We start from the raw sequence: 69,391 nt of genomic DNA on the forward strand, positions 1-69,391 counted from the left end.
AGGCTGGCAGGGAAATTCCTCGCTCGCCTTGTGTACTGGCCCATGGCACCCTTCCCCCCACATCCCTGCCGCTCGCCCTCCTGCCGCCGGGACACGTATTTGCTTTCGATGGGCCTTGCCCCCGTTTCTTTTATCTTCCCCCAGCTTTGATCTTCCCGTCAGCGGCTTCCCTCCCTCTTCATATTTCCTTTATCTTTATTGTTCCCCTCCCAGCTCCGCCCTCCCGGGTTCCTGGGTTCACAGGCCCCTCTCCTCTGGACGGTGCATCAGGAGGGGTCCCCAGATCAGGGGGGTGTGGCTGTGCCAGGCTCAGCCCTCCCACAAGGCTTCCGTGAAGACCCCATTCCAGTGGTGGGGACAGAGGGGAGCGCCCCTGCGGTGAGGTGATAGGAGGGGCCAGTACCCACGGGGGGGGGGGGGGGGGCAGGGCAGCAGCGGCAGAGTATAAGTGGCACAAATCTGGTGTCAAAGGGCTGTAATGCGCATGCAGAGGGGAACAGGGAAGGGGAGCAATTGAGGCTTCTGGATTAATATGCACCCCGGTACACCACCCTGCCAGCCCCCAGTGCCTGTCCCCCTCCCTCTGCAGCCCCCCGCCTGCCAGATCCCTGCCATTTCAACGCTCCAGCCACCGCACCCCTCTTCTGATCAACCCACCCCCAGGGCCCAATTCATCATTGGCCGGCGGCTCAACTGCCACATGGGCCAATGTAAACCCCCTAGCCTGGAGGGCAGCAGCAGGGGCAGATTGGGAGGTGCAGGCAGGGCAGAGCGGCCCGGGCTCCCCGCATCTGTGGCATCAGGTGCCAAGCTAAGGTCACCGTCAGGGCTTCCCACACCACGCGGCTGCCTCCCAGCTGTCCTGCAGGCCCCGGCTGTGTAACTTCTCCCTCTCTCCTCATCGCAGCTGATTGGTCCATAGGGAAGGGGGCTCCCCCATCCGGCAGATTCCGGGGGGCTGCTCCCCTGCCTGAGAGCCCCAGGGTCCCCTGCCAGAGCAGAAGCAATTGCTCTGCCCTCACGCCATGGCACGCTCCATTGTCGCCAGCCCGGAGCTCACACCGACGCCTGGTGATCCACCTCTGCCCTCGCTGGTGCCAGGGCTCATGCCAGCGCAGTGACTCCAGATTTACCCCAGTGTAACCGAGATCAGAATCTGCCTCTCAGGGGCTTTAATTTACTCCGGAAAGCCACAGACCAGAGGTCAGTTCCCAGCGCTCCCGCAGCCCCCCACTGTGGCTTTGGGCAAGTCCCCTCCTGTCTCGGGGCCCAGCTCCCCATCGGGGCAGTGGGGCTAACAGCCCGGCCCGGCTGCACAGGGGTGTCCGAGCGAGCTCCGTGACGGGGTGTGAGCTGCTCAGAGCCTCCAGTCTGGGGGGATGCACGCACCCCTCAACAGACAGAACTGGCCCCAGCGCTGAATTGGGGGGGGGGCAGAGTGAGTCACCATGACAAACCCCAAGGGGGGGGCTGATTTTCCATTTGTGCCCCCCCCAGCCCCTCTGCAAAGCTGGAGGGGATCCCTGCAGCCCCTTCGCTCTGGCACTTCCCTGCCTCGGGCCCTTCCTTGTGTTCATTTCCCCCCCCGGGGCTCTTTGTTGGAATGATCCAGGCGGTTCAAAGCTCGGCTGCCTCGTCTCTAAGCTCCTCTAATCCCCCTGTGTGATTCTCGGGGCCCTGCCCCGTCGGTCACCCTGCTGGGCTGCCGAGCACACACGGGAACGCAGCGGGTGAGCGACGTGCTGCTCAGCCTGGCTCCAGGACCTTGCCCGTTTCCACAGTGACTCTAACCCTAGTCATGGGCTACCCCATGGCAGGGGGCTTCCGCAGAGCACCGTTTCTTAATGCTCCCTGACCCGCTCTCCAACTCAGGAGCTCTCTGGGGCCTCTGTCCTCCTCCAGCATCGCTCCTCCGCCCCTACATCTGTGATCGCAGGCAGAGCGGGGACGGGCCCAGATCCCCAGAGCCCGACACCCTGGGAATTTCCGGGGAGCCCCGTTTCACGCTTCGGCCCTCTCTGAACTCCCCTCCCGTGGGCACTGGCAGCGGTGGGCGAGGAGCCGTGAAGCCCTGGCCATGCAGCCTGCCCAGATGTGCCTGGGACCGGCCTGCCTCTGGGATCCTGCCCGGGGAATCCAGGCGACCAGACGGAAGCACCTGTTTCTCTCCCTGGGTGACAGCTGGCGAGCGGCAGGCTCTGCTCCTGCCCCCGGGCTATTGTGTATTGTGCTGCTCAGTGGCTTCCTTCCCCCCCACCCCTCCACAGCTCACACAGGAACTGCTGGGGAAAGCTCCCTCCCGCCCCATTCTCCCTCCCTGGGCCCCTCCCGGGCTGTGGGGTTTCACATTGGCTAGGCCTGAGTCCTCCCCCCACCCGATCCCTTTGCCCTCCCGGCTCTTGGCTGCAAATCTGATCAGGGCTGAATTCCAGCCAGGGAAGGGATTTGGGGGAGTCAGGGAAGCGCTTAGAGCCCCTGGGCTGGGCTACGCCCATTGGAGACCGGCAGGTTCTTCTATGCCATGAGAGGAGCCCCTGGCACTGCCCATGGGCCAGTCCGAGAGCAAGAGCTACAGGGCCTTATCGCACACCCATCACCGCAGCATCTGAGCGCCTCCCGGTCAGCCGTTCAGCGACACGGTTGACATCCATCACGCGGGGTTTGGTCGCCCCCCAGGGGTGACGTGTGTGCCGCGGAGCGGTTTGTTTTGGTAGGGTTTTAGGTTTTACTATACACATTGCTCTGTGTGTACGTTAGGGAAGGAAGTGAAAGAACTGCACCGAGCATTGGGCGGGGAAGTTGGGGCCAGTCCCTAGGCCCTGGGGGCGTTTGCTCCAGCCTGGGATTGGGGCCGTTTGGTTCATAGATTCATAGATTCATAGATTCTAGGACTGGAAGGGACCTCGAGAGGTCATCGAGTCCAGTCCCCTGCCCGCATGGCAGGACCAAATACTGTCTAGACCATCCCTGATAGACATTTATCTAACCTACTCTTAAATATCTCCAGAGACGGAGATTCCACAACCTCCCTAGGCAATTTGTTCCAGTGTTTAACCACTCTGACAGTTAGGAACTTTTTCCTAATGTCCAACCTAGACCTCCCTTGCTGCAGTTTAAACCCATTGCTTCTGGTTCTATCCTTAGAGGCTAAGGTGAACAAGTTCTCTCCCTCCTCCTTATGACACCCTTTTAGATCAGCCCCCTTAAAGCACTGGGAGCGTTGTTTGGCCCCGAGTCTGTGGCTTAACCGGAGCAGCCACATGGAGCTCGGCGTCATGGTGGCAGCATTGCGGAACTCACACGTCAGGCCCCAAAGTTCGAGGGTTTTTTAAATAATTGTGAGGTTTTTTTCTGGCTTTGGAGCCTTTAAGTCCAACTCAGGTCCCATTTTCAAGCTTTTCGCCCCAACCATGAGGGCTGGAAACCTGCTTTTTTACCCAATGGAAGCTGGGAGTCTCGCCTCATCCCGTGACTCCGGGAGCTGGGGCTTGATGGAAAGCCACCAAATGCCGTGAGACTCGTGCCGACATTGCAGGAGCTGGTGACGCGGCCGTTGCCCTGCAAAGCACACGGGACATGGCCGCAACGTCTGTGAGTTCAGAACGGCAGCACTTTTCACACCTCTTGCACTGGTGGAAGACACTGTGCCGGGGCAGACCCAAGACACACAGCAAGGATGAACTGGGCCCTTGTTCCTGCCGGCAGGGAAGCCCAGTTGGGACTCAGAGCAGATCCAATGGGCCAGATTCTCCTCCCGTTTCCCCTGGATTTACCCCATTCACTCCAGTGGGGTAACTCCTGACTTACACCCGTGTGGAGCAAAATCAGGCCCTTTGCATACCGAAAAGCTGATTGAAGGCTGGAGCCAAACCCTGGCCCTGAATATCCCCAGCCCCAAAGGGATCCGGATCCCCATATGGGCCCAAATCCGGATTTTGTGGCCGGAGCCCTGCATCTCCCTTTGCTGCTTATCCTGGCGCGGGGGGAACCTGCCAGCGGCAATGACTTTCCCAGCCTCCTGTCGGCGGAGGTTAAGATAACAGGAGGCGACAGAAGCTCACCGCGGCCGAGCACCTGCCCCATCCGGGGAACCAGCGGCTCAGTTCCGCTTGTCCAGACAGAGCGGAGCCGCTCGCTAAACTCTTCCAGAGCCCAGCGAGAGCCTTAAAGGCACAGTGCCCCAATTCGGGAGCCTCTCTGCTCCCTGGGCATGTGCCAGTGCAGACCCTGGAGCAGCCGGGCAGAGAACGGGTCCTTGCTCTGGTGTGTAACTGGCCAAGGGAACTCCTGCGACATTGGGCCCAAGAACCCTGCTGCCCCAAAGCGCTGGGGTGTTTGGCTTGTGGAGCCGGAGCTCGCCGGGAGGATCTGGGCTGGAGCCTGGCACCAATGGTCCAGGCTGTCCAGATCCAGGCTGGTCCCCGTTCCTGGCAGCTGCCCGGGGAGGTGCCAGCCAATGGGAACCTCGAGGCCAGCTGGATACAGGCCGCGTGGCCCGAGGCAAGGTCAGCGCCCTGTCGAAACCCCTTCTGCAGCCCAGAGACTCTCTTGCCGCCCCACACCTCTGCCTTGCTACAAACCGGTCTCCCCACACTTATGGGATCCAAGCTGCAGCCCACAGCCAGGGGCCCTTAGTGAATCTCTCGGGAGGAGAGTGCAACGTTGACCTTAAACCTCCTTTGTGCTTCCCCCGTGGACTTCGGGCCAACCGGGGCCGGGCCGGCGCCCCCAGCATTATGTGGAGCAGCCCAGAGGCTGCTGTTAGCTACACTGGCTGGCTGGCCTGCAACGGCTGTTCTACCAGCCGGAGAGAGCCAAGGTGCAGGGGGACACACCCAGCCACTGCTCCTTCCCCCCGGCCACGTCCCAAGAGACTGGAGCCAGATGGACTCACTATGCCGGAGACTCCCCCTGCATCGGTGAAGCCAGACAGGGAAATGGGGTGCTTTGCCTCCCCCTGCCTGGCACCTGGTGCCCTCACTGACGGCCATGCAAGGTGAGTGCCAGATGCTACCCAGGCCAGGACAGCCCTCACTGGGCACCAGTGTAAATCTCTCTTCTGGCAGCAGGGTCGTGAGATGCATTGGACCTCTGGATCCAGAAGACTCCAGGGCTCCTGCCCCTCTAGCTCTCCCGGCTCTGGGGAGGCCTGGAGGTTTTCTCTCCCTCGCCCCACAAGCTGGCTCTGTTCGGCCCCAACGGGAGATGTGGGCGCCAGCGAAGGTGCTGGGGGTGTGTGTGCTGCTGTCAATACAGCCGAGCACAGGGGTGAGGGTGGAGTGGCCCCAGGGCGTTGAGGAACATTCTTGCAGCTCATCTTCCCAGCGCATCACGAGCCCTGCGGGGCTGGGAGCGGGGAGTCCTCAGGTGCACTCAGCCCTAGACATTTGGGCTCCCCACCCATCTCCAGGCCAGACCATAAGAGCAGACGAATAACACTCTGCCTTCGATCTCAGGGGCATCCTCATCCCCATTTTGCAGATGGGGAAACTGAGGCACACGGCAGGGCAGTGACTCGCCCCCGGGCACAGCATGAGTCGGGGATAGGACCCGCCCCCGTGCGATGGACCACGTGGCGTGGACGGGAGGCTGCATCGATTGTGTGGGGCTGGGTGGGGAGCCTGCTCTGGCACTACCAGGAAGGCGGGGGAGATGGCAACCCTGGCAGGATTTGCCAGGTCGCCCCCAGCAGCCTGCGTGCCCAGAACCTGCCGCCTGGTCTCTACCCAAACCCTCTCTACAGCTGTCCAGTGCTTCCAAAGCGTGCGAGGGCTCCTGCCAGCCCTCGGTAATTCCCGAGCAGCTTCCTGGTACAGGCCCAGCTCCAGGGGAGAAAAGGTTTGGGCTCCTGTGTATGCACCTGCCTCCTTTTTCATCCTGCCCACCCCTGAGTCAGGCACGCCCTGCCCGACAATGGATGCCAGTGTCAGCGGGAGGGCGGCCTGCCAGGCCTGTGAAAGGGGCTCTCCGGCTGCAGGCCTCGGCTGGGCCGGCACAAGGGCCGGGCTGGACCAGGCACTCAGGCAGCTGGGAAGGTCCCGTCTCCTTGGCATGGCCATTTCGGGATGGCGGCTCCCCTGCGCTCCGGGGCAATGGGCAGGCCAAGAACCTCGGGGAGAGCCGCTTTCTTCTGACGCTGAACAAGGAACTCTGGTGGCAGGAGGGAAGCCGCCTTATCCCCAAAGCTTCACTGTAGAACTTCTGCCTCAGGTCTCCCCTGCCCCTCCGGCCGCCTGGCTCCTTGCTACACGTTTAAAGAACCAGGACAGCTAGACTCACACCCTGCCAGCCCTGCGGTGCTACCACTGGGGAAGGGAAGGCCCGGTTCTTGTTGGCCCCTGTGGTGAACAGAGGATTAATAAAGGGGGCTGAGGTCTGGTGGGCAGAGGACTGGGAGCTAGGCCGCCTGGGTTCTGTTCTCAGCTCTGGGAGGGAGTGTGGCCTAGTGGCTAGAGTACGGGATTCGCAGGCTGGGCTCTAGTCCTTGCCGCCTGGACGCCAGAGAATGGGAGAGGGGATCTGGATGCTGGGCTCTATTTCTGGTGTTTCCCCTCCCGTGCAGCGTGATCTCTGGGCCCCAGCGTCCCCAGCAGGACACCGGGGCCAGCCATTCCCGGCTGCCCCGTCAGGGAGAAGGGGTTAGGCGTCCAAGTGCTGTGCTCAGGGATGGAAGATGCTGGGGTCGCACGAAATCCTGCTCCCAAGTCCCACCCCCCCGATAGCGATGGCGGGAGCAGCCATTCCATCGGCCGTTTGGCTGCTGCCCATTCGGCTTTCGCCAAGCGCCAGGAGCAGCGGCCGGAAGCTGCAGGAATCGCAGAAACTCCCACGGCCAAGTGCCGAGCCACCCCGCCCCCGGGCTGGCCTTCGGGGCAGGAAGGAAGGGCTTCTGCAGCTCCGGGGCCAGGAAGCGCCAGCTGGGCCGGATCCGCATTCCAGCACACCCGCTGGCTAGCACCCGTCCTGCTGTGGGCTGGCGTCCCCGAGAGAGCAGCAGAGACCTGCGCCCTGGATGTGCCACCGGCCCCCCTCTGGGCCTGAGGAGCGGGCGCCCCGGCACGCAGGCGTGGGGCTGGGCTCTGGACTCAGCTACTGGGTGGGCTCAGTGGGGTGTCTCTGCTTTACATCAGGGTAACTGGGATCCCAATCTGGCCCTGAGTCGGGGCCCACTCCCTGAGCCCTCTGCCCCAGCTTTCACCCCACAGAACTTGCCCTCCTCTCTTGGGCCTCCCCAGGAGCGACCCCGACGCTGCCAGTCCCAGTGGTGGAGAGGGGGTGACTGGGAGAGTGGCTGGCTTGCTGCTGCAGGGAGACTCGCCAAGGGGGGGGACTCTAGCAGCAGAAACTCCTCCCCCTGCTCTGGGGTCTCCCCCCAGCAGACCCGCCGGCGGGTTTCAGAGCACGTCTCTAGGAGGCTTAGACTATCGAGGGGTCCCCGGAGCCCAAGGGCAGCTTGTGTAAGTTTGTGCACGTGTGCGTGCCGGGGTCTGCCCCGATCGCCTGGGACAACATCTTCCTTGCTCCCTCCCCTCTCTGTGATGCAGCGTGCGAGGTTGCTTCCCACCCCAGAAGTGGCTGCATCTCACCGCAGTCACGAACCACGAGGACGATGCCCCTCACTGAACCAATGCAGAGAATGACGCGAACTGCTCCTTCTCGGCTGCGCACGAGGTGGGACCGGCGATGGGCCGGCCTCCGGAGCTTGGGGGTCGGTGCTTTCCAAAGGCGTTTCGCATCTTGTGTCAATAGCTCTGGGCTGGAGAGCTCAGGAGGGAGCCAGTCCCTCTTGTGGGGCTGGAGCCCCTCCCAAAGAGCAGGGTTTTCTGAGAGGCAGCCCAGCCCCATGGAGAAGGCCTGGCCTAAGACCTGAGAGACCACGTTGTATTCCCAGCCTGCTGTGTGACCTTGGGCAAGTCACAGCACTACCCCGTGCCTCGGTTTCCCCTCCCACTCTTTGTCAGCTTAGTTTACGTTCTTTCGGGCAGGGACTGTCTCGCACAGAAGACTGGTAGATGAGAAGACCGGGTGCCCTGGAGGCTTGTGGGCAAGGACTGGCACCCAATCATGTGTCACTCGTGGGAGCAGCTGGGGGGTAACCTCACGCTTTGCCCTATACCCAGAGCCGGGCGGCTGGGGTAACCTCACGCTGTGCCCTACACCCAGAGCCGGGCGGCTGGGGGGTAACCTCACGCTCTGCCCTATACCCAGAGCCGGGCGGCTGGGGGGTAACCTCACACTCTGCCCTACACCCAGAGCCGGGCAGCTGGGGGGTAACCTCACGCTCTGCCCTACACCCGGAGCCGGGCGGTTGGGGTAACCTCACGCTCTGCCCTGCACCCAGAGCCGGGCGGCTGGGGGGTAACCTCACGCTCTGCCCTACACCCAGAGCCGGGCGGTTGGGGNGGGGGGTAACCTCACGCTCTGCCCTACACCCAGAGCTGGGCGGCTGGGGGGTAACCTCATGCTCTGCCCTCCACCCCAGAGTGGGCAGCTGCCCGGTGGTGGGGCCGACTGGCATTGCTGCGGGATGCTGATGCCTGACCAGGGACCGTGTTACTCTCGATTCACAGGGCATTAAATATGTGCCCGCTCAGCGCCTCGCGCGATGGGCCCCTGACCTCAGCCGCTGCCGTGAGGGAGCCGTTAATCTGTCCTGGGGCCTCGGTTCCTGGCTGGGGCGCACGGACGCTGCAGCGAACATGGAAAATGACGCTAACCGCAGCTTCTTTCCAAATCGCAGGAAATGTTTCGTTTGTGTCGGCTCCTGCTGGATCCAGCCCAGCTTCCCGCTGCCCCCCTCCCCCCTCAGTGGGACACAGAAACAGGGGAGGGGCCGGGCACGCTTTCCACCCCGTCTGGGTACCGCGTTTCCCTGAGCCAGCGTTCGGGAGGCAGCTCGGGAGGGAGCAGCGGGCTGGCACGGGACCAAGGGACATTTCGGTCTAAGAGGGGAAACGAGTGAGTTACGGGAGGAAGAGCCGTGGTGTGGCTGAGACGCAGGCCTGGCAGCACAGAGCCATGACTCTGGCGGTGACGAAGCTGCTGCTGATATGTTTGTATGGGAGCAGCGCTCGGGAATCCCATTCGTGGCTCCGGGCCCCGTTCTGCTCAGCAATAGACAAGTAACGGAGGAGACAGGCCCTGCCCTGGAGAATTTTCTGCCACTGTCTTCTTGGGTGAGCTTGGGCAAGCTCGCTGTGCCTCAGTTTCCCCATCCGTTAGGTGAGGATAACAATGCTGCCCTGCCTGCCGGGGAGTCAATCCTTCCTTGCTAGGACTCCAGTAACCCCAGGGAGCTGCCACAGGGGTGAAATCAGCCCAGTGTGACCAGGAAACTACAGCAGCCCCCTTCAGGCTGCCCTGGGAATTGTGGCCCGCTGGCTGCCGGGGATAGAAATGCCTTCCCAGCCCCACCTGGCCGCTGCACCGGCAGGGGTGGAAATTCCCCACCTCCCTTCTGACCTCTGTTCCCGCCTCCAAACATCCTGCAGCTTCCCAGCTCCAGGAGGGTCTTTGTCCCCCTCCCTAGGGCCCAGGCCTGTCCACTGACGTCGGTGATGCGCTCGGCCATTTGTAACAACGGTGGCGGGATCCGACAGACCCTCCATTTCCTTGTGGCTTGTTTGCTAAATTCCTGAGGCTGGACTGTGCCCATTGCCTGTGGCGTCAGGGCTTCCCCCTTGGCAAGCTGGCATAAATCACTGGCTGCGCTCCAGGGGCAAAGGATTGATTGTTGGTTGCTTGGTTAAGGGGGCTGGTGCCCGTCACTCCCAGTGGTGGCAGATGACAGAACAAGGAGTAATGGTCTCAAGTTGCAGTGGGGGAGGTCCAGGTTAGATATTAGGAAACCTATTTCACTAGGAGGGTGGTGAAGCACTGGAATGGGTTACCTAGGGAGGTGGTGGAGTCTCCTTCCTTGGAGGTTTTTAAGGCCCGGCTTGACAAAGCCCTGGCTGGGATGATTTAGTTGGTGATTGGTCCTGCTTTGAGCAGGGGGCTGGACTAGATACCTCCTGAGGTCCCTTCCAACCCTGATATTCTATGATTCTACGGTGTGCAGAACCAGAATCACACTAGATCTGACACTGGGGGCAGAGATGAACTCATCTGGAGCCAGACGCCTGGAGCTAGCCACCTGCATCCAGATCCAGATGGTACCAGTCGCCCCAATCCCACTAGGGCATCTGTTACTGAATCCAGACACCCCGAAATTACAGCACAGCTGGGAGCTGGATCCTGATTTGGCAGCCTGGCCTCATCTCGGTGTATCTGAAGCATAGGCCTTGTCCACACACACAGCCTGAAACCGGTTCAGCTTAAATCGGTGTCTAAACTGCTTTAGCGAAGCCACTGCCGGCCCCTTTGTGGGCACTCGCATTTCAATTCCAGAGGGGTTGATTTTAGCTTAGCTTTAACCTCGTCCCGAGCATTGATCCAAACCGGGGTTGTACGGCTTCAAGACGAGCCGCGCGGCCTCGCAAGTCATAGGGAAGCCTGGGCCGGGGTAGGGGGATGCCCTGACCTGTGTGAGTCGGCACTGGGGAGCCCCTGCTCGGTGTTGCCCCGGGGAGGGGGAGGGTGTGGATGGCTGGCGGTGGGGGGGATGGCAGGATGGTGGATAGTGACCCCCCTCCGCCTGCCACCACATCCAAGGCTTTATGGAGATTTAACGACAGAGGAAGCAGCCCTGTGTGACACCAGAGCCCTATTCAGACTGTTTGCGCCCTCCTCCCGCAGCGATACACAGACGGCTTCCTCCCCCTCCCCCTGTTAACAGCTTTACGAGGGGGGCTGGGGTTTTCTCCCTTTGAATGAGCCGAGGCCCATAAAACGCAGGCCGCCCATGGCAGGGGCTGTGAGGAGCAGCACCTGGTTTACAAGGCGGATGCAGGAAGGCGATTTAGCAGGCCGGATGGTTGCAAGGAGGAGGCCCTCGGACTGCAGACAGGGATAGGAAGAGAAGGACTGGCTCGGGATAGGCATGGGTGCCCCACCTCGTTGGCACCTTATGGACCCGATTGCACTCATCTTTAATAGAGGTGGGCCCACAAGACTACCGGCTCCAACATGCCACGTTCCATCTTGCACAGAGCAGCCAGCCACGTTGCATGCTGGGCGCCCATGGGCGTAGATGGGAGGGGGGCACCCCTCCCTCCTGCAAAATGCAGGGGTTGCATAAATGACTACAGTGATTTCCTTTTTGCACCTTGAAAAAAGACGCTTTGGTTTTGGGCTCCCCTCAGTGAGCATGGTGTAGGCTTGCAGACCTAAAACCCCACACCCCATGAGTGGAATGCACAAAGCAACCTCACTTCTACTGAAGCTCCTAACCCCCACGGTTATAGCTGTGTTCGTCCCAGGAGATGAGGGAGACAGGGTGGGCAAGGGAGTATCTTTTACTGGACCAGCGTCTGTTGGTGGGAGAGACGCACTTTGGAGCCACACCGCGCTCTTCTCCAGCTCTGGGAACCGTACTCAGCTTTCCAGGGAAGTTAGGAGCCTACGGGCTGGTCTGTCACTCAGAGCTGTGAAAAATGTTGCCCCTTGAGCACTAGAGTTAGGTGGACCTGACCCCTGGTATAGCTGCCGCGAGGTGGATGGAAGGAGTCTTCCATCGACTTTGCTACGCCTCTCGGAGAGACAGAAAACCCCCGTCCGGCGACGTAGGACGCGTCCACACAGCAGGACTACAGCAGCACAGCTGCTGCGCCATAGTGTAGACAGACCCGAATGGACTTTGTGGCTTGCACCCGGTGACCCATTGAGCTGCCCTCTTGCTTGGGACCTATAGTCCTAGTAGATCCGTCTGGAACGGGGCTGTGGGGAGAAAGGGGGCAGCCAACAGCCGATCTATCAATGCCGCTGAAAAACAATTGCTTTTCTGGTCTCCGTTCCTCGCCTGGTGATTCTTTGCTCTCTCCCTGCTCTGCTTCCCGGTCCCCGGAGGTCCCCATAGCCTGGAGGGGAAGCCTTCCCCTGGTATTCACACACTGAAATGCTCTTCCAGGGGACCAGCTAGACTAGGGTGACCAGATAGTAAGTGGAATAGGAAAAAAGTAATCGGAAAAAAAGCCCCATATAAAAAAAGCCCCAAATATCAGGACTGTCCTTATAAAATCGGGACATCTGGTCACCCTAAGCTAGATGGGCCAGTGACCAATATATGCTAAGGAACATGTGTGCCCAGAGACCCAGTAATGGACAACATGGGACCCAGTGGGCTTTGAGGAGATGGAGGCCCCACAGAGGGTCATTAAAAATGGTGCTGGGCAAAGCACTGGGGCGCCATGGTAACGGTGACGGGGGGCCGCTGTGCTAGGAGGCAGGAGGTGGCCTCAGGAGCCCACTGGACCTTTCCCATCTCTAATGGCTCTGCTCCCACGTGGGGCCCTTCCCCCGTGTCACCCAGTAGCTGGTGGTCCCTGCCCTGCTTTGCTGGATGGGAGCCAGGAGGGGCCTTACCCTGCCTCAGAACATGGTGAAGCAAAGACCCTGGAGCTAAAGGAGGAAACCGTCCTCCTAGACTGTCAGAGGAAGGCTGGCCTAATGGGCTGGGCACCAGCCTAGGGCTTGGCCAACCTGGGATCGATGCCCTGCTCTGCCACCGGCTCCTTGCATGACCTAGGGCGTGTCCCTTAATAAGAGATTCAGCATGGTCCTGGCGCTGGGGGGCGCAGCACTGGAGCGGTCCAGCCAGCTCCTCCTGAGACGTGACTAATCCACCATGGCGCAGCCAAGGCAAAGCCTCGCAGCCACTGCCGGCCCTGCTCCACCGCTCGCTGAACTCGGGGAAAAGCTCCCGCTGACTCCCCCTCGCCCCTACCCCACTCACGTGCCCAGACCCGGCTTTGGAAACCGGCCAGTTAGATTTGCCTGGCGACCATCTCTCCAGGCTCCTCACGGGACCTTGTTCTGGGGCTGCGAGCAGGGGAGGGGGCAGGGATGAAAGGTTAACAAGCCGTTTAATTGCTGATTGCTGTGAAATGGCTTGACACAGGCCTGAAACGGCTTCCTATCTCCTGATGCGCCGGCTATCTCCAGCTGTGCTGCTTGCTGGCCTCCAAGCAGGGCAGGGGAGCTAAGTCCCTGTTATTTATCTCTGGTATTTGCATTCCTGGCTGGGAACTGCTGCACTCCACACCCCTACCTGTAGTTTTCCATTCCCCTCCGGCCCCTGCGGTCTGCAGCCCCTCGGTGAGGCACAGGCTGGGAGCCAGAGCCCCCGTTTATTTCATTTGGCCTTCTTTCACGCTGGCAAAGGTGCTGGTGTGAGCGGGAATGCTGGACATCTCACAGCCCTGGAGCATGGCGTTGTCCGTCTATCTACAGACCTGGCACCGAATTCCCCCTGGAGTGCTTCAGCATTGGACCAAATCCTACATTTTCAGCAAGACTAGTGCAGGGGTTCTCAAACTGGGGGTCGCGAGGTTATTACATGGGGGGTTGCAAGCTGTCAACCTCCACCCCAAATCCTGCTTTGCCTCCAGCATGTACAATGGTGTTAAATATATTATATATTAAAAAGTGTTTTTAATTTCTAAGGGGGCGTCGCAATCAGAGGCTTGCTATGTGAAAGAGGTCACCAGTACAACAGGTTGAGAGTCACTGGACTCGTGATTTTGAGTGCCCCACTCAGATTGTCAGAGGTCAGGTGCTGAAGATCAAGCCCTTTTAAGGGGTCTCAAGTTGCCCCCCCCAAGCAGAGGCACCCAAAATCAATAGTCACTCTGGAAAACTGAGCCCACTTTAGGGTGACCAGACAGCAAGTGTGAAAAATTGGGACAGGGGGTGGGGGGTAATAGGAGCCTATATAAGAAAAAGACCCAAAAATCGGGACTGTCCCTATAAAATCGGGACATCTGGTCACCCTACCCCACTTAAACTCCTAATTCTGTCTCCTTGTCTGTCCAGCCCTAAGCGTCTCTGCTGAAACTGCCAGCGCAGGGGCCAGTTAGCACCAAGAGCGCTGGTGGGTTTGGATTCCCACTAGGCAAAATGTTGAGTCCCATCAAACTCATTTCACAGAGGCCGGTGAATAGCTTAGTAGATGGGAACAGCCCCCACCCGATCTTGAGCTTGCAGGCATGCAAACCAGTGAGCTGTAGGGGAAGCCTGCTGCATCTCTTTGCCAATTCTCTGAGCCACCCGGGGCCTCTTGGGAAGATGGGTCCAAGCCCTAAATATTTCTGGAGGACTTGTGGCACCTTGGAGACGAACACATTTATTTGAGCATAAGCTTTCGTGCTCAAATAAATGTGTTCGTCTCTAAGGTGCCACAAGTCCGCCTGTTCTTTTTGCGGATACAGACTAACACGGCTGCTAGTCTGAAACCTAAATATTTCTGAGCTTCTCTGGCTCCATTGAAGCCTCATTTCCTTTGCGCTAAGCCCCGTTAATGCGCAGCTTCTGGATGAAGAACCGCAGATGATAATGAAAGGAGCTAACTGGCAGCTTTGTGTTTTAGTCTTTTAAGATCTTTTCTCTGCAGGCTGGGGCCTTCGCTGTCTCCGGTGGGTTGTTTGGCTCTTGACCAGACATCGGCCATCTTTTCGCTCCTGGCTCGTGGCTCAGGGCACACGGTTCTGGCCCAGCTCTGGGATAAATAGCGATGAGGAGCGAGATTAAGACGAGGGCTGGATAAACAAGGGCAATCAGTTCCTGGCTGCTCTGGGGTAAACGGTGGGGGAAGGGATTACTGTAGAAGAGGAGAATGAATGAATGGTCTCGGCAGAGATTCGGAGAAACCAGGAGTCCTCAGGGCACGTTATGGAAGGGAGGAGAACTTTCCTGTGGAAGCCCCACAGAACCTACCTCAGCCCCACACTTGCAGCCTTGGTGGCACCCGCATCGACCTGGCGGATGAAAGTTGTCCCAGATGATGTGCTTTGCTCAGTCAGACGGGGCGCTGCTGAGTGAGTGACAGGAGGGACTCACTTCGCCCATCTCAGGGAGCCACAGAGACCGAGACTTGACCCCAGGTTTCTGTTGGGAGCAGTGAAGGGCGTCCCCATGAATGGCCCCTTGAGAGCAGTGCGGAGCTGCTGGGCTGAAGGTTCAAGCCCTACCTTGCCCCCCACCATCAGCACATCCTGTTGTTCCACCCTAGGTCCAATGCAGAAGCACTGGGTTTGCTGTCCTGCCCGATCCCTGCCCGAGAACCTCACAGATGTTTCCACCTCCCAGCTGCATTGATCTGGATGGTGTGGGGTGGGGTCTCCTTTGATGATAGGACTGAGGGTGATGCTTTGGTCCCTACCCATGTGCTGTACTTCCCCCGGGATCCCGTATGGGCCCTAGACTTTCCTACACACTAGATTTCCTACATGCTCCCGGCCCAGCTCCAGGCAGGCACCAGAGTCCTTGGGAAAACTGATTGGGAAACGGCAAGAAAAATTGTCCGGTTGCTAGAAGGATGAAAGGCGAAGGGGAGGGAGAATGGGTGCGTCAGTGCGCCGAGATAAGTTGCCACTTAGCAGGGTCACGAGTCCATGGCCTGTGTTTACCCACCGGCCTCTCAGGGTGTGAAAGGCTGGAGAGGGCGTCCCCATGAATGGCCCCTTGTGTGCAGTGATAACCTCAGTGAAATGGGGCTGTTTCCAGGGCCCCCAGGGCTCAGCCCCTCCCTGCGTCCAGGGCTTGGAAAACACACTCCAAGGCTGCCAGGTGGGTGCCAAGTACCTGCCTGGCCACGCCCCTCTGTGGCCACGCCCCCTGCCATTGAAAGGAAATGGAGCGACACAATTGGATACTCGCTCGCTGTAACACTGTCAATCAACCTTTTGCTGAATGAATAAAATGTAACTGACTCAGTGGCCCGGGTCCTGTTTAACTCTTTCCTCTCTGCACTCTTTTTACAACGAAAGCTGTCAAATGAACGCAGGAGGGAGATATAGGTTTATATATATATGGAGCTATACCTATCTCATAGAACTGGAAGGGACCCTGTAGGGGTCCAGCCCCCTGCCTTCACTAGCAGGGCCAAGTACTGATTTTGCCCCAGATCCCTAAGTGGCCCCCTCAAGGATTGAACTCACAACCCTGGGTTTAGCAGGCTAATGCTCAAACCACTGGGGTTTTAAGAAAAGCATCAAATACCACAAGACTTGCACTAAAAACTTTGGAGCGGGCAACCCTGGCATAGGTCCAGAGCCCAGGGTGGGACTAGCACAGGGAGAAGCAGGTTACGATCAAAGGCCTCAGCAGCGCGGTTAGGACCTGGGGATGTGCGTGGGTGGGAAGGCAGGACTGGACCATCAAGGCATGTTGCAGAGAAGGACTGAGTACAGCAGAGAAGCTGTTGGGACCAGCAAAGCGGAGGATGCTGCCGGTCAGAAATAGAGAGAGGCATTGGCAGGGTTAGGATGAGGCAAGCTCGACTAGCCGGGCAGTTGCAGGGCAATGGCAGAGGTGTGTGGGGGGGAAGCTTCCATGGCACCTGGCTCTAACTTGGTCCCGTCCTCACTTGCCGGGCAAGAGAAATCAACCCTGGAATGCCAAACCAAAAATAGCAGGAGACCCGGCAAACAGCAGAGGCGCCTCTGGCACCGAACCCGGAGAGCAAGGTGTGGCTGGCAAACCCCAGGCAGGCGGGAGTTACAGTTATACTTGCTCGCTAATGGGTAGGATTTTGCAGGAATCTACTTCAAAGGCTACCGTGAAACGTGACGGATCCGGGCAGGAAGTCACGGCTGCGACGCTCACCTTGAAAGCAAGCGGAGCCGGCAGCAGATTGCATGAGGGGAGAGAAAGAGCAGCACTCAATTACCGCCCAGGGACTTTCTGCACAGGGACTTCAAACGCAGCTCACAGTGCAATGAACTGCTGCACCCACTGAGATGTTAGCAGAGCCAGCCGTGCCCGCTTGTTACGCCCCATCCCAGCACTAGCGGGGGGAGCAAGGGAATCATGCTCCATCTGGGCCCAATAACCCTGGAGCCAGGGATACCGTAGGTACTATCCTGGTGTCTTACCATCCTACTCATCCGGCAGAGGATCTCTTGCCCTGCAGGGTGAATTCCATTGAATGACACCGAGTTCCTGTAAAAAATGACACTCCCTCCCTCGAGGACTGGAAGCTTTCTGAACCCCAGGACTCTTGCAGCTCTGCAAGCTGCCCCACAACCCTGGGACTGCACCTCAGTGCTGTTCGGCAGCTCCTCTATGATTCCAGTCCTGGGGTCCCCAAACACATCTCTGTTGACGCCCCTCAATCCTGACCTCCAGCCCCTGCTAGTCCCGTCCTGAGTTTCCTCCTCCCAGCAGCTGTCAGTGCCACTCAGTCCTGATCTGAATCACACTCTGCAAGTCTAGTTCCTGAACCTCATTGATCGTCGTGGTCACTTAGCACTTTGCAGGGACAAGTCTGATCCCCATTGAAGTCCATGGAGCAGCATCTCATGTCTAACCAAGGGCAGAATTCACCCCATACACTGCTCTAGGTCAGCTTTGGAAAGGAGATAAGAAGACCGCAACATTTTTTACCCTGCACAATGTTGCTGAAAAAATGTTGCCATTTCATGTTAGACGATTACGTGACGCAAGATGAAACCACCTGGTTCCCACTGAAAACATGGGACATCTGAACCTCCCCACGGCCCTGACATTTTTGAGCAGTTTGTGGGTATTGCTTGAAAACAGGATCAGTTCAGAATGCAGGGCAGCCTCATTCCTCGGCGCAGCCCCCCACTCCTGGCTACATTTCAAAACTTTTCTTCTTGTCAGCTTGAACCCTTGGGGCGATCCCTCAAATGAAACATGAAAACCTGGATTTCCCCCCCCAGGATTTTCCATGTTATTCCAGCTAGAGCCTCGCCCCCAAATTATTACTAGTATATTGCATCTAGGGCCCTCAGACAGGGCTCAAGGCCCCATTGTGCTACCAATAACACAAAGACGGTTCCTGCCCTCGAGCGCTCGCAGTGCAGGAGAGAGACAAAACGTGACTGGGGAATGAACAGAGAAATGGTGGGAGGACGAGGGAACAGCAGAGAACAGGGCGAGTGTGCAGTGGAAAAGTCCCGGTGGTCTCTGCAGTCACAGGTTAGTTTCCAGGTCTGGACATCACGTCCTTCAGTGATTGCTTTGGGCTGCCCAGCCTGTGAACCCTGCATGCATGGAACTCTGTGGAAGCCAGCTGGGCCCCAATCCTGGTGCTTGTTGCATGCAGGCTGCCACACACAGCCTCTCGGGATGTCAAAGGGAAGGCATCAAGCGGTGGGATCAGGGCCTTTCCTGCAGGAACCAAGCTGGCAGGATCAGGCCCAGCTGTAGTATGCTTTCCACTTGAATAAACCCCACAGTCCTTGCAGCGGCCAGGAACTCAAGACAACCCCTCAGAGGCTTCTAGCCCGTGATAAGGGATCATGGGACGTTATCCTAATTCACGCCTCCCGGAAAGGTGTTGCCATCACGTTACACTTCCCAATACACTATACATGAGGTTAAGGCTGGAGTTTTACGAGCGCTTGGTCGGCTCGGAATGGCATTCAGCACCTCGGGCCCTTCCCTGGACTTTATGGGAGAGTTCCTTCTTCATTAGGGTTTATGGTGGCAGCATAAATACCACCCTCGATTATTTTTTATAAGGCTCACCTATAATCTTTCATTTGTAACGGCTGTTCGGAAGGGCCCCCTGGGGGGCTGTTCTCAGCTGGTCAGAGTGTAGGACTGGGGGCTACATCGGCTCTATAGAAAATCACAAATACATACAGTAGTAGGGAATGATCCCACAGCGCCAGGCGTTGGTAGGATGGGTCCTAGTGCTAGGGGAACAGCACTGATCTCACGTCACCTGCTCGTCCCAGTGCTCGAGAACAGGGCTAAGCATGTGAACAGCCCCCCGGGATCTTTGCACAACTAATTCTGGGCTTAAAGCTGACACCAGGACTAACTCCACCGTAGCCTGCACCTTGTGTGAAGCCAGCCAAAGTAGGAACCCCAGCTGGCCCAATGTCTTGAGTGTCCTCAAGCCCCCCCGTCAGCCATCACTGCAGTGAAGTCGGTGGAGTCACACCAGTGGAACCACTGGCATCGAGAGCAGAATCAAACGCACAAAAATCTGGGAAGTCAGGGCTTGCTTGCCCTCTGGCTTGACTCCAGTGTTGCTTCACTGCCTGCCATGGAGTGACTCCTCCCGGTTTACTGGGGTGAGACGCTGATGACCAGGGCAAATAGAATTCCAGTGGAATTTTCAGAATGCTTTGGAGGGTTCGCATGACACGTGGCGTTCAGAGAGCGGCATGTGGAGGGATCTTTCGAAAGCGCTTGGGGCCAGCGTCTCGAGTGCTCTGCACCCAGAACCGGAGCTAGATTTTAAAAACCGCTCTGCCCCCAGCGTGCTGAGCGCGTCTACAGATGGGGTTCTGACTCTGAGTACTGGGCCAGGCAGGTTTGAAAATCCAGGCCTCAGTGCAAGTTCTACCGTGGGCATTTTTAAAAAAAAATCTTACCCAGCTGAGGACATGAAAAAAAAAATGCTAAGCAGGTGAAAAGAAAGTCAATATCTCAGTGTATCAGTGTGAATTACATTGTGGAACATTTGCTGAAGGATTAAAATATTACAAGGACGTTTCCTCCCAATTAATTGTCTCCTTTGAACTAAAGTGTGTGTGTGGTCCGGCGGTAGTGGGAGGACAGGGAGGATATTTCTGTGTTTATACCAGGAGTCCAGCTGCACAAGGGTGCAAGATCTCTTAAATACATTCTACTTTAACACCCAAATGTGTCCTTGTCCCTAAGGAGGAGGCGGGAGGGGCAGCATTTCTCAGCTTGCTCTGTTCCCAGGGATTTACCATATGCCCCCGCGTGAAGCTTTGCTGCCCAGGAGGAGAACACCCCCCCACACACTCACCCCCCATGGGGTGAACAGGATGGCACCGAGATGAAAGGTGATAAAAGATCAAAGCGCCCGGGTCTGATGAGTCCCCCTTTGCTACCCATTTTGGTGCTCTGTCTCTTTAAGGCATTCCTCAGGGCGTGGCTTGGGTGACATCAGCTCAGGGCATGAATGAACAGGACTGAAGTTTCCCACAAACTCCCATTAAGTTGTTCATGGCAGGAGGGCGCAGATAAGGGCCCCAGCGGGAGAGAGACTCGGATCATTTCAGCTTCTCCGGAGGGGCCCAGGCCGGAGCCATGGAACGCGGATGGGGACAAGCGCCCTTCTACTTCGCCCTCCTGCTGCTCCCCGGCGCCCTGCTCAGCTCCCGGGCCAAAGAAGGTAAAAACGAAGCTTTGCCCGGGGTTTTGGAGCCAGAGCCCGGGTCCACCCCGCCGGCCGCCCCCTTGGGAACTCGGCGCCCCTTTCTGGGGGGGAGCGGGGAGGAGTGAGGGTCTTCCCCTGCCTATATTTCGGGCTGATCCGCCGCCGGTCTCCTCGCGTGGGGCCCGCGACACGTGTGTGTGTGGGGGGGAGAGGGGCTGAGAACCGAGGCCGTAGCGACCAAAGGGGGCTGCGCCCCCAGGGGCGAGTGGGGGGCAGGAGCTGGCTTGGCCGGGGCGGAATCCAGAGGTGCCCGAAAGAAAAAAAAACCCGCCGCGGCAAAGATTTGCAGGACACCGGGCAAGTTTGATAAACTCCCGTCGGCACGTCGCTGTCTCACAGACAGGTTGGTTTAGCGGTGCGTGGGATTGGGTGTGACTCCGGATCGAGAGGCGCACTCATCCCCGCGCGGATTTGTGACTCCGGATCGAGAGGCGCACTCATCCCCGCGCGGATTTGTGACTCCGGATCGAGAGGCGCGCTCATCCCCGCGCGGATTTGTGACTCCGGATCGAGAGGCGCGCTCATCCCCGCGCGGATTTGGCTGAGTGGCTAGGAGCGGGGATTGGCGAGCAGGCACCTTTTGGCCAGGAAGTGTCACGCGTGGGGGGTTGTTCGGTGGAGGAACCTGCCGCCGTGGGTAGGTGGGAGAAAATCGCCCCGGGTGAATGGATTTCCCCCGGCTTCAAATACCCGGGGGAAGGCGAGGGGCCCCTTCCGCCTGCTCCGAGTCTGTGGAAGTGGCCTGGCCCCCGGGAGAAGTCGCTATTGCCCCACTTCGGCCCCGGGGTGGCTGATTCAGGGCGATGTCTCGCTTGGCCTGGAAGTGCGAGCAGTGACACCTCGGTTACACAACCGCCTGGCTCGCCCCGGTTGGGACAGGGCCCCACAAGCCCACGGTAGGGCCAGGCAGGAGGGGAGGGGGCTGACTCACTGGTCGGAAGGTGCATGAGGTGTTGCGTTGCATGGTGTGAACCATTAAAGGGTGTGTATGTGGGGGTGGGGGTGTCTTTCCTCATTTTGTTCAGGAGATTCCTTCTTTACATGCAGTTCTGCCCATTGTTAATTGAGAGACATTATTAGTGTGTTGCCTGAATGCTGCTTTTGTAAAAATGTAAATTGCACGAGTGGTCTTTCTCCTGCCTTAGAAACCTCCCAGACACACCCACACCCATGATATAGCAGAGAAAGGGCCAGATTCTGCTTTCAGTGTCACCAGCCTAAATCTGAATTTACCGCCACTGATTTCTAGTAAAGTTGCTCCAGATTGACTCTGGCCTTTAGCATTCCGAAGACAGAATTGTTACATTCAATTTTGGGGGGGGGGCCGAGGAAAATTGGTCCCAAATTCCAAGCCGTACTTTTACCATGTAATGCTTCCAGACAGGTGGGGCCGAGGTCCGACTCAAAGCTTTTCCAGAGTTTGGATCTAGGCTTTTTGGGTTTGGGCCCATGTCTGAAACATTCCCAGCGTTCTAGGGTTTCACCTACACTCCTGGGGATTGCCGCCCTGGGAGAAAAATCAACGCAGATTGAAGCAGAATTCCTGCCTGGAATATTTAGGACAATATCAGGACAGCATTAAGAGTTGTTTAAAAATCAAAGGTTTCAGAGTAGCAGCCGTGTTAGTCTGTATCCGCAAAAAGAACAGGAGTACTTGTGGCACCTTAGAGACTAACAAATTTATTAGAGCATAAGCTTTCGTGGACTACAGCCCACTTCTTCGGATGCATATAGAGTGGAATAAATATTGAGGATATATATATATATATATATATACACACATACAGAGAGCATGAACAGGTGGGAGTTGTCTTACCAACTCTGAGAATAATAAATAATAATAAATTTGTTAGTCTCTAAGGTGCCACAAGTACTCCTGTTCTTTTTAAAAATCAAATAAACTTTTCCCCATTCTTCACTCACCCCTTCGTGGTGAGTGATTACAATTACAAGGACAAGGGTGATTCTAGGGGTTAAGTATCGGGGGATAGCCGTGTTAGTCTGTATCTACAAAAACAACAAGGAGTCTGGTGGCACCTTAAAGACTAACAGATTTATTTGGGCATAAGCTTTCGTGGGTAAAAACCTCACTTCTTCAGATGCATAGCATCTAGGGGTTATCTTCTGTCTGTGTCCTGAGTAAGCAGACCTTTATACTGGTATAACTGTGCATCCATGTGATGCTTTAACAAGATCTGTTTCTAAACTGATATAGTCATCAGATTGCTACAAAAACCGGTGTGCAGACAAGCTCGCAGGGGTCAGTAACTGATCTGCACAGTGGTCAGACTCGCACTGGCTTTGAGCCTTGGCTTAGGTCCAGAGAGCAACTCAGGCATGCTGCTTGGAGGCCGCCGGGATGGCTCCCAAATTTTGATCGGCTCCAGCTTCAGCTCAGAACTTTCCCAAAGCATGGGGCGGTTCCGATCTGGCGTCTGCGTTCTCTCCGTGATAGAGATCCGGGGCTATTTGCAAAATTCCCACCTAGAACTGAATGGTGGGACTGAGGATGTTTGTCGGGACCCGTCTTTCATTCAAAGGAGCCATTAGAAAAAGCCATTGGAGCTAACGCTGAAATTTTGTGTGTGTGTCTCTTTAAAAAAAAGGATTGTAAAGATATCCAAACCCTAGGTGTTGGCACATGACACCAGGATGGTTTTGGTCCGATGCTGAGTTATTGGATTTCTTTTAAAAAACCAAGCCGAGTGTGGTTTGGGCCTGGAGGAATTTGGAATAATACGCACGCTTGGGCAGATGGGCTGTAATTGCTCAGAAAGATGCACAAGAATCTATTGCGTAAATAGTGATTTAAGGCAATCCCCTCCCTCCCCCCCTAAACCCCAACAATTTAACAGCAGCACTAATTTGGGGCGCTTGGATTTTTAAGTACTCAGCACGGGAGCTCGTTTTGTGGGTGCCCGAGATTTGATATTGCTGCCTCTCAGGTTGGCCGCCCGCAACTAGGAGCCGCTCTTGGATATTAGACCATCCTTAAAACCAGGCATCGCGACCGCAGCTTCCCCGCGCCGCCTGATTAGCTCCCGCGAGAAGGAGCCGCTGGAAGGTTGTGGCAGTTTTTCAGATTAAGTTTGCGTTTGTAGTTTTCCAAGTGCCAAAAGTAATTGGTGTCTAATGTGGACTAATCTCGTGCCAAATTGCAGTTTCCAATTAACGTTGCTGTGGAATGAGAAGAGGGCTCGGTACTTGGTGAACTCCCCGGGTCTATTTTTATGCTTTTTATGCTGCAATATACCAGCAAAATCAGTTGCTTTAAGAAAACGTGCTTTAAATCAGTCCTTAGAAGTATATTCAAGGGTGAAATTCTCCTTTCCGATCTGCATGACCAAGCTTGACATTACGATTCTACCCCTAGGAGTAACAATTCTGCATTAGGGAAAAAACCCAGAGTTCCTCCAGATGTAGAGAGAGCAAACCATGCTAGATGAGGGGCCAGAGGAGATCTTTGCCATTAGTCCATTGTCCTATTATTACAGTTAATATGCTCCGAGGGTCTGAATGCAGATCTACAACTGGAGATCTAATCCCTGCTCTGACAACCGGCTCCCTCTCGGGGCTGGTCTGCATTGGCTACAATAGGCTAGGGAATTCTCCACCAAAGATAGACGCTATAGTGTAGACAAGTCTCAGTTGGGGCAACGCATGCGGTGGCGGGCGGGTCCCATTTTATCAGCCTTTGTGGCCTTGAGCAAATCACTTCACTTCTCAAATAAGATTTTTCCTTTGTTGATTTAATGTTTTTAATAGCCAGTTAAAACAGATTAAACCCGGCACTGAAAAGGGAAGGGAAAAAAGGATTAAAATGGGGTGGGGGCAGGGGGGGGGGGGCGTGGAATCTCTGCCAGGCTGGGAAAGCTTTGCCTGGATGACAGAACAAGCAGAGAGACAGACAGGCAGACTGTGATTGGGGTTTTCCCCCCTCTTGCGTAAAACACTTAAATAAAACCTCGGAGTTGGGGCTGCTTCCGTGACCAGGCCCCACGCGTGCAGGCCAAGGCCCGCTGAGATGTTTGTGGTGTTCACATCGCCTTCCGAGTAGGTTGGCGGGGGAGATAGTTAACGTTACAGAGCACGCATGGCAGACGCGGGAGCTTTGCTCACCGAGGCCCCGATCCGGCACAGCCTTAAGCACATGCTGAAGTCCAGGAAAGCACTAAGCTCAGATCCTCGAAGGAATTTAGGTTCCTGACTCGCACTGGAAGTTAGGAACCTAAATCCTTTTGGGGATCGGGGCCTAAATGCCCCCAAAGTCAAATGGGATTGAAACTGGGCCTGAAACCGGCACTTGCAAAGGCTGGGGTGGTGAGTCAAGAGATCCGGGTTCCAGGCTCTGCCACAGAGTCACTGTGCAGCGTCACTGCCTCGCTCTGTGCCTCGGTTTCCCCAGCAGAGGAGTGGGGGGAGTGGTCAGCCCTGCAGCTGCCCTGTCAGCTACAAAAGGGGGAGATTCAGATGAATCTTTGCAAAGCGCCGGAGGTGGCGGGGGGGGGAATAAATGGGCGAAGAAAGCGGAGGAAGCAGCACTACCAAGCGCCCTGGAATGATGGGGATGGAAACCAGCTGAGCCCACCTTGGCGTATAACTAAGCCAGTGGCGTTAGGTGGGCAGTGGCAGAGACGGGTCGCTGCTGGCAGCCGGCCTGTAACCACGAGAGAGGAAATGAAGGGCTGAGTTTGCTCCCTGGTGAGATCCCGACTCCCTGCACAGCCTGGTTTCTGAGCTGCTCCGGGCTGGGAGTTCCTGCCGAGCCAGGAGCCTGGGCACCACACCCGGTTTGCCTGCGGATTGCAGCCACCTCCTCTCTCATGTGGAGGCGCGGCTGGTGGAGGGGCAGGTCCCAGCACGCGATGTAGCAATGCTGGGAAACAGGGCGCTAGGATGGGTCGCCTCCATGTGCTGCAAGGAGAGGGTGGTAGTACCCAGGAACCTTGTTGGGTTAAGCGATAGCCAGCCCCTTCCAGGAGTGCAGCTCGGGACGCAGGGAGCCGCTGGGTGGTGACGTTAGGTGGCACGGGCTGGGTTAATTAGTGTGGGGGCCAGAGGGAACCCCAGGGTCTGTCTGCAGCCGGCAGCCTCGAGGATGGATCCTCCTTGTGTTTATCACAGGCCCTCCTGTGCCCGCTCTGCTAAACTCTCCTCCCAACAGCCGCCTGGCTCAGGGGTCTAGCTCACGAGACCGGCCCCGTCCCAGGCGCACGGGAGCTCGGAGAAAGCCCCTGTATAAGACCAGTCATCAGCGAGGCTTTAACTCCTTGGCTGCTCTTTCAAAACCTGCTGTGACTTGTCAGGTGCAACCTGCTGATGGAGCAGGAGGGAGCGCCCTCTCCCTGCGTGGGCCAGGGGCTCGCCCCTGCTGCTAGCCAGTAGGCAGGGGAGTGGGACTGGTGCTCGGCTGAGAACTCTCAAACTCGGCTCGCTGCCGCTGTGCGAGATCCCGGCTGTGCTTTGCCTCGCTGCCACGGGGAGGAGGGGGTATGGGGGTGCAGGAGAACCGGGAAGAGACCTCCCGCAGAACTAGCCTCCCACATCCTTTATCCCTGCACAGAGAGGGGATGCTGGCTCCTGGATCAAAGAGATGGGGTGGGGGGAAGCCTGTGGAGCTGGGCTGTCCCATGTTAGCCGGGTGGGCCTGAACCCCACCCCCTGCTGGGGCTCTTCTTAGGCACGGGTTCATTCGCCCCTGGATTAAAGGCATTTCCAGCCCTAGGACTAGGCTGGGCCCGAAGGCAGGTAGCAAAAGATGGATCCACAGAACCAAAGGGGCTTCGCTGCCCCGCCTGCTGCCCAGGTCCAGTCTGCCCCACGGATCCACCCTGTACTTGCCCCGATCCAGGAATCCGCCCTTAGCCGCACCCACCGCAGGCAGCGCAGAGGGGGTGCTCGGCTGGGTATAAGCGGGGAACTGTGAAGGCAAAATGGGGTCTGGAGCAACCTTCGGCAACTGCCCTGGGTGGGAGTGGAAATGCAGGGGCTCGTCGGAAAAGCGGGGCCCAAGCTGGGTCACGTGTGGGGGGTGCGACGGGGCTTAGGGCCCCTCTGGGGTGCAGGGCGTGGATTGCCTGATCTGTTTGGTCCTCCTGCAGTCCAGCCCCACCAAGGCGCCGTCCGGTCAGCTCTGAGGGTGCGTCTACACGGCGATAAAATGCAGCCACCAGTCTCGCGGCCCGGGGCAACTGCCTTAGGCTGCAGGGCTATAAAACTGCAGTGTAGACGTTCCGGCTCGGCCTGGTGCCTGGCCTCAGAGACCCTTGCGCCTGGGTGTCTACACTGCAACTGGACAGCCCTGCGAGCCCGAGTCAGCTGACCCGGGCCAGCCGCGGGACTAGTGCCACGTAGCCCTACCCTGAGACGTGGCGGCAGGGAGCACCCCCATGCAGCAGGCAGAGCCCAGGTCTTTCCTCCCCAGCAGCCGGCTGGTGGGTAGCAGGAGCTGCAGGTCCTTTGGGAGGAGCAGAGGCCCTGCTGTTTCTCATGCCCACCTGGTGGGGCTGGCAAGGGGGGCGTGTTTCTTTAAGGGAAGTTGGTGGGCTGGAGCAGGGGGATTTAGCCAGTGCTGCTTTATAGAGGGAGGGAGGGTGTGGCGCCAGCTCTGCTGCCCTGGGAGAATCACCATGAAGAGATTCCCCCCCTGCCCCCCTCCCGCTCCCCAGCAATGAGTTAGAACAGAGCGGGGGGAGCCTGGGGACTGCAGCCCGTCCCACGCGGCCCGGGGTCCCTCGGTGTTCAGGCTGCAGCGTTCCTCCCCCTGACTCCATCCAGGCTGCCCTTGGCTCACACAGATCTGAGGGGGGAGAGTCGGGCCCCTTCCCCAGCCTGAACCCTGGGCTCCGTAACAGCCCGAGCCAGGAGCCCATGGGGTTCGTGCGCCTCTGGCCTGGCCAATGCCCTCCACCGCTCGCTCAGAGATCCCTGATGCTATCACATTCCTGGCTGGCTGACTCACCGGGGCTTGGCAGGGCCCTGATGGGCTGGGTAATTGCTTCCGCTCAGGCCTGGGCCGCTCGCCCTTTGATTTCACTGCCCCTGTCATGCGGCTGCTGGGTTATTTGTTTTTCTTTCCTTCTTTCCTTCCTCTTTTCAAACCCATCTGATCCCTTGGCAAGTCCCAGCCTCCGCCCCTGTGCTGATGGGGACAGGAGGCTCCGGCCCCGGCATGTCTGAACATGTCTTGTGAGGGTTTGGCTGGCTGAGGACAGGGGCTAGCCATGGCAGATCTGATCACTGGCCAGTCAAGGCCAACAGTGGCCGGTGTCTGAGGCTTCCTGTTTGTTATGTGCCTGTGCAATGGTACAGTGCTCCAGCTGGTGGGGCTAGGGGTGTATTTCTTTCCTGCCCCCTGTGCCATGATCTGCCTTGTTGTCATTACCTTCACTTTGCATGGCTCCAGTTTTCGCTTGTGGTTGCAAAATAGACTCGTCCTCTCAAAGACTCCCAACCGCAACGTTTGCCTTGATGAGGAAAGATGGCCTTGTGGTGAAAGCCCTGGGCTGAGACTCGGGCCGGCTGGCTTCTGCTCCCAGCTTTTCCACAGGCTCCCTGGGTGATCTTAGGCAAGTCGCTTACTCCTTCTGAGCCTCAGTTTCCCCACTTTAGAATGAGGCTAATCACACTCCCCTAATCACACTCTGTGGGTTATGGGGTTAAATCTCTCGGTAATGAATTAGGAGGTACGGAGTGAGGAGGCTGCGGAAATGCTGAGAAATCCTGCAGCGGTGAGTTACACAGGTTGGCAGTACGGTGTGTGAAGACGGGAAGGGTCTTGTGGTTACAGCAGTGGTTTTTGGGAGCCAGAGCTAGGAGAATGAGGGTTACCCCCTCCCCACCCCAGCCCTTCTTCCAGGCACAGATAGCACCAAGCAAGGCCTAGCTCCTGAGACTGATTCTGCTCTCACTCCCAGCGGTGTAAAGCAAGAAGGCAATGGGGTTACAGCGCTGCAAGTCAGGGAATAAGCGAGAGCAGAAAGAGTGGGGTGAGGCTTCCTCCAGCAATCCTAGCCCAGCCCATGTGCTGAGACCCAGAGAATGGAGACAGACACCCCCCTCCCCCCCGGCCTCCCCACCCCGTTCCAAGCCCCCTTGGAGGCAGAAGGGTTGGTTTGCAAGCTGCAGCGTTACGGTAATGAACGGTTTGCAGCCTTGGCAGCTGCGAGCAGCCGCTGGATCCAAACCGGCGTCTGGAAGAGATTTTGTTCCCCCAGCGCCGCGGCTCCTTCTCACACAGTGGAAAAAACTCTGGAGAATGGGAGCGCTAAAGAGGAAAACCCCGGAGGTGACAGGGATCATGTCTGTTTGGGGTGAAGGACCAGCGAGTCAGGGGGGTGGGATGGGGGGGGGGGGCATGCAGCAGGAAGGACTGAATCGGATGCTGCCAGCACAGGAGTTAGCAGAGCAAAGGGGCATCCTGCCTGGTATCCTGTCTCCGAAGCCGCATGCTTCCGAGAAAGGCATTAGACCTGCTACTGCAGTGATAGGGGGAGGGAATTCCTGCCTGACCTCTGTTGAGCTGGTGCCCTGAAGCATGAGGGCTGATAACCTCATAATCCTTATCCCAGCTAGCGCAGATTCATCTCTGGCATAACGCCATTGACTTCATTGGGGTTACGCCAGGGATGATTTGGCCTTATTGGCTAACCCGACCTGGCTTCCTCTTATCCATGAGCAAAGCTAGGCAGGCCTGATCTTTGCCGGAACCTCCCTCCTGCACCTTTGGATCCTCTGCCCTTTCCTCTCGGGCTGCCGCCCTCTTCTCTAGCTCATTAGTCAGCTGCTCAAATACGGGGAATGAGGGCAAATAAAAAAGCAGCCCGGAGATAAGCGTGAGATAAGGATGCTGGTGTCTCCACCCCTGATGGTGACTGCCCAGCCCCGGGGGTATGATGCTGCTGCGGCTTTGGGGACCCGGCACAAAGGGGTAGGGGAGAGTGGAGACCAAGGCCATAGGAAGCGAGTGCCTGCGTTGAGAGGTTACTCCTGGGCAGAGCTGTCCTGCTCCGGCTCTGTGCTGAGCTGCAGGGCCACCCGGATTTTGTATTGCCCCGCTCTGGGGAACAGCCACCATCAGCCCCTCGTGCGAGCATGCGAGAGCGGAGGGTTCTGATCTGGGCCAGGCATCTGGTTGTCTGTCGGCGGGATGAGGTGCCTGCCGCTGGGTTGTATATTCCCCCTCCTCTGGTCTAATGGTGTTCGTTTGCTTTCTCTTTCAGTCGTCCTGCTGGATTTTGCCACGGCCCATGGGGAGCTCGGCTGGCTGACCCATCCCTATGGGAAGGGGGTAAGTCTGAATCCCTAGCGCTAGACGGGAGCTCTCGGGGCGGAGGGGGGGAAGCGGGGGGGGGCTCACTCCGTAGATCCTGATTCACTCTGGGGTTAGCGAGAGGAGAATCCGCTTCGACGTCCGTTGGGAGGCGGAGGACACGGAAGGAGCTGTCCTGTGGGGCGGCGCACGTCCTGATGCAGGGAAGGGCACGGGGGACATTTTCCCCAGCAAGGAGCCGAAGATCCGGCTCTGGAAGGAAGGCAGGGCCTTGCTTGACAGGCCTCTGTGGTGGGGTCTTTGGAAGGGATGTAGGCTAGAGATCAGGCAGGGTCCTATTGCTGCTCTGGATTTCCCTGCGGTCACTGAGATCAGAGCCTGCCCCCCTGTTTCCTTGGTCAGGGAGCAGAGCTCGAGGTGGGGGGGTTATACTCCGGTCGCCCGATTGCAGGGGGGACGCAGTGCGTGAGGGGCTAAGCGCCAGTCGCGGGGCATCAGCAGAACTGTGCGGGGAGGCCCAAGGGTGGAATAGCAGGGGCAGGTCTGCAGTGGGGCTGCAGGAGCGAGCGGCTTCGGCCCAAGGGGGCCAGCATAGCAGGTTGGTGCATTGGGGATGGCCGGAGGGCGGCTGGAGCTCTCAACACACGCTGTGGGGGAATCTCTTCTCCGGCCCTGCCAGACTGCCGGGAAATGTTCCAGCCCCTGGGGGAGTCGCATGGGGTTGGTGGGGAGGCCAGGGGGCTGCCGGGTGGGATCAGATGTCCCTTGTTTGCAGCAGTGCGGAGACCCCCAGGCTGGCTGCCCCTTCCTCTTCCTCCCCCTGCCCCAACCCGAGCGGTTATTTGTTTTGGTCTCTCCTGGCAGGTTTCCTATCTCCTGCCCTCCTGTGGGCCATGCCAGGAGGTTAATTGTCCGGTGCACACAGGACTGTGCTGACAAGTTAATCCCCTGGGTTTGCTAAACCTCGGCTATTTCCAAGGGCCAGGTGGAACCCGGCTGGCTCCAGCCTCAGCCCCAGCCCCGCCTGCATCTCCCAGCCCCAGCCTCCGCCCCAGCCAGGCTGTCAGCCCCATCTGGCTCCCAGTGGAAAGATACCCATTGATGTCCAGGAGCGCAGTGGGTCAGAGTGTCGTTGGCTGGCCAGGCTTCCCAGGAATGGGATGAAATTGAATTTAATTTCCAGCATGGGGAATAATTTGGAAGCAGGGCCCCCCCCTGTGGCTGGGGTGAGACCCGGTCGACAGTCCTGGCTCTAGCAGGGAGTGGGCAGCTTGGTCCGAGCTCTGTGTTTGCACTTTGCAGGCTTGTGCAGGGCACCCAGAATCAGAGGCCCCTTAATAATGTTGGGCCTGAATCGCCACATGCCTTAGTTCCTCCATCTGTAAAACCAAGGTTGGTCTCTTGACCTGACGAGCTCACCGGAGGGTCGAGGATCAATATCCGTCCCTGGACAATGGCAGCGTGTCTGTAAGAGGCCAGGCTGTAGGCTGCGGAGGGGGCGGGCGTGGGGCGAGTGGTTTTGGGTATTGCGATCAAGCCGCCCGTGGCTGCCTTCGGTTGCAGGGCGGAGCCGAGGTAGCTGCTGGGTTCGGCAGTTCCCAGCTCCCTGCTTCAGGGCGTGAGCCAACCTCCAGCTGAGGGGGTCAGGAAGAAATGTAACCAGGGGCCCTGCAGGGTTTCTTGCACCGTCTTCTGACCATCTGAGAGAGGAGCCGGGCTGGCAGTGCCTAGGCTCCAGCCCCGGCAGCCCATTTTGCTCTCATTTAACCCCTCGTCTCCCCCGGGCAGTGGGATCTCCTCCAGAATGTCATGAACGAATCCCTCATCTACATCTACTCGGTCTGCAACGTGATGGAAGGTGACCAGGACAACTGGCTGCGGACCAACTGGATCTACCGCAGCGAGGCTGAGCGCATCTTCATCGAGCTGAAGTTCACAGTGCGGGACTGCAACAGCTTCCCGGGCGGGGCCAGCTCCTGCAAGGAGACCTTCAACCTGTACTACGCCGAGTCGGACGTGGACTACGGCACCAACTTCCAGAAGCGCCAGTTCACGAAGATCGACACCATTGCGCCCGACGAGATCACCGTGCGCGAAGACTTCGCCTCCCGCAACGTCAAGCTCAACATGGAGGTGCGCACGGTGGGGCCCCTGAGCCGCAAGGGTTTCTACCTGGCCTTCCAGGACATCGGGGCCTGCGTGGCCCTGCTCTCCGTCCGCATCTACTACAAGAAGTGCCCCGGCGTGCTGCAGAACATGGCGCTCTTCCCCGAGACCATCGCCGGTGCTGACTCACAGGCGCTGGCTAAGGTCAGAGGCGCGTGCGTGGAGGATGCGGTGGCCAGCGAGGAGCCCAGCATGCATTGCAACTCGGACGGGGAATGGCTGGTGCCCATCGGGCAGTGCCTGTGCCGGGCGGGATACGAGAAGGTGGAGGAGAGCTGCAAAGGTAAAGGCATCCGGACGGAGGTGCGCGTGGGGGGCGGGGAGATCTCGTGTGTACGAGGCTGCTGGATACTGTGGTATCGCAGGGCCTTGGAGCCCAGCGCCTCGTGCCCTAGGTACAGACACTCACCCCCTGCCAGGCCTGGCCTCCAGCACCCTCCGCTCCTGCTCTAGGTTGCCCCGTGCACAGCCCTGCCAGTGACCCTCAGTCCTGATCCGTAGCATCCACTTCTGTTCCCAGCTGTGGGCTCCCACACTCAGCTGTGGTGGTGCCCCCCAGTCCCAACCTGCAGCCCTCCCCTCCCCTGTTATTGCCCGCCATGGGCTTCCACATTCAGCTCTGCCGGTGTCCCAGCCCTGGGCCTGTGGCCACATGGTATCTCAGCCCTGGGCTTCCCACCCAGCTCTGCTGATGGCCCTGAACCCTGCCCCGCACCCCACCCCGCTCTCCCAGCCCTGGGCAAATGCATCTATTTCCATTCATGCTCTTCTCTGCCCCGCTCCCCCTTGGGGGCGCCCCGCTGGGCCGGGTCTCGAGGCTGTTTCCCTGCTCCGGGAGGGCACCAGGGAACCCGAGAGCAGAGATCTGAGCCTCCCTGATAAAACCCTCCTAAACAATAGGCATCAGTGTTGGGAGCGGTGGGGGAGGGGGCAGGGGGTCCGGCCATGGAGCAGATGCCTGTGCCGGCCTGGCAGCTCCCTCATGACATGAGTGGTGAGGAATGCAGTGGGAGAGGGGCCGGCGGGATAAACCCCGGCAATGCGGAAAGTGGTGCCGGGGGGTGGGGGGAACTCAGAGTTTGGCAGGGTGGAATTGACCCCCCTCCACACACACACACACATACCTGCTGTCGACCCTGAACAGCTCGGGGGAGTCTGGGGTCCCCCAGGTCAAGGAGGAGGGAAGGGTTTGATTTATGGGGATGCAGCCAGTGGGGTGGGGGTGAGGGAGGGGGCTGAACACCCAGGCCATATCCTGCCAGGTGTTGGGGCTGTTCTTCCCAGCCCAGTGCTTCCCCCAGAGACACCCCAGTGCAGTGCTGGCTTGATGGCCCTGGGGGTCTATTTGCCGCCCCCCCCTCCCCTCCCCAGACAAACCCAGCACAGGCAGCAGCCTGGCATGCCCCTGCCCCCGCGCCCAGAGGGATCCCCTTAGGGGAGACTCCGCAGCCCTTTCAGTCCTCAGCCGCCCAGCTGCTGTCAGCTCCTTGCCTTGGGCCTGAGAAATATCTTCCGCCAGGTGGGAGAGAGGAGAGGAGCATGGAGCCCTGCGGGGGCCTGAGCCACATCTGGGCTCTGGATTGGCCCTGTCCCTCGATCAGGGCCTCGCCGGCCCCACAGGAGGGGGGTTACGGTGCCATGGGTGAGCCCTGCCCTCGCGGGGAGCTCTCGCGCGTTAGCAGCTGGCGCGGTGGGATCCCCCGGCCGGGTGTTGTGCGCGTGGGGCAGCCTGCAGGAGCGCTTGTGGTTCTGTCACGACTGAGAGATGCTTTGATCCAGCCGTTCCCCTCCCCTTGGGCTGCCGGTGCCCTCGCTCCAGCACCTGCCGCTCAGCCCCCCGGGTGGTGGGGCTCATGGGCCGTGCAGGGCCTACGCCCTCTCCGCCTGCCGTGGCCGCCCGGCTCCCTCCAGCCCAGCTGGGTGAGGGTGGTGCTGAGCCCCCACCTGGCCCAAGAGCCCCCTGGCCAGGCAGAGGGGGCCGGGATGGGGGGGAAGGGAGCTGCCCCCTCCCACCCCAAATTGCTGAGCCCGGGGGGCTGCTAAAGGCCCTCCCGTCTTCGTACGGCCTCGGCCAGCTCTGCAGCCGGCAGGAGCCTCCTGACCTCAAACCACAGGTTCCTGGGGCTCCATGTCCTCCCCAGCTTCCCTTGTGCGGAGCGGGAGCTTGACAGGTCAATGCATCAGCCTCCCCCGACAGCTGTACTGGCATCTGCCTTGGGTCACAAGTGACTCGAGTTTGTTGGTCTCGGCCCTGCTCTTGGAGGGGAAGGTGTGCTCGGGGACCTTCAGGGACGGGCCCAGGGCTGTTGGACCAGGGGTGGGGCGGTGTCCTTACAGTGCCTGAGCAGCAATACATTAGGAAGTGCCTTCCCCCAGCTTCTGACTCAGGGACCGCAAGGGGCATCCGCTCCCATCCCAGATGCACTGTCTCCTGGCCGGGTTCCCCGGCTGCTGGGAGCAGGTGGGCTGGGATCAAGGCCTTGGGGTACTGGGGCTGGCATCTCTCTGGAGATGCAGCTCTTTCAGCTGTGTGCCCCTGAGTTGGGAACAGAGGGTTTGTACACAGGAGAATCCTGGGGCTACAATAGCAGTGGGGGGGCTCAGTGTGATTGAGGGGGGCTGGCAGAGCTGTGGATGGGGAGCTCAGGGCTGGGATAGCCAGGGGCTGCAGGTCGGGATTGAGGGGCGCTGGAAAAGCTGCCCCCATGGGGCCCAGATGTGGAATGGCAGAGTTGTGGGTGGGGAGCTCAAGGCTGGGATAGCCGGGGGCTGGGGATCGGGATTGAGGGGTGCTGGCAGGGCTATGTGGGGAGCCCAGGGCTGGGATAGCCAGGGGCTGCGGGTCGGGATTGAGGGGCGCTGGCAGGGAGCCCAGATATGGAATGGCAGAGCTGTGTAGGGAAGCTTGTCCCACCCCTGCCTGGGCCATGCCTGGCTTAGTCCAGGGTTGTCACAAACCCAGTCCAACCATGTCACAGGCTGGTCAGCTGCCCCTGAGTTGTGGGGACCTTGCCCTGGAGCAGGGCACAGCAGGTCAGACCCTACGCTGGCCACCTGGCAGGGCCTGGGACGTAGACCCCCGAAGTTAAAGGGAGCTTTGTGCCAACTCAGACCCCGCCCGGTGCTGAGCCAGCCACGGCTGCTGTCAGTGGGAGTGGAGGGCGCTGGGCACCAGTATTACCCTGGGATCCTAGCGATGGCCTTGGGCACCCCCACAGCCAGCCTTGGACCTGCGAGTCCAGGGGGGAAAGCAGCCGGGTAAGAGGTGATGGGAAAGCAGTAAGCTGGGGTGCACCCCCCCCTCAAGTTTGCCTGGGGGGTGCTGTGAGCAGAGGGGCCTTCACAGAACATGCCATGACGGGGGGCACATCTGCGGCCAGCCCCCAGTCCCTGCAGAGCTCAGCCTTCCCGGGGGCGGAGAGGAAGGGAATGAAACAAACGGGGAGATAAAGGGTTGCGGGAGGGGCCCCCTCCATTTTGTTGGGGTCAGGAATGTGAGAGGAGATAATCCAGGGGATTGCCTAAAGCGGCCGCTCAGTGCCGGATCTCCAGCCCTCGCCCACGTGCGCTCCGGGGAGAGCCAGATAAGGAGCCTTCCAGCACCGCAGGCGCTCTGTCCCCCCTTCCCAAGCCAACAACCAAAGGGAAAGGGTTGTTCATACAGACGCCTCTCCCTCTCCCCGGCCCATAGAGGGCTCTCTGGCCCCTCCCTGGCTGCGGAGGTCACCCCAGAACTGCAGACCTGGTACCCCCTTCCCTCCAGGCCAGGCTTGACGTGATGTAGGCCCAGCGGGTCGCCATGGTGACAGCATTCTTGCTGCCCTCCTGTCCCCTCTGCCTCCAGCTGGTACATGAGGGGAGCGAGCGGCATCTCCCGGGTGGGCTCCCTGGGGTGGGATGGGGTGGGCCAGGGGAGCTGTCCTCAGCCAAGACCCAAACTGCCCCATGCTGACATCGGGCGGGGCTCTGCTCCTTTCCGCTCCTCCTCATTCTTTCTTCATCAGCTGCGCAAAGGGATATGCATAGTGCCCCCTTTCTGTTCCCCGGCCCGCTGAGAGAAGCTTTAGGGCAGGGCCCTGCCGTGCTCCCCCGGTATTCATCCTGCCCCCCACGCCCCCGAGTCTGCGTGCCCCAGTGCCCTGGTAGCCAGGTGCCAGCTGCACAGCGAGGCCCAGCGGAGAGTGCCCGGGCGCCAAAGCACATGTGCAGAGTGTAGTTGCACTAGCATTCCCCAGAGCATGTCCCGTGCCAGGCCGGTGCCACCCGCTCGAGCCCCCGACCCTTTGGCATTGACAGATGTCTCCCCTCATCTCCTGGGCAGCTCGGTGCCTGCTTCCCCCTCCCCCACGTTCTTGTTTGTCAGCCACACTCCATCCGTCTTCCTCTCATGCCTTGCTTGTGTTTTCCCCTTCCTCCCCCCAGCCCATCCGCCACCCCCCATCGTCCTGGGAAAACAAGACTTGCTAAGGGTTTGCACCCCCTCCCCAGTGCAGACACTAGCTCTCTATGCTGGCTGAATGGAGGCATTGTGTCTGCAGAAGTGTGTGTGTGTGTGTGGTGAGGTGGGGGGGGACAGGGACCCCGCCTGCTGATGGTGTCCCTCATTAAGTCAGACGGCCCTTTGGGACTGGGACCCGTGCGGGCTGACGCCTCCCTTTGTCCCAGGCAGGCCCCGCTCTTCCCGCTGTCTCTGGCGGTGAGTCAGACGTGCTTAATTGACAGGCCCTGCAGTGGGTGTCCTTGGCCTTTTGGGGGTCCCCTGCTGCCTGGGGCGGAGGGAGTCCTGACCGCGAGGCCCAGGTGTGGCTCACAGAAATCCAGCACCCAGAGCGCGGCTGCCCCTTCGTTTGAGCCCAGTGGTGCAGCCTGCAGACACTCCAGGCCCCAGCGTGCAGTGCAGGATGGCTGCCCACTGGTGCAGTCCGCCGGTATCACGGTGGAGCACTGCACGATAGAAGCTGGCGTCCCCCTGGGCTGCCCCTTTGCTTGGCGGTGGGTGGAGCATTGCATGCTGGGACCTGTAATCTCTATGGGCCACACACCCCCCTGTAGGAACGATGGCAGCTGGGTTCACTAGCGCTTTGCCTGGGAGCCCAGGAGGCTTTCAGATGGGCAGAGCGTGGGTGACCAGGAAGTAACAGTTCCACACAAATCCCACCCACCCCCCTAACCAACTCACAGCATTTGCCTGGGGCTCTGGGTCCTGAGGAAGGACACAATGTTATGGGGGCTACCCCAAAGGTTGGGTAGGACAGGCCCCAGCTGCTGTGGGACCATGAACCCTCAAGGAGCCTCAGTTCCTGGAGGCCCTCCATGGAAGCTGGACTTAAAATGGGGCGTCGTTTCTGGCATTGCATGGCAAGTGTGAGGACGGTCTGTGTGCTTTGCACCCATCACTGTCTGTCTGATTCTGCCCCCAGGCCCGTAGGGGCTGAGTGCCTGCGGCGTGCCCTGGGGGCAGGGAGGGAGGGACCGGCCAGTCGGTGCCACTGGCAGGGCCGCACATCCCGGCAGTGGCTCCCAACCTGACTGGCTTCCTCGCCCTCCGGGCAGGCCAGCGAGCACCTTGCTCCCCTGGCCACTTGCCACGTGCCTGTGAGCTGCCCCTGTGATCTCTCCCTGGTCGGATGGAGGCGCTTCCTGCCAAAGATGCGGGGCGGGGATGGAGAATGGAATTTGCCCTTTGTGCAGAGCGATTCTCTGACCTCCGGGAGCAGCGCTGGAGCCTGCTGGCCTCTGTGAAAGGGAGCCCAGCGAGCAGGAAACAAAAGAGTTTATCTCTAGGAATAAACACAGATATTCTTAGCCTCTCCTCCTGCTGCCAGAGTCCTCACCCCCCCTCCATGAAAGCTTCACCCCCTCCTTCCGTCCAGGGAACACAAGGAGGAGTCCGTACCCTGGCCAACTCGCAGGGGTCTGAGCGAGTCAGACCCTGCATTCTGCATCTATCTATCTATCTATCTATCTATCTATCTATCTATCTATCTATCTATCTATCTATCCCAATCCACCCCATCTATCTATCAGTGTTTAATAGTTGGAAGTTAATTCCTATAAGTCTAATTGCTCCAGAGAGACCTAGGGTCCCTCCTGCCCCCTCCCACTCCTCCCCTGCTCTGGGGAAGGAAGCCAGCCTCTGGGCACCAGTGAAATCCTGACAGGTTTACTGCCCTATTGTTTCAAGGTGCAGCCAAAGCCACCAAGCAGGGCAAGCGGAGACCACACATGAAATTGGGGCAGCCTCGCTTTGGGAGAAGTGTTGTTTTTTTTCTTTAACAGCCCAGGAAAAGAGGCAGTAAGGAGGGGAAACTTTCCTAACATTAGGGCTGGAGGGGTACTTAGCTGCTGTGGGGGAAGGGGCTTGTGAACATCTACAACACCCCTTCCCCATAACCCTCCACCACTGCGGGCACAGCACCGCTGGGCAGGCCCGCAGGCCCCTTGTTTGCTTAGCTGCCTGCAGATGGGCGCTGGGACCAGGGCCGTCTGACCAGTTGGTCGAGATCTTTGTGTTTTTATTAAAGAAACACAACAATCGAGAGGGGGAATCAGTGCCCAGCGTCACTGCCCCGGGCAGAGCGGAGGAAAGGGCCTTCCTGAAAAGCCACGCCGCTGTGTGGCTTCTGAAACCGCTTCCTCTTCGGAACAGTGGAGGAAGCAACCCCCACAGCCTAGGGTGGGATGAGGAGGCGGAAATTGGGTTCCTGTGGAAAACCCAGATCAGATGGGGAATGAGTCAGGCTCCCCCCCCCACCCCTGCTATTCTCTTTGTTTAAAGATACCAAAGAAAAAAACCTAATTGAATCTGCAAACAATCCCGGAGGGGTGGGGGGGGGGGCTTAGCCCTTTGTTGTCCGATGGGGCCCCATCACCTTGAGATAAGGCCTTGTCTACACAGTTCTTGTGACACTTTAACTGTATCCGTTTGAAACTGGTCTAGTTACAGCGGTACCACCCCCTTGTGTGCGTGGCCATAATGGTAGAAAGGTGCCGTAGCCTGGTATAGCTGTAGGGAAGGGGGGAAAGGCACACCAGTACAAGACACCTCTGTGCTGGTACAACTGTGTGCACACTGGGGGTTGTACTGGTATAACCATATTGGTAAAAAGTCGCCCCTCTAACTGGCAGGGTTAAAGCAGGATAAAATCAGTGTGTGGACGAGGACTGTGTTACCTCCCAAAACGGAGTGAAAATTAATTTGAGGCTCCGTATCTGCCCCTGATTCCCCCTGGCCAATTTCTGTGATTTGTCAGCCACATTCTCCTGCATTTAGATAAAGTTTTCACATCCCTGTGGGAGGAAGGACTCTGAAGGGGAGTTCAGACAGACTGGGCCATAGGCTTGTTCGCTGTAGCGTGATGATGATTGGTTGGCATTACGGTCAAGACCCCAAGCAGACAGTGGGGGCCCATCATGCTAGATTCTGTGCAAATGTGAAGATACTGCCCCGCCCCGAAGAGCTGACGGCTTAAGCGCTGTCCTCTCGCTGCATGTTTCTGGGATCCGTTCCTACGCTGGGGGCTGCAGAGGGAGTGAGCTAAGCTCCTCGGGAGAGCGGGATCCTCACGTCAGTCAGCGGCTGCTCATTCAGGTGGGCGCCCGGAGCAGTCCCCCGTCCCGGGCTTGGCTGCAGGACTGGAGGAGAGAAGTTTGAAGTGCCAGGTTGGGGGAGGAAGGTGTTGGTCTTGGATTGGAAACGTCTGTCGGCCTGTCCCTTTAATAATACCGGAGGGGAGGCTGGGCAGGCACAGAGGGGGGATCTCCCCCGTCTGCCTTGTGGGAGCCGGAGCCGGGATTGAGGGGAACAGGAGTTGAGGCTGTAGAGGTGCCCCGAGATCTGCGTCTGGAGGGGGGAGGTTAGCACCGAAAGCTAAACCTACCCCAGGCCTCGGAAAGTCCAGCCCTGTCCCCCACCCAAGCTGGTCTCCACGCTTACAGCATGGCTGTCAGTTACTTTTAGAAAGGAAGGCCCCAACCCCGCCCCCGCCTGGAAACATACAACGCCATCCACATGCCTTGGGGGGCCAGCATTGGAGGCTGTGCAAATCCATGGTAGTGCCCCACACTGCTTCCTTCCCCCTAACTGCAACACCACCTCCCAGCCTCCTGGTTCTTAGGCTGTCTGAGGAGCTATCCCCGGGATCTGCAGACCCACTGGTCACCATCTCCTCTCGCAGTCCCTCCTGTGTTTCCTCCATCACTTTGCATCTCCTGCTTTCTCCTGGGTCGCAGGGGGTCAGGCCAGGCTCTGGGGAGGCTCCGCGGGAGTAGGGTGCGTTGGCAGCTGCACGTTCAGGGCCGTGAATGGGTGTTACCCCCATGAGTGCCCCTATTGCCTAACCTGTGCCCTGCTCTCCCCTCGCAGCCTGCCCTGCTGGGTCCTTCAAGCCGGACATCTCCGGTGATGCCTGCTCCAAGTGTCCCCCCCACACGCTCTCCTCTCCTGAAGGCTCCACCTCGTGCCCATGTGAGGAAGGCTATTTCCGGGCAGCAGAGGATCCAGTGTCTTTTCCCTGCACCCGTAAGTATGAGACCCTGCTGTGGTGACAAACCTCCGCTGTTCTCACCCACGTTCCCACCCCAGCTGCCCCCAGGACAGGTCAGAGCCTGCTCCATTTTCCTGACCTGTAATAGTAACTCTCTGCTCATCTAGAATAGTACTGACTCCTGAGGATCTCAGAGCGCTTTGTGAGCATTAGTGCTTTCAGCGTGGGTAAGGGCTCCCCGGTGTTTTATAAGTGGGGAAACTGAGGCACAGAGCGGTCGAGTGACTTGCCCATTGTCACACAGTGAGCGAATGGCAGAGTTGGGACTAGAACCCAGGAGTCCTGCCTCCCAGTCCCCAGCTCTAAGAGCCAGACCGCCCGCCCCTCAACTCTCTCACGTGGCCCACATAATGCTCCTCCCACTCATCCTCGTGAGGCTGTGAATCGGCAAGCTGGGGATGAGACAGCCCAGTCTCAACCCCGGGTCACACCAGCCCAGTGAGCGCCACCCCTGAGAGCTGGGATGAACTCGGTCTCATCACCCACTGGGGAACACCCCAAATGACAGGAAGTCCCGCCCCGTCCCGCGCTTTTGAGGGCGGCACTTCCTGTAGTGACGTCATTCAAACAGCGAATATATTGGCGGGGGCAGCCACGGGGGATGGATCTGGCTGCCGTTCCCCGGGGCTGGGGATGGGGCATGTCGGTTGGGTCTCCCTCCTCCAGTTCCAGAAGCTCCAAGCTCGTCACTCCAGCGCCTCTCTGCTCTGGGATCCATGTGGTCTCTTTACCCTGCCCCCAAAAGGAAATGCCCTTGGCACCATGACCCATGACCTTTCCCCTCCCCCATCCAGGTCCCCCTTCTGCCCCCCACAACGTCATGGCCGTCGGCTTGGGCGCCAAGGTGCAGCTGCGCTGGTCCCCGCCCCGCGACACGGGGGGCCGTAAGGACATCACCTACAGCATCACGTGTGAGCAGTGCTGGCCGGAGTCGGGGGAGTGTCGGCCCTGTGACAGCAGCATCCGCTACTCGGACCAGCCCCAGGGGCTGACCAGGACGTCTCTGACCGTCAGCGACCTGGAGCCGCATGTTAATTACACCTTCACCGTGGAGGCCAGGAACGGGGTGTCCGCCTACGGCCCCAGCCGCAGCTATGGCACTACGAGCATCAGCGTCAACCAGACAGGTAAGGGGTGGTCGGTATATATAACTGGTGGGCTTGTATCAACATGCCTGTTACATTCGGTTTGCGGGGGGATGATTTATATACAGATGAGGGAGGTGCACTGGTTAATATGGGAAAGCCATGAATGTCAGGTATGGGGTTTGATGGGGCTCGGCAGGCATCAGAGACGGGGTTAGATGGGGTGTGGTAAAGCAGCTGAAGTCACCTGTGCAGCAGAGGAGACCATCCGCTGGTGAGTACGGCAAAGCAAACGCACTGGTGTGTAGTTAGATGTTTGGACCGGCCATGCCGGTGTATGGGCAGCTCTGTCTGGGCCCGGCATCCTTGCACCCGATGATTGAGGTGATGGCTTCACGCCTCCTAGCACCCACCTGACCGTCGCCTTCTTCTCCATTGGCCAGAGCCTCCCCGGGTGACATCGGTGAATTTGGACAGCCAGACTGAAACCAGCCTGAGCATCTCCTGGACCGTCCAGCCCCGGCAGCAGAGCCGCGTCTGGAAGTACGAGGTCACCTACAGCAAGAAGGTAGCGCTGGCCGTTCACTTTCCGAGCTAGTCACGCCCTCTGGGCTTGGAGGGAAGGGAGGGAAGGGAGAGGGGACCACAGCTTCCTAGTGGTTCTGCCTATGGAGCCAGTTGGAAGGGGAGGGCCTGGCTTGGATGCACAAGCCACAGCATGAATCAAGCTGTTGGAGTGGCCTCCAGGAATACTCAGAGGGACATCAGGTCACTGCAGGGGCCTGGTAGTGAAGCCAGATTGTCCTCACTGGCTTGGCTTCAGCCACTGATCCTTGAGCCAGGCTGATGCTGTCACTGGCTCGCCCTCTCCCGTCCCCGGCTGGGCTCTGGGGCGCTGCCTGGTCCCGCGAGGCTGCTGATCTTTGTGGTGGGGGTTGTGTGTTTTGCTTTCTGAAGATGGATGAGAACAGCTACTCGGTCCTGCGCTCCGAAGGGAACTCGGTGACCCTCTCCAAGCTCACACCGGGCACCAAGTACTTGGTGCGGGTCCAGGCCCTGACACAAGAAGGCCAGGGGGCCTACAGCATGGAGTATGAGTTTGAGACGCGTGCTGAGGGTGAGTATGTGAGGGAGGGGCAGTTCCCGCTGTTACTACCACCATTTCCCAGCTGGGGAAACTGAGGCACGGGGAGGCGACGTGACTTGCCCCTGGCCACGTAGCGAGTCAATAGCAGAGACTATGGGAATAGAACTCAAATGTCCTGTCTCTGAGTCCCCAGCTCTGATCACTTGCCACCCGCGGCTTCCAAATCTGCCTCTCCTTGCACCCCACCTTCGAAACTTACCGACCCTCAGTGCAGGGCAGAGAGCAGAATGAAGGGAGCCGAGAGCGACAGAGGGAGCGAGCGCTCTCTCTGCCTGGACGTTGCTAAATCTCAGGTGCCAAGGGACTCCCCACTACCACCCACCACCCTTGGAGAGGCCTGGGCAGAGTCCGGCCAGTAAGAAGCCGTGCTGGGAATGTGTGATTAGTTTCCCCGTGGCTTCCTTCACCATCTTTCCTTCCTCCTGCAGGCTCCCAGAGCATGAACACGGCAGCCGCGGTCGGCGGCTCTATCACTGGGATCATTTTGATACTGGTCGTGGTAGCTGTCGCCCTCTACCTTCACCGAAGGTATTTGGATTCCCCTCCCCTTTGTCATTAGGGGTCCATAGCCCAGGAACGGCTGCCTGTCCCTTCCCCATTGGACCTCCCTTCCCCCACAGCCAATGCGCCCACTTGCCTGGAGGTGTGGGGGGGCAGTATTGCAGGCAGCTAACCTGTGCCTTGCTGCCAGCCCAGGCGTGTTACCATGTGATTCCTGCTGCTGGCCTGGCATTGGCTACTGAGATGTACATGGGCCGGCTTGGGTCCAGCTTAGGCTGTGTAAGAGGAACCGAAGTGTTTGCTTGAGGAACCGACCTCTTGCAACCCAGACACCAAGGCAGGAGAGCCCGGATGTGAAACTGACCAGAGACAGAAATGAAACAGACTAGTCAGTTTCCACTAGGCCCTCAGGCCCTTACTCCTGGTTACCCAGACTGGGCGTCACTGGGGGCTTTGCCAAGGGAAGGATTGAGTGCAGGACCCCCGGGATCTGTTCCCCCATATTAAGAGGCAGGGCAGGGGGCTGCATCGATCTGGGGTCTCTTCAGGACAGCAAAGAAGGATGTGGGGGAGATGAGCTTGTCTGGCATGTTCTCTCATCGGGGGGCTGCTGGCCATGTGATTTGGGATGCAGTGGGGAGCGTCTCCAGGCCTAACCCTCCTTGTTGTTGTAGGAGAAGGCGCTCACGGGCCCGTCAGTCGTCTGAGGACGTTTACTTCTCCAAGTCTGGTGAGTGAGAGACTCCAGCGGGAGCTGGGTCGGACAGGCGCCAGGGAGTCTGGCAGGGAGCATGTGCCCCTTAGAGACAAGTGTGGCAGATCCCAGCTCTGTGCTCAGCTGGGCCGGGAGCATGAAGACAGGTCCCCTGTACCCCTGGAGGCAGGGACAGCGCTTCCCCGGCAAGGTGGTGGGCAGACCCAGCACAGTCCGTGTGTCTTTCCTCACCTGACCATGCAGGGGCTGGGCAGAATGTGACCCTACAAGCCCCGGCCCCCTGTGAGCGGCCTGCTGGCCCCACAGCCCGCTGCTGAAGAACGGCCCTAGCGTGGGTCCCCGGTGGTGGTTGTGCAGGGTGTAGCTCGGCTGCGGGGCCCTTGGAGCCCTGGGGCTACAGCCAAGCCCAGTGAGTGAACAGGAACCCGGAGTGTGACCCATAAATGTCTGTGCGGGCTCAAGGGAGACCCCGCCCCCCGCTGCCAGCCTGACGTCGGCGGAGTCCCTGCCTGCAGCAGGGGGAGGAAACGGGTGTTGGGCTGAGCACGCCGGGGCGGCTGGGCTACAAACTGCCATGAGTGGAACTGTACTTTCAGTAGCATGAGATCTCGCTGGGGTCTGGAGTCCCAACCTCATGCCTGCTTCCATGTGTCCCTTCCCTCCCTCCGCCCCACAGAACAGCTGAAGCCCCTGAAGACCTACGTGGACCCCCACACCTACGAAGACCCCAACCAGGCGGTGCTGAAATTTACAACTGAGATTCACCCCTCGTGCATCACCCGGCAGAAGGTGATCGGTGCAGGTAGGTCGCTCCCTCTTCCTGCTGCCAGTGGCTGGTGCAGGTGGGGCCCGCCTTCCTCAAGCAGGCTGTGATTGGGGTAGGAGGGACCCGGCCTCCTGGTGCAGCCAGTAGTTGAAGGGGTTTTCCCTCCAGAGAAGAGGCAGACGGGCCTTTGCATTGCACAGCGGTGGACATGCCCAGGTCTCCGGTACCCTCAGGAGGGTCACCCTCTTCCTCCTTTCCTCCTGCCAGGCGAGTTCGGGGAAGTTTACAAGGGGACACTGAAACACGGGAAGAAGGACATCCCGGTGGCAATCAAGACCCTGAAGGTTGGCTACACGGAGAAGCAGCGCATCGACTTCCTGAGCGAGGCCAGTATCATGGGCCAGTTCTGCCACCACAACATCATCCGGCTGGAGGGCGTCGTCTCCAAGTGTAAGCATCCCCCCGCCCCAATGCCATACGCCCCCCCATGGTCCCTTCTCACCTGACAACCAGTTGTTTTTCCTGCCAAGAGCGCTGATTCAGCTGCAAAAATGGCAAGGTTTGTGCTGGGGGCGACTCAGGGAAAGTCACTGTTCAAAAAATCCCCTCGCCCCTCACTGCAGGACTTTGACCAGGATCATTCCTACCGAAAGGCACCCGAATCCTGGGGTTACACCAGAACAACTGCTGGAAGCAGAATGTGGCGGCTGGCTTGGCAGGGCTTGGCTATAGACACACTAGAGTAGACCCTTCCCGCAAGCATGACCCTTTCCCAGTCATGTTCCCTGCCAGGTGCCCATCAGCGCAGATGACGTCCATGCTGGGCGGAATCTTGATCACCTTATCTGGGCTTGTTCTCCTGGGAGGTTGTTCCAGCCACCTCTCCGCCCCATGACCAGCACCCAGCTCCCCTTCCTGCTTTGCGTGCACAAACGTCCATGGGCTGTCGCCAGGCGGTGCTGGGGCCTGGGGGAGGGAGCTCTCCCAGGACGTCTCGTGATTTATCCTTCTCTTTTCAGACAAACCATTCATGATCATCACCGAGTACATGGAGAACGGAGCCCTGGACAAGTTCCTGCGGGTAGGTGCTGTGGTTCCTCGCTCATGAACAGAACGAGGAGAAGCACAATTCAGTCCTAGCCAGGCCCACCCATTTTTAAAGGGACGTTGTCGAGAACTGCAGGCCACGCCCTCGGATTTAGGTTTTGTCCAATACCAAGGAAGGGAATCACCAAGATTTAACACTCAGGGTGAACGTTATTTGCTTTTTCAGTTCAGCTGAAATAGTCGTAAGCATGTGGGAGGATGAGAGTCTACGGAACTCTCCCCTACAGCCTTTGCATCCCCGGCATCTCCGCCCTGGGCTAGTGCATCCCAGATGGGAAGTGAAACCGACGAAACGGGTCATGTCTGGAGCTGAGCAAAATGCAAAGTAAACGAGCTGCACCAGTGATGCAAAGTCCGTTGGGTTGTCAGAATGCCCCTGATCCGAACCATGTGAGCTGGAATACGAGGAAGGGAATTGGCTCTTTAAACGTCTCATTTTTTTTTACCACGACTTTAATAAGAAAAAGAGCCGGACTGTCTAACCCAGTGTTCTTCAATATTTTTTGCTCAGCAACCCACAAACCACCATATCCCACAATCCTTTGCAGGTGCAGCGAGGGGACAGTCAAGACCATAGATTTACATGCAGTGTCCTGTAGGGGAGTCAAACCCGTAACTCCTGGGGTTCTACATGGGCGTTAAAGATCTCCCAGCCCTTTCTTTGAGTTTGGATTTCTGCCAGTGGTTGCATGATTCACCCCCTCTGCCTCCACTGTTGTGCTGTGCACTGATGGGCAGCCACCCTCCACCCCAGAGGTGGCTGCATTTTGGCTGCATGGCATCGCTATAGCTTGTGGCCTGCTCTGGGTTCAAGGAGCCATGTAAACTGTGAGACGGTGATAGGAGCACAGTGTATGCGGGGTAGGCGGTCGGCTTAACCCCTTACCATCCTGAGCACCTCTCTTCTCGTCACGCAGGAGAAGGACGGTGAGTTCTGCATGATCCAGCTGGTGGGCATGCTGCGGGGCATCGCCGCGGGCATGAAGTACCTGGCCAACATGAACTACGTGCACCGGGACCTGGCTGCCCGCAACATCCTCGTCAACAGCCAGCTGGTCTGCAAGGTGTCCGACTTTGGCCTGTCCCGCGTCCTGGAAGACGATCCCGAGGCCACGTACACCACCAGCGTAAGTGCTCCGTCCGCCACAGTGGGCGGACATACCCCTGGGCTGGGGGCAGCTGAGCTCTTTCCGGCAGGGAGGGGTTGCAGCCGTGGCCTGTGCCTGCCCCCCGTTGTTGGCGTAGGACCGACACTAAGTAGGCATGGTGGTTGGAGCTGATGGGATGTCAGAGAAATTCTCCCCCCCCCTCCACATACCCAGCAAGGAGCGTGGCCATGCTGAGAGCCCGCCCTGCTTCTCGAGCCTGACCCCGGCTTGGTCTGGGCCCTGCTGGTGCCGCCCTCTGCGTAACCCCCTCTGGGTCCAGCGAGCTCCGGCATGGCCAGTCGTGGGCGCAGGAGGAAGCCTCGGGGTCGCAGCCTCCCTCGGCATCAGCCAGGGATGGGGCAGGCGGGCAGCAGTGTCAATCCCAGGGCGGTGTGATTCTCGCAGGGCGGCAAGATCCCCATCCGCTGGACGGCCCCGGAAGCCATCTCCTACCGGAAGTTCACCTCGGCCAGCGACGTGTGGAGCTACGGCATCGTCATGTGGGAGGTGATGTCCTACGGTGAGCGGCCCTACTGGGAGCTCTCCAACCACGAGGTGAGTGCAGCCGGCAGAGCCCGGCCTGCCTGTGTCTGAACGGCCCTGATGGGGATGGACTGCCGGGCTCCCCCGGGAATGGGCACTGCATATCCCTAGAGTGGAGATCCGGCCCCACGCGCCGGCTATTTGCTGTGCCCGCTGCCCCGGCACTGACAACGCAACGGGCGCATCTCAAAGGGCCTGGGGGAAGGATAAAACAGTGTCTGTCTGTCCATGTCTCTCCACCATCCATCACCCTTCTGGAAGGGCTTGGACATCCGAGAGGCCTAGGACGGGCTAGGCACCAGACTCCAGCCTGGCTTGGTTGTGAAATGCTGCTCCGTCTGATGGCCCTTTGTGGCCCATGTGAAATGCACGGGGGGGGGAACACGTGTCCACAGGACAAAGCCTACCGCCGTGGCCTGCAATCACAGCTGCGGGGCCAAGGAGCGAATTGGCCGTGAAGACCGAGCTCCTCTTTAGGGCCGGGGGGGAACAGGTCGCGGGGCAGCGCGGGGGAAGCCTGCACTGCTGTGAGCCTGGCAGTGCCACAGTGCTGCCTCCTTGGGCATCTGGAGTGGGTGTGGTTAACATGGCAAGGGGCTATCCTGAGCCCACACGATGGGCAGCACGAGGCCCTCACTTACAGAGCAGAGCCCCCAGGCTGTACCATTGCAGCCAGCCTGGTGTGCGCTCCGGGCACAGCCTGGGTTGCTCGGCGGGCGATGAACGAGGCACTCTGAGCCCCCGTGGGGCTCTCAGGGATGGTCTGACCCGCGTGTCCGTTCTCAGAGCAGGAGACAAGGAGACGCTCCCTGTCCAGCCAGGGATTTATGGGAGAGCTCCCCGCCCACCTGCCCCACACGCCGTGGGTGGGGTCCGGGCAGCTCTCCGCAGCACCAGGCACGCGCCGAGCTGGGAGGCCACCCCATTGACTGCAAGGAAGGGCCCAGAGCGAGCGGCATTTGCCTTGCCAGCGCGTGGGAGGCGGGTGCCTCTGATCCGCAGGCCACGTCCCTCACCCTCCGGTCACCTTCCCTCGGCAGGTCATGAAAGCCATCAACGAAGGCTTCCGGCTGCCCGCCCCCATGGACTGCCCCTCCGCCATCTACCAGCTGATGATGCAGTGCTGGCAACAGGAGAGGAGCCGCCGGCCCAAGTTCAACGACATCGTCAGCATCCTCGACAAGCTCATCCGGGCCCCCGAGTCGCTCAAGACCTTGGCAGACTTCGACCCCCGGTAGGCAGCTGGTCACCAGCCTTCTCCGCCTGCCCCTGGTCCGGAGCCCACCCGCCGGGCCCTGGCCCCGGCTCAGCCAGGGATTCCTCTGGGTGGAGGGGAGGTTCGCAAACCAGGAAAGCAGGAGGCAGTTGGTCCAAGCCACTTCTGCTTCCTGATGACAAGACACTGAGTCGTGTACAGCTGGTACCATCGAAGACGGGCCTGACTAGGCAGTGCAGGCTATTGGGGAGGGTGTTTCTGCAGGGCCGTGGCCTGCAGAGGGTGGGCACCGCAACAGGAGCTGGGAAAGCAAGAGCGGGCTAGGTGCAGCGCGCCTGCGTCCCTGAGTGCTTTATGGCACCGGTAGGAGGCTGCTGCAGGGAGGTGAAGCCCTGGGCTCCTTGGGATCTGGGCATCCTCGCTGGGCATTCTAGGTGGTGCTAACGGGAGGGGCTGCCAGCTGGCTGGTGCCAGGGGGCAGGGCTCGGACCAATTGTCGGGGACGCAGGGCCGAACCCAGCCCTTGAGCCAACAGGCCCACGCCAAGGGTGGACTTGGGGCAGGCCCATGGGGCAGCAGAAGTGGTCGCGGGTAGCACAGACTGGCAGGGGCTGGAACCCTCCCACTAGCATGCAACCAGGCAGCCAGGGCTCCCCCATGGCCTCTCTCCCCCATCGCTCCCGCAGGGATCCCCTCGAAGCTGAGCCCCTGGGAAAGCTGTGAAGCGGCTGGGCCCAGCGAGCCCCCACCAGACTAACAATGAACAATCATTAAAAAGCATTTCGCACTGACTCGGCCCTTTACAGACACGATGCAATTAACCCTCCCAGCCGCCGGGAATTTGTTACCCCCACCTTCCTCTGACAGATGGGGAAACTGAGGCACATCTCAAGCTCTTTATCCAAGGTTACCCAGCGAGCTGGTGGTGGTGCTGGGTTAGAACGCTGGGGATCCTGGCTCCCGGCCCTGTGCTCAGTCCATTAGAGCGTGCCATCCGCTCATCAGCCCTGGGATTTGACGTCTTTGAGATGAAAGGGAGGCGTGGGGGGTGGGGGGTGGAAGCATGCCCCTACCTTGGGGATTGGAGGTGTGACTCTCCCTGCAGAGGGGGTGCTGGGGGAAGGGATGTGCTTTACCTGTGTGGCTCGTGGAGGAAGGAGAAGTGACCTGTCAGGTACCTGCCCCCATGTCTTGGTCTAACTGCCCAGGGTGTTGGGCAGAGGAATCCATCCCCGCCCAGCTGCTGCCCTGCCCAGGGGAGACGGAACACTAACATCTGGGGGCTTTGTGTCCTTGCAGGGTGTCCATCCGCCTGCCCAGCACCAGCGGCTCGGAGGGCCTTCCCTTCAGAACCGTCTCCGAGTGGCTGGACTCCATCAAGATGAACCAGTACACAGAGAACTTCCTGTCGGGCGGCTACAACGCCATCGAGAAAGTGGTGCAGATGAGCAACGAGTGAGTCACACTCCTCCCTCCGCTGCCTTTGCCGCTCGCTGGCAGGCCCCGCCTCTGAGAGCTTCCAGGGCAGGGCCTGGGTCTGATCCGGGCACCCGCGGGCGGATGCATGCATGAGCTTCCCAAATTGGCTGCTTAGTGTCTTGCCAGGGCAGAGCGGGTCCTGGGCATTCCAGCGCTGGTCAGGTTAGCTGGGCTGCAGCGGGCACCTACCGCGAGCTGGATTGTCTCTGCCTGTGGCACTCGGAAAGGAGTCAGATCACTTCCTGGCTCTCAAAGCCCCGTCAGGCTGATCCTTGCCAGCCAGCGGGACTGGCCTGAGTCCTGGGTGTGGGGGAGAGAGCTCTGACCCTGGGGCAGCACTGGGCCTGGCCCCGGAGTCCTCCTTGGGCTGGTACGTAGGGCCTGATGCCCACTGAGCTGCTCTTCTTATCTCCAGGGCCGAGCTGTCCCTTTTCCCCTGGTGGAACCTCTGGTTCCCTGCCAGCGTCGTTCTCCTGCCCTCGTCAATGACTGGCATTACCTCCCCCCGAGCCCTACCTGCTTTCTGCCCAAGGAGGGCAGGATCCCGTCAGCTGTCCCTGATCAGGCAGCGGGGGCACGTGCTAGGTCCCCGCCCCCGGAGTTTCATCTTTCTCCAGCGCTCCCAGCTCCGGCTGGCCCCAGAAGAGGGAGGCCGGGCCCGGAGAGCTGAACCCAGAGCTGCTGTGTGGCACTGCATGGTGCTAACCGCTGCCCCCTCCCCGCTCTGCGTCGCCCCCGTCCCAGCTGGGCCAGGCACGGGTGAGGTGCCAGGGGCCAAGGTGGGGGAATGGAGCCCCCCTTCGGGCTCTCTCTTTCCTTGGAGTTGGTGGTTTGGGCTCAGTTTTGCCCCTCTGCCTTCCCTGCTCCCAACCCCACAGCCTGAGGGCCTGAGTTCCTAGCAGAACCGCGGGAAGCCGCGTCCCTCTCCGTGCTGGGACCCTGCTCAGAGTCACCCAGAAGGGAGAAGCACTGTAATCTCCCCCCCTGTACCCCCCCCCAGGCACTCTTGGAAGGAGCGGGGGCCCTCTTTTCCTTTCCTCCCCACTCCAAATCCTCATCCCCCAGGAAATAACAACAGCCCAAGCCCTGTAGGATAAATATAGCCTGTGTAAACAGCAGGGCTGGCTGGCTGCTGGACCAGGCTGGGAATGTTTTCTGTACGCCCCAGGGACAGGGATGGGGGGGAGCATCTGGGGATAGCTGCAGAACATCACGTTCCCTAAACAAAGCTGGCTCAGCTAGGCCCAAGGGGCTTCTCCTCTGCCGCCCAGCCCGGGGAGCCTTTGCCTGCAGCGTGCCTGCTCTAAATGCAGAGGAGGCAGGGTGGCCTAGTGGTCAGGGCACTAGAGTGGCACTCAGAAGACCTGGGCTCTATTACCAGTTCTGCCACCAGCCTGCTGGGCAAGCCCCTCCCCGCCTCCTGCCCCTGGTGCCTCAGTTTCCATGTCTATCCTAAGCTGTTCAGGACAAGGGCTGAGTCTGGCGCTGGATTTCTGTTGGGGCCTCTCGGTGTTCCTGGGCTGCCAGCAAGGCCGGCGGAGTTTGGCTGTTTCCAAGGCTGGAAGGCAGACTAGCTGGCCTGTCCCTCTATGTCTGTAGGGAGGCAGCATTGTCTAGTGGCTAGAGCATAGCACTGGGCAGGGTGGGGGTTGGATCTGGTTCCTGGCTCCACCATGCCTGTGACCATTGGCAAAGCCACGCCCGCCCACCTGGGTTCCCCAATGAGGACAAAGCTCCCTTTGTGAAGGGCCTGGAGACATGCTGCGGAGCCGAACGAGACTAATTACCCTTGTTAATTCCCTGTGGAGGTGTGCGGAGCTGCCTGTTTTCTCCACTGGCCTTGCCCTAGCCCACAAGGTGGCTCAGCGATGTCTCAAGAGGTGCTGCCGATCCGAACACGCACCCTGTAATTAACTGGCTTTACAGGGAAACAAGGGAGAGGCTCATTAACAGACCTGCCCTCCCCTTATTGTTCAAGCACTGGGGCTGCCAAAAGGAAGCAGTGTCAGGACAGGGCATGAGAAAGATTCTCCAAGCTCCAGCCGGGAACATGGGGCCTCCCTCAGAGCTCACTGGAGCCTGGGAGTCTTTCCCTTGGCTTCACTAGCTTTGGAGCGGGCCATCGGCAGTTGTCCTAAGGGAAGGATCAGGCTGGGTCGGGGGGGGGAAGGAGAAGACGAGAGAGGGACGGGGAAGAAGAAAGGGCAGGGGGGAGATCGTGACAACGCAGGGTGGCTGCCAGTCCTCAGTGGTGGTCCCAAGAGGTGCAGGTGGCTCCTTGGTCCTGAAGCCAGTTCAACACCGTCTGCTGCGTAGTTCAGGGCAGCCTCAAGGCTGCTCTCAGCTCTGCCAGGGCTGTAATGCACCAGGCAGGGATGGCAGGGGCACAGCCGCACTCCAGCCCCGCCCCCTTTCCTTGGCCACGCCCCACACGCTCGGGCTGCTAGGCCAGCTTTCATGGCCGCTTGGTAAATGCGGGCTGAGTCCTTCTCCCCTTGTGGATAGCCGCTCAAACCAGCTCGGACCGAAAAGGCGGCCCTCGCCCGCACCTGGCATTCGCGCATCGTGGTAGCGGCTGGGCCCCGCTGACATACCCCTTTGCCTTTTTGTTCCCCAGCGACATTAAGAAAATCGGGGTGCGCCTGCCGGGTCACCAGAAACGCATCGCCTATAGCCTGCTGGGGCTGAAGGAGCAGGTGAGCATGGTTGGCATCCCGATCTGAGCAGGAGCCGGCCCCAGCCCAGGCAGCCTCGCCACCCGCGTGGAGAAGGAATCGCTGCGGGAGAGAAAGCGACACTCAGCGGCTGTGCAAACCGGGAAATACTTGAAGTGGAGAATTGAAGTGTGCTTGGCATCGTCCCCAACCAAGAGCCTGTGAGGACACCGACCGACTGGATGGCAGTGCCCAGAGCGGAGTCAGCCAGTCTCTCGTGCCATCTTGTACCAATTATACCTCCACAGCAGTTAGTTTTATTTATTGCTGATATGATGATGATTAGTATTGGGTGGTCTCTTGCGTGCAACCGCTGCTGTGCGATGTAGCTGGCTCCAGGGGGAGGCGCTAGACTGCAGCCTGTTCGGAAGGACCGCCCTCCTTGGCTTTGGCCAGGGCACCAGCTGCCATCTTTGGAAAGCGCTCCAGCTGCCTTGCGTGCAGCCTCGTGGCCGGATGTCGGGCAGGTTCTGTGCTTGCAGAGGAGGCCCGTGGCGAACTCTTCCTCCGCCTGCTGCTTGCACAGGGCCGGCCAAAGCAGAGCAGGGCTCCTTCCGCTTGTCTTTCGTTCCCTGCTGTGCTGACCCTCTCCTGACTGGCAGGAGTATGTGGATTTTCCAGAACGGCCTCCATTTCTAAGCAGAGGGTAGGCCGGGACTTTGCGGTGACAAAGCAACATTGATTTTTCCTTTGCTCTTTATAAGAGGATGAAGATTTATAGTAAATAAAGTGATTCAGTTTAAACTTCAAAACAACCAAGTTTCCAGGTGCAGGGGAACCCGCATCTTGACCAGGGTGACCTGAAGCCTGGCTCGATCGATTTCCTTTTGCCGGGCACGGAGATGCCGCTCCAGTGCGTTTGCTTTTTAAGCAACTGGCTGTATCAAAAACCTTCTGCTAAGTAGTTTTTTTTTCTCCTGTCGGTGCCACAAGAGAAGGGCAGATGCCAGTGCCTTAAATTTGACGTTCCTCTGGTAGCGAGCGGAGCGGCTTTGCAGATGACGGTTGATAGCTGTGCCCAAGGTCATGTAACCATTTTCCTTCTCTCTATTTATTCTTCCACTCCGCTCCCCACCCTGTGCGCCTTTGCGTTTCGCTAGACGCCCTTTGCTAGTCTGTCAGTGTTCACTTTTTTTTAATGTAATTTATTATATTTTTTTATATTTATTGATGGGAATCAAAGGCCTTTTGCCTTCTCTCAAAATTGCTGTTAAGATTAAAACCGCCGACAGTCCAATGGAATTGAGTTTGCTCCTGGGTTCCAGGAAAATTTGTTCTGCGATTTTAATAAAATGTGCGGGTTTTTTTAAAATACTTTCCATTGACCGTAAACTCTTGTGTGGAGCAGGGAACACGCAGGTTCACTTTATCATTTGCACGACATTTGGAGACTCGACATGGTAATACATAGTTGGGACTGACCCCACAGCCTCTAGATGCAATGCAGAGACCGTCACTGGAAGACAAGCCGCGCTCGAGTGGAGCTAACTTGCGTCCACATTACAGAGCGTCCCGTTAGCAGCTGATGAGTTGTGCTCACTCCGATATGGCCCTATACTCCCGCTCTGGCCGGCCACCTCAAATTAACAGCAGCCTCCCGCTTGAGCGCCAACTCAGGTAACGCTGCCGTGCAGACAAGCTGACCTGCCCGGAGTGCGTTGGGCATTGGAACCCAAGCTGGAAGCAGTCGCTGGGGGCTGCCCACTCTGGAAGAGGGACGGGGGGCACACACCACAGACTTGGGGCTAGTCCCAGCTGGGGAGGGGTATAAGCTATCCTGGTATAAAGCACTTTTATACTAGTTTAACTGCATCCACACAAGGCGTTGTACTGGTAGAACTCTGAGTAAAAATCACCCCACTCCCGGCCCATGGGGTTCTACTAGGACAAAATCTCTGCCTTGTCCACACGGGGTGATTCGCTTTATGGGGTGTGATTTCTAAAGCACACGGAGGGGTTGCGCATTAATTGGTCCGTGGAGCCCCTGCTGGGGTGCGCTAAAGGTTGCCTGGTGTGCTTTAATGCAGCGCTGTTTCAAACTGCACTACGTTACAGCGCGTCAGCAGGGTCTACACTGCCCAGTTCATGCCCAGCGCGTTAGTGTGCTTTGGAAACCACACCTGCGGAGCGCATTACCCCACCATGTAAACAAGTGCCAGCAGGTGCCAGATTCAGTTGTTGCTGCCAGCTTAGCCAGGGGTCATTGCATGTGTATTGAGGGCTCCTGGGGCTTCACTCAGCCCAGCCGGGTGGTCAGACACCTCCGAGGTGCGTCTCCCATTGGCGATTCACTCTTCGGACCAAACGAGAAAAGGCCAAGACAGTTTGGGTTCTGGACGGAGGCCCGGTGGCATGGAGAATCCATTGCCCACCCCTCTGCACGGCTCGGCTGAGGCCCCCCATGCAGCCATGCGCCCACAGCAGAGTTGCACCAGTGCCGGATTTTGCGGAGCCATGCACCTTGCGTGTCCGGCGCCGTGCAGAGAGGTGTCTGTGGGTTGCTTGCTGTGTGGGAACGTGTCTGTGCTCGCAAATCAGTGCTACTAGCCGCCCGAGCCAGTTCTTAGGCCGTTAGTCGGGATTTTGCAGAGGCGGGCGAAGGAGATTTATTTGCATGGCCGAGCCCGGCTTAGTCAGCAGCGTCCTCCTGAGATTGCAAAACTGCCTTGGAAGGATTGCGTTAGAGCCTCTGCTTATGAATCTCTCCAGCCCAGCTCTGAAGCTGAATGCTCCGGAAGGAACAAGCCCGGCTTTGCGCATGAGGACCCAGCCGAAGGCCTGTTCCCATAAGGACGGGCTCCCAAACGACAGGAACGAGATAAAACTGGAAGGGCAAAGGGCAGGGCTGGGGTCAGCCCATGGGAAAGAGTTTCCTCCGCACAGAGGCACATGCAGCCTCCCGGAGAGAGACCGTTTCTTCGCAGAGTTCTGGCAGCGATCTGTGGCAAAGGCTGACTAAGATGGCGGTAGTTTAATGGCAAATTAAACAGCACAAAGGGACCAATCAATTAATTTATAAGCTTCCAGGGCCAATAAACAGGAAGCAGTGTTTGCCTCTGGGCTAAGAGAGGGACTGGCAGTTGAGGCTGTGGGGTCCTAGTCCTAATTCAGGCCCCGATCCTCAAAGGTATTGAAGTCCATGGGAGTTAGGCACTTCGTTTGAGGCTCAAGCCCTCTGCCACTGACCGTGGGCGAGTCGGTTAATGGCTCTGCGCATCTGCCGTCCTTTCAAAGGGGCCACGCTGTGGTTCTGCCCGACGCTGAGGCAGCCGAACTGAGGCAAGCACAGTGGTTGCAGGCGGATGTGCTCTCTCCAAACCAATGTCTGCATGGAAGCGAGCAGGAATGTAACCTCGGCGCGCTTGCCAACAGCTCTCAAGCGAGTGTCCCTGGGCCCAGAGGAGCTGCATATTTCACAAAGTCTCGGCCCTGATTGTTAACCATAAGCAATTCAATTAGGCTCGGATTCCACCTTTAAATTGAAGCCCGGTTCGGAGATGGAAACCGAGCAGCGTTGGCCTTGGCACATCGTTCCCTAGCGGCGGCGTGTCGCACGTGCTGGCATCACCCCGAGCATCTTCCCTCTGCGTCGTGTCCTGTTTTAAAACCCAACCGTCTCATTGAATCATGGGCAGCAAAGCGCCACAAGGATTTGCTCGGGATAAACGCTGGGTTCAGAATTCAATGATTGTTCTGATCTCTGGCTTCTGGGAGGCTGGGCCTCTCCGCAAACAGGGAGGGAGGTTAACGACAGATCAACACAGCTCTTTTTTGCTCCTTCAATGACAAGAAGAAATAAATCCATCAACCGTCCCAGTCCTCCCAATAATGCAGGGAGAGGGGAGAAAACCCTTAAAGAAAGATGTTTATATTGAAAAAAGAACCCAACCCACAGGCTGTTTTATAGATCCGCGGCTGGTCAAATCAGAAGGGACTAGGGTGACCAGGCTGCAAGTGTGAAAAATCGGGACAGGGAGTGGGGGGTAATAGGAGCCTATACAAGGAAAAGACCCAAATATCAGGACTGTCCCTATAAAATTGGGACATCTGGTCACCCTAGAAGGGACCCTCATGGTCATCTAGCCAGCCTCCTGCACACAGAAAGACCCTCAACCGGCGATTCCTGCAGGAATCGGTTGAGTTGGAGTGGATCTGGTGCTGATTTAAAGACGCCCCGTGACAGAGCTGCCACGGCCCGCCTCGGGCAATTGGCCCAGTGGTGACTTACGCTCACTGGCCATGTGCACGTTAGCGCGAGTCTGAATTCAACTCCCTGGCGTTGGATCTCGTTCTCTTTGTACCCACGATGCCCCCTTGCCAGCCGAGTCTCCTGGGGTTTTAGCAACGACAGGGGGAGGTAGAAGAGACCAGCAAGCCATCAAACGAGGAAGTGCCGTAATCACTCTGGGCCTCTTACTCTCCTGCCCACCCTTCACAGGGGGGATCACCCCATGCCGCCCGCTCCAGCGGCCCCGCTCCCTGCTGGCTGAGTTAGAGGAGCGTCCGGTGTCTCTGTTCGTAATACAGGGCCGAGGACACAGCTCTGCTCCCAAGCTTCATCTGACGCCACAGCCAGAGGACGGGGCATTGGCCTTCTTGTGCCTTCCTGGCTGTTGCTAAACCCACAGGAGGAGTAATTTGCCAGTGGCTCTGGGCCATTCGGGTTCTTCTCCTGGGCCGAACTCAGAGGGCGTGTCGGTGCCAGCCCAGGCTGTCTCTGGGGCCCCAGGCAGGCGTTCCCGCCACGGGGGGTTAATGTCTTCATTGACGGGCCCTTTTTGGGCTGCTCCAGTGAGGCCCCTGCTCCTCTGAGCCCAGCCCTCACCGCGGCTTTTGCACAGCCATTCCCTGGGGCATTGTCCGAACGCCCCTGCGCTTGGCGGGGAGCTCCCAGCATGGGGCTAGCCGCCTTTGTCCGGAGGAGCTTTTCTTTAAGAAGCCCCCTTTGTCCTGGCCTTGGAAACGCAGCTTGTTTGCGTTTTAACACACTTCCCCCAATGACCCAGGCGGCCCGCGCTGGCTGTGTCATTCAGGCCGGGCTGGCGAAGCTCTAGGCATTCCAGCCACACTGGGCTGGGGGCTTGCTTTGGTGGGCCCCACCGTAAACCGTGCCCGGCCCAGTGCTGCACGCCATTTAACGAGGAACCCTCAGCCTATTGTGGGCCGTCCGTGTAAACGCAGCCCGTGGCTGCAGCGAGCACAACCGAACCCGGCGCCCGGGCCAAGAGCAAGGTTTGGCTTGTCGTTTACGAGGAGGATTCATCCAGGACGCGCAGCCAGGCGAAAGACACTGAACTCTGCAGACACCGTCCCAGCTGGGCCCCGCCCCCAGAGCGTGCCCCCCCCCCCAGTGTCTGCCTGCCTTCTGCACTTTGCCAACAGACGTGGTGGAGTTACATTGGCACCACGCAGGGCCCACATCTTTGACCCCCACTGCCTCTCAAGCGTTAGGCAGTGTCGCCTAGTGGTTAGAACAAACGGGATTGGGGTCACGACACTGGGGCTTGTCTATTCCCCTTTTTATCGACGTGACCCAGGACAAGTCACTCGCCTGCCTTGTGCCTCAGTTTCCCCACCTGTAAAGGGGGGTTGGTAAGCCCGGCCTACATCCCGGGGGTTTAATGAGGTTCGATCACTGTGGAACTCTTGGGTGAAGGGCATTGCTAGTGCTGCAGTTGCCGAGTGGTTCTCTGGCCACTGGGTTTTAGAGGCGGCCCCATGAGGCAAACACTAGCCCAGGGCTACTAGGTTTCCAATCAGGCCGGTAAGTTCCTGTGATTTCCCTTCCCATCAGCTCTAGAAGAGAAAGAGGCGAAAACGGCCTGACCCGCTGGGGTCACTTAGCATGAAAAGAGGCTTGGCCGAGCGATGACCCGGCCCTCCCAGAGCTTGAGAAAAAGGGGACAGGGCCAAGCAGGCGCGTGGGCCGCACTGCTGCAGTCTCGGAGAAACAAACAGCGCCTCCCCCAGCAGGCCGCCCCGCGGGCCCTGCACCAGACCAGCGCCGCCCACGGCAGCCCCCGCTCTGCCCCCCCCCCAGGCACGGGAAGGGCAGCCTTTGCTGGCCATGTGAGGCCTCACGCTCTGGGCCCGGATCCTACGCGTTTGTACAGCGCCTGGCGCAACGGGGCGCTGACCCAACTTCCCTCCAGAAGCCACAGCAATATAAACATGACTGGCTAAGTAAGCCAGACCAGGCTGGTGCAGGCTTCTGTGCCACCCTCCAGCCTGTCAGTGAGGCTTTCCCACAGCACATCCTGTCCAAGGGCTTGCCGGGAAGCTGTGCAGAGAGCTCTGCTCATGGGTGAGCTCCAGCCCTCAATTCCCTTTGGGATGTCCCTAGCCAGGCCGTGGGCTTTCCCCAGGGAATGGCCAGCCGGCCCTGCTGCGTATAGCATGTTATGGGGCTACCCCTCCTGCCCCCCACGCTGCGCACAGCTGCCCTAGGCTGGTTCCCGGGCTGGCGGAGGGGCTTTCCCAGTCCCACACAGCGGGAGGCAGATTCCCAGCCACAGCACATTGCCCTTAAGCCGAGTTAACCCTTCCAGGCGTGGATCAGGCGGGTGGGCCAGTACCATGACCCCCCGGGCACGCTGGTGTATCAAAGTGTTCGTTCAAGCCCAGCACTGAACACAGATTGCTGGATTCTTGCGTTAGGAGTCCCTGGCCCTCGGTTCTCCCCACGGCCTTGTCCCACCGGGGCCACCTCCCTGCTTGGCTTGCGGTATCTTGGCTCCCTCCCTGCCCCTGCCCCGGAGCCTGGATCGCTGCCAGGGAGGTGAAATTAACACCCTGCCCAAAGGGGATTAGTGGGGGGAGGAGGCTGCCCCTCCCCCCCTGCAGGGGCCAGGCCAGGACACCCCAGCCAGAGGGGAAAGAGGAGAGCAAAGACAGGCCTTCCGGAGCCGCCCTCCCCTTGCCGGGCAGCTGCTCTGGGGCCCTCACCCACTCCCTGCACACAGTCACTTTTCCCCTTTGTAACCACTCGCTTCGCAGGCCCTTGAGGAAGGCTGGCATGGCGGGGGTGGGGGGCAGGACACCTGGGCTCTAGTCCCGGCTTCTGTGCTCTGTGGCTCAGTTTCCCCAGCTGTACGATGCAGGTGTTACTTGTTACCACCCTCCCAGCAAGGGCGTAAGGCTGAGGTCGTTAATAGCGCTGCAGTGCTAGCACACCACAGCTACAGGCAGGGTGAGACCTCAGCTCCTTCTGCTCCAAAAGCCTGGGCCCCTGCTCCTTGAGCTAAAGGAGAATCACCATCATCTATGAGCAGTATGAGGGCTATGACACACAGACCGGCACTTCCCATTCCACCCAATAGTCGCCAGCAGTGCCATACGCCAGCCACACTCGATAACTGCTGCAGGGAATCTAAACCTGTCCCGGGCCAGACGCAAACCCAGGGATCTCTGCTAGGCCCGGGGTCAGACCTGTGCGTGGTGCTGCATGGCCCGGGGGACGTGTGCCTGCCGGCCCAGCCACTCACTGGGGACCCTACCTCGCAGGTCCTGCTGCACGTCCACAGCGTGGGGCTCTGGTGTGGGGCCCAAGGCAGCTGGCTGGATGAGGGCTATAGACTGGGCCACGTCCCGGCTGAGGCCGGGTTATCACCTGGCTGTTCCCCACTGTGCCAGGCGGGCTGCTATAACCCGTCTCCCCCATCCCCTGGCCTGCTGTGGCACCCTGCCTGCTGAGACTGGTGCCCTGCATGGCTACCTCCGCCAAGCCCTGGCCTCCTCCCCAGCCGCAGCTGGGATGAGGCTGCCTGGCTGGAGCCACGTTCCGTGGCCCTCTATGCCTGCCACTGGGCCCAGCTCTCCCTGGGCAGCCGCGTGCTGCTGCGTGGGGCTGGCTCCCTCCGGCTCCTCCACTCCTGGCAGCACCAGGTGCTGGTCAGTGATCTGCCCAGCCAGCAGCTGCAGAAGGCTCAGGGTCTGGGGGCGGATGCAAGGGGGGAGCAGGAGCCCTGGGCAGTGGCTCTGGCACACCACAGGCTGGGGCATACACCCCAGGCTGGCAGCACCTGGCCCTGGTGGGGCTGGGCCCCAGAAGCCTGGCACAGATGCCATGCTGGATGTCGCCCTGCAGGAGGAGGCTCTCGGAGGGTGTGCGGGTACCACAACACGTGGCCATCAGCCATCGTCCTGCTGTGAGGCCTCTGGTGACCCATCAATTGCCCCTGGAGGAGACGCTGCAGGCCCTGGGCAGGGGGTGGGCCTGACGGTCATGGTGAAGTGTGCCCCGATAGCCCTGGAGGGGGGGTGGAGTGATCCCAATGCTGGGCCCTGACACGCCGGGGCAGCCTGCGGGGGGTGCGTTGGGTGAACTAACAGTCCTGGCCCAGCTGTGCTCGACACTGCGCTGGAGGGCAGGGGCTGAGCTGTGACAAGCCGGAGGCCCCACCCGGGTGGCGGTGGAGGGCTCACCAGGGCCTAGGAGCCATGGATGGAAGGGAAGGGAAAATACAGGGCAGGGGAACAACATCTCCAGTGGGGTGAGACAGGGAACAGGTGGGATGGGGGGGAGGGTAACCCCCCCCGAGTGCCTGCTCCTAGGAGCAATTCCCTGGGGCTGTGGGGTGATGGTGAATGGGGCAGCGGGGAGGGAATGGCTGACATCGAGGCATTAGTCCTCCACTGGGTTCAGTAGGCTTACCCCAGGGATGGGTTTGGCCCCTAAAGGCTAGGGCACTGGACTGGGACTCAGGAGCCAGGGATTTGATTCCCAGCTTTGCCACTGACTTGCTGACCTTCGGCAAGTCGCTTTCCGTGCCTCAGTTTCCCCATTTGTAACGCAGGGATGGTGGTACTACTGACCTTCCTTGGAGCTCTGTAGATGATATGGGTTTACAATTGTTAATGCTGCAGACAGTACCGGGTAGGACACAGCCCGGGACACCGGCCCTGGGGCCTCTCCTCCCATGGCCTCCCCCAAAGTGCCCGGGTCACCAACAAACAGCCTCGGAGAGGGCCCACCCCTGCACGCCTTCCGTGCACAACGCCCACCGGTCAGTGGACGGTCGCAGACTCCAGGGATGTTTATTTCAGGCCACCCAACCGCCCTCCCTTGAGCCCACTGGCGACCCAGGTGGAGCTGGTATTTTAAAGAGCCTCCCATTCCCTGCCCGCATTTCATCCGAACCGCAGCTATGCCCAGGCGCATTCCACAGGGACCTAGCCACAATTGCAGCCTAACCCTCCAGCCACTTCATCTTCCACCGGCCTTGGCCAGCCAGCCGGTCAGAGCAAAGAAAACAACAGTTAGCGGGTGGCCCGGCCCATGTGCTGAGCTTGCATGTTGGGACAGTGGCTTGATTTTAGGATTTTGGCTTGAGAAACAGAGACCAACATTTTACTTCACGGGCTAGAACTATTCTCTAAGAGATACTGGAATTGCCGCTGCCCGGCCTTCATAGCATCAGCGTGAGTCACCCGGCTAGAACGGCTCCCGTGCCGTGATCTCAAAGCGCTGCACCTTCTCGATTTAGCCTCAGTGTCTGCGCGGTGAAGTGGCAGGCGACTCTGTGATCTAGTTAATGTCACTTCTGGCCTTTGTCTGAGGGAAATCCTTATCATGTTGGGTACGGGCATCATTTGCCACATGACGGCCGGCTCGTGACACGGATGGGGAATGCTCGGTGTTGGAAATAGGGTGACCAGGTAGCAAGTGTGAAAAATCAGGACAGGAGGTGGAGGGTAATAGGCGCCTAGATAAGACAAAGCCCTAAATATCAGGACTGTCCCTATAAAATTGGGACATTTGGTCACCCTAGTTGGAAACACAAGCTGTTTTGATTGGACGCCGAGCTCACATGGTGTGTTGTTGTCCTCTGATTGGACGAGTGCCTCTCTTTGGGTGTGATTCTCCTCTTGCTCACCCCACGTTTACACTGGGGTCATGTAACCCCAGTGACGGCAGTGCAGGAACCAGCCCGATTTCTGGGCCTACACTCGCCACTAGGAACTCTCGACTCGCTTTCCCACGGAGGCTGCAATTGTTATTTGTATTCCCACGGCACCTAGAGGTGCCAGCCGAGCCTGGGGCCCCGTTGTGCCCATGTGCTGCACAAACAGAGCACAGGAGACAGTCCTTGCACCAAAGAGCTCCCAGTCTAACCTGATGTCCCCATAGACAATACTTTTCATAGCGTCATTGAGTTTAAGGCCAGAAGGGACAAGTAGATCTGACCACCTGTATTTCACATTTCACCCCTGTATTGACCCCAATAACTTGTGCTTGGCTAAAGCGTCCCCTCCAGCAGATCCAGACTGGCTGCATCGAGAGACGGAGAATCCACCGCTGCCCTTGGGAGTTGCAGCTACTTTCCCTGTTCACCATGCGAGCCTGATTTCGTATTTCTACGTTGCTGCCTTCGGCTTCCAGCCATTGCTTCTTGTATCCTGCAAACACGCCCAGCCAATGCATTTACTAGAGCAGTGGTGCGCAAACTGGGGTGTGTGAAGAAACTGGAAACATAGTAGTGGAAGAGGGATAAAAACAGAGTGGGATTGTGGGGTGGGTGGGGGCGGGGCATTAAAAACCATAATACCTGTATTCCCGCCCCACAAACAACATGAACACCCTGGCCAGCAGCCGCTGCTCTCCGGCCGCCCAGCTCTGAAGGCAGCGTCGCTGCCAGCAGCAGCGCAGAAGTAGGGGGAGGGGCGCCAAATCCCATGAATGGGAAGGGGGGGTTCTGACTGGAAAAGTTTGCACACCCCTGTACTAGAATACTCAGGGAAAGAGGAAAGGCAGATGAAGCAAGTTTTTTTTAAATATTGGGATCAATGGCCACTTAACTTTTCGTAACACTATTCACCCAGTTCTATAGCTTATCCCCGTATTACCAGTGGGGAAACTGAGGCACACAGACATGCTCAAAGTTGCACAGCAAGTCAGAACCAGGGTTAGAGGACACCTCTCCCTGACCCGTGCTCGAAACACAAGCCAACAATTCCTCCCTTTGATTTGTCATTAATTACCTGCTTTTGTCTCTGTTATTCTATACCCTGCTGTGATCAGTTCAACCTCACTTCCCTCAGTAAAAATATTTACTACCAAAAACAAACAGCCCCCTGAGATTATGTGATCCTTACGAACTGTCTCCTGCCTCTGGTTCCCATTCCCTTTGGTCTACTTCTCCTCTACTGTGGTGGTTGGTTTTGTGGTTAGTACAATATCGGTGACAGATGTTTTCTTCTTCTGGGACCCTGCTTTCAAGCTACAGGCTGACCTTTGCCTTTGTCCCCTTGTTGGTTGTTTATTCCTGTCCGTGGCTATTTTAGATCTTTGAGAGATCTGTGTTCCCAGCCGGTCGCAAAGGGAACGCAGGCGTTGAGCAAATATCATCCGGCCCGTGCCAAGGAGGGAGATGTTAATGGCCAGGGCGCTGTACTTGTGACCCGAGGAAGTGCAGCCCATGACCACAGCGATCCTGCTACAGAGCATTGCAGAGCAGTGATCCAACAACAACGGGCTTCTTTTGATTTCTGGAGGTGGGAGAACGGGTCATGCTGCAAAGGAATACATCCGGGACCCCAAAGTTAACTGCCTGTGCTTCATTTTCTTTTGACATGGCTTCAAGAGACAGACCGTGGCAGACGCTGTCTCCTAACAGGTCTGTGAATTTCAGGTCGGTGAAATTCCCCCTCTTCAGAGGCCCGGCACACATTACTATGTGGGTGTAATGAGGGCTGGTCGAAAAGTTTCCAATGGAATGTTTTACCGTTTCCATGGGAAAGCACCAATTTCAACAACATTTTGTTTAGGGGGGAAAATGGGGGGCAAAGCATTGGGGTTAGGTCAGAATGTTCCATACCGAAAGGGAATGCGTCCATTTTTCATTTCACAATCACTTTTCATTTTGCAATGTACATTGTACTTGTGGCAAGACCCAATTCAAAGGAATTTTTAAAAAGTACCAAGATTTATTTTAATTCAGAAAGAGAGAGAAAAAACAAACAAACAAGGAGCATCTGCCATGCCAGAACTTCAGCCAATCCAGGATCTTCCAAGTAACCCTTCCTACTGGAACTCTGATGCACAGTTGGAAGCCAGGGAGTTTTATAGATGGCTTCCTTACCCAGAACCCTTTGTGGGGAAGGGAAGTCCCACCCCTGTCTCTCTGGATGATTGACAGCTCATCCAGCTAATCGGCTCTCTTTCCCTCACTCCTAGTTCTATAAGAACTTCATCCCATCACAATATTCTGTTATTATTTATATAGACTATAAATGTAAAAAGCTGAAATCAGAATGAAACGGTTCGATTTGATCCAAGCGGCACATTTCGATTGATTCGGACTGAAATTTATTCAAAACTGTTGTTTTGCTGGAAATTTTGCCTTAGGGATGGGGGATGAGGGGGGGAGGGCTTGTTCCGATTCAGAACAAAAACGAACGTCAGAAGCTTGGACATTCCAGGTTTCAACCAGCCCCGGGGAATGGGCATTAGGGGAGCCCTGGGTGGATCCACAGAGGATCCGAGGCTGTGACAGCCCCACTGACAGAGGGTTGCCCGTCTAGCTCCAGCTGTCGCAGTTTTAGCCATGGAGTGTCCATAGTAAAAACTTTAAGGTGGGTGGTAATTTTTCAAAAAATGGAATGACTGAATGACTTACCGCCCCCCTGCCCCTAATGTCCGTCACAAAGTATGGTCATTTTGTCGCGTGTCTGTCACGCAACAAGGTCCCTGATTCAATCCCTGCCCTGTCGGATAAGACAGCCGCCAAAATACCATGCACCATGGGTGGCTGTCTGCGACATGGGTAACGTGGGACTTCCACGGGGCTAGGCCTGGTGCCGAGCCTCTGCCGTGGGGCGATTTCACTGTTCTGGCTGTTGCTTGAGATGGGAAATGTGAAGGCTCTGACCTCTCCGGACTCACCGGCCTGTCCCTATGTGGGTGATTCCATCCCGCCTGCCTGGCCCCCCACTGCCTGTAATTGCCGGTGGAGGCAGCGTTCGAGAATTGCCACCTCCTGCCTGCGTCTCAGGGCCACAGCTGATGGGACTCATTTTCACTGGCTGTGGCGCTGACCCGCCCCGGGGTGGAAAGGCACTGAACCCTGCTGAGACGTAAAGTCAGCATCATCACCGTGGCGAATGGGAGGGGAGTGCGTGGCTAGCTCAGGGCGGCCATCTCTCCTCTGGGCCTGACCCGGGCTGGGTATGAGTCTATCACAGCGCTAGGCCTCATTGAGCATCGAACACAGCAGCACCCCCTGGGCCAGGCGAGCAGAGCCACGTCATCCAGCCTGCGTGCCTGGTCCCTGTTTAGCCACCTGGCTATGGGGCCGGATGCTCAGCGGGGCCGAGCGTCGGCAGCTCCCCTGGGACTTAGGGGCCTGGCTTTAGGCACCGTGAGGCAGAGCAGATGGGCCCAAGCGGCATGGGAATGGCGGCTACACCTGACGCTCTGCTGGGCCTTGCCCCACATCCTGAAATAAACCGTCCCAAGGGAAGCGTTAAGTGTTTTCATCTCTGATTTCTGGCAGTATAAAGGGATGAGGGAGTTTAAAGAGCTCGGGAAATGGCTGTCGTTTAAGGTTCTAATAAATCACATCGCGGGCAGGGAGATGGGTTGGGGGAGGGATCCGTCTGAACTGGCTAATTACCCTTTGGCAGGACAGGCGACTGGATGAATGATCAGACTCTGGGATCAGCCAGGCCAGGGCTTCTCACCACAAATGTTTTGGTGGCCTCAGAGTGTGGCCACCAACTCTTGCTGGTGGCCGCTCTGACACTTTTTCCTAAAATAGTTCATTAACTTTAGGAAAAATAAATAAATATGCGAGTCAAGACATCCAAATCATTGTAATTTATTTATGTAGACTCAATAATAAAAATAACGCTGTGAAAAGTGATATTTGCATGTTTGTTAATATCGCTTTTTGAAGCAAGCCCCAGTTAGGGTGACCAGATGTCTCAATTTTATAGGGACAGTCCCAATTTTGGGGTCTTTTTCTTATATAGTCTCCTATTACCCCCCACCCCAGTCCTATTTTTCACACTTGCTGTCTGGTCACCCTAGGACAAATTAAGCCCTGGATGTGGGGTTTGGAGGGGGCCAGGGGCGATGGGGGGCTGGATGCAGGGCCAGGAAGGCAACAGGGGCCAGGGGCAATGTGGGGGGACGGATGCAGGGCCGGGGGGGGGGCAGCGGGGAACAGAAGTGATGGGGGTGGGTGATGAGCCCTGTGGCTGGAGTTGGGGGTCAGTGACCTTGCGGCTGGGGATCAGTGCCCATTGCTAGAGCCCAGGGCAGGAGCTGCGGAGCTGAGGCCAGGAGCTACGGAGCCTGGGTCGGCACCCACAGCCGGGGCTGGGGGCCGGCACCTGGGGCCAGCGGCCGCTGCCGCACGGCCGGAGCTAGGTGTCAGCAGCTCGGGGTTGGAGCCCGCCGCCAGGGATCTGCACCAGGGGCTGGCGCTCGCTGGAGCCCGGGATCGGCGCCCACTGCCACTCGGCTGGGGCTACGGGTCGACAGCCAGGGCCAGCACCTGGGGTCAGCAGCCAGGGCCGGGGGTCCGCGCCCGCCACCAGAAATCTGCACCCCGGGCCAACGCCCATTGGAGCCCAGGGTCAGTGGCCAGGCCAGTGTGCCCGTGGTCAGCGGCCAGGGCTGGGGATCCACAGGTGGGGCCAGCGCCCAGGGTTGGCAGCCGCTGCCTGGGATTGGCGCCTGGGACCAGCACCCGCTGGAGCACAGGGTCAGTGCCCGCTGCCGCACAGCCAGGGCTGGGGGTTGGCGTCCAGGGCTAGTGCCCGGGGTCAGCGGCCGGGGCTGGGGGTTGGCGTCCAGNGACAATATTCCTGAAATCTCGACCTATTTTGCGGGACGGAAGATCCATTTTCCAGCCAGCTCTTGTACCGTGTATTCAGTTCCTCCTTTCCCTGGGCTCTCTACTAATCAACTTTCTTATGTAGCAAGCTTCACTGATCTTCATCTGATCCCCTTGCAAGAGTATCAAGTGCACAGAAAGCTTTAGGCCAGGTTGTTAAATGTGCCTGAGACAGATGGGTGTTTAGATCCCTTAGCACTCTTTGAAATCCCAGCCAGAGTTCTCGCTCCTCCAGCCGTCAGCAGGGACTGGACTGAGTGTTGTCCTGGGCGGCTGGCAGGCGGAGAGAGCTTTCCATTGTGCTCTGAGGATGCTGTGGTTCCTGGTTATCCTGGGATGGAGCTGCCGGTTGGAAGAACTGGTGGTGAGAAAGCTTCGTCTCACGCACACAGACGGGCCGGCTCCGTTGTGCCAGCTGCTCGTAGCCAGGGTAAGATATCATCCTTGCGGGGGTGAGGCCTTTAGCAGATAGGATAGTCCTGCCTTGGAGGGGATCAAGGAGCCAGGACTTCTGGTTTCCATTGCCAGTTCTGCTGCTGACTCACCATATGACCTTGGGCACATCACGTATTCACCTCCCTGGGACTCAGTTAAGTTTAGTCATGGTTAAAATGGGCCGAATTGTATTTCCCCATCTCCCAGGGTGTTGGGCACTTTAAGTAATCATCTGCAAAGTGCTGTGAGCTCTGGCTTGAAGGCCATTGCATAAGCACAAGTTATTATTATTATTAACCATAATTAATTACGACAATGATGTCATAAATGCTAGATTTAGGAAGCACTGAGTGGCTGAGGGAGGCGTCCGGTTAGAAAGGAAAGAGTTTGTCTTTGCGTACAACCCACTCCCTGAGCAGTGCCGGGGAGAGAGGAGGTACAGGGAAAGCAGGGACGAATTATGAGGCACACCCTTGGATTAACGTAACAAAACGCTGGATTCTCTGTGGCCGGGAAAAGGTTTCCAAGGAGCGTTGGAGATTGAACCATTTTCGAAAGCAGCCACTCTGCACTCCCAGCTCTCCCCACACACAGCAACAGCTCCAATGGAACATTAGTTGCAACAATATTTTGAGTGCTCCCACGTACTCGGCATGAATAGGACCAGAGTGACAATTTAACAGGGACATGAGCAAGTACCCAATTAAAAAACCTGCTGGGCTGAGACCGCGCGTCCTTAGCACTAGCCGTCTTTATGGGCTTTGGTATGGCAGGTCAGTGTTATCACCATTGTACAGCCAGGCCCAGAGAGATTAAGTGACTTGCCCAGGGTGATGCAACGAGGTTGTGGCAGAGTCAGGAACTGAATGCAGGTCTGTGCTCTAACCACAAGGCAGGCCTTCCTCCCTGGCTCCGTGACGAGGCAGAGATTCAGAACATGCCTGTCTTCTCACGTCAATTTAGTGCTGGCTCAGCAACCGCAAACACCGATGCCCTGCATAGGACAGGCTCAGCGCAGCTTCCCCCACGTTCTGCCCTCTGCCAACCTGCCTCGGCCCTGCCTCTAGATCAGAGGCGCTCGGGCTCCGGAGCCCTGGCCTGCTCCGTGCCAGCAAGGAGGCCAGTGGCGTTAGCTGCCCGGCTGGCTTTGTGTGGGAGCTGGGCTGAGCTCGTCCACTCGTTTCACACAGGGGATAGCTGACGGCAGAGACGCCCTATCTCGCTATCAGCCTGGGCTGACGTTGACCCAGTGGCAAAAGCCCAAGTGTTGCCCACTAAACTACTCACACTCCAAGAAGCTCCTCCCTGGCTGCGACAACAGGGCCAAATTCCTCCCTGGCTCCAGTGGAGTTACCCTAGGGAGGAAAATGGCCCAATTGCTTTTAATTACCAAGGGATTTGGTTGTGTTGGCTGTTGTGACCAGGGAATGCCCCAGCCTTGCACCTCAG

General features: G+C 58.5%; 1 protein-coding gene across 1 annotated transcript; it reads left to right on the plus strand.

The window, feature by feature from the left end:
• The first annotated feature begins 20,001 nt into the window (after positions 1 to 20,001).
• EPHA2 (EPH receptor A2) lies at positions 20,002 to 53,981 on the plus strand. Its single transcript, XM_034753326.1, has 17 exons — positions 20,002 to 20,218; positions 29,485 to 29,552; positions 31,323 to 31,983; positions 40,066 to 40,221; positions 41,041 to 41,373; positions 41,775 to 41,899; positions 42,289 to 42,448; positions 42,907 to 43,006; positions 43,654 to 43,709; positions 44,371 to 44,496; positions 44,728 to 44,910; positions 45,480 to 45,541; positions 46,485 to 46,694; positions 47,121 to 47,270; positions 48,299 to 48,492; positions 49,774 to 49,929; positions 52,571 to 53,981. Exons 1-17 carry the CDS (start codon positions 20,134 to 20,136, stop codon positions 52,674 to 52,676), a joined length of 2,931 nt encoding a protein of 976 aa, XP_034609217.1. The 5' UTR covers positions 20,002 to 20,133; the 3' UTR covers positions 52,677 to 53,981.
• The last annotated feature ends 15,410 nt before the right edge of the window (positions 53,982 to 69,391 follow it).

Source organism: Trachemys scripta, chromosome 19 (assembly GCF_013100865.1).
Source record: "Trachemys scripta elegans isolate TJP31775 chromosome 19, CAS_Tse_1.0, whole genome shotgun sequence".
Classification (NCBI taxonomy): domain Eukaryota; kingdom Metazoa; phylum Chordata; order Testudines; family Emydidae; genus Trachemys; species Trachemys scripta.

What these genes read in the sequence shown, in the direction of transcription:
- EPHA2 (XM_034753326.1), top strand. Translation starts at nt 20,134, where the DNA reads ATGGAACGCGGATGGGGACAAGCGCCCTTCTACTTCGCCCTCCTGCTG. An exon ending in AGGTCACCTACAGCAAGAAG is followed by an intron (nt 41,900 to 42,288) that starts GTAGCGCTGGCC and finishes TGCTTTCTGAAG; the next exon opens with ATGGATGAGAACAGCTACTC. An exon ending in GCCCTCTACCTTCACCGAAG is followed by an intron (nt 43,007 to 43,653) that starts GTATTTGGATTC and finishes TTGTTGTTGTAG; the next exon opens with GAGAAGGCGCTCACGGGCCC.